This window comes from Schistocerca cancellata, chromosome 9, assembly GCF_023864275.1.
Source record: "Schistocerca cancellata isolate TAMUIC-IGC-003103 chromosome 9, iqSchCanc2.1, whole genome shotgun sequence".
Classification (NCBI taxonomy): Eukaryota; Metazoa; Arthropoda; class Insecta; order Orthoptera; family Acrididae; genus Schistocerca; species Schistocerca cancellata.
This window is the reverse complement of record NC_064634.1, coordinates 391,213,636-391,285,724: the sequence shown is the minus strand read 5'-3', so window position 1 is coordinate 391,285,724 and position 72,089 is coordinate 391,213,636.

Here is a 72,089-nt window from a genome sequence, read left to right as displayed (position 1 = left end):
GTTATAAATCATGCTGCAGATCTGATTTTATTATACTAGCGATTAGCAATTGTGAAGCATTTACTGCTACATGTGCTGTTTATGAGAAGACAGTCGATAGGGATCCCTACCAGAAACCTAAAACCGGACTCATTTACTTACCTTGAAAGCCTGAACCATTTCATAGACAGTTTATTGCAGACTCACCCCAAGGAACACGAATCCACGATCTGAGTGCAGAGTCTGTGCAGGCCATGTGCACTTGACAACAGGTGTGTTGACAATTAGAATCTGTGGATTCTGCTTTGATGTAGCGCAGTACAACTAGGTGCCTCGCATGGTCTGCATTCCCAGGTGTATGTAGTCTGCAGTAATACAGAGGAAGGAATAGACAGGACGCTAGTCGCATTGAACAGTAACTCTTGTTTCCATTTGATTGCAAGTTTTAATTACTTTTAAACTGTGTATCCTGTTAATATTGCATCGCTGTATACTCAACAGTAACTTTACACAAACATATAACATATAAATGAAAAAAGCTAAGAAAGGTATAATTCAGATCTGTCTTTCAAGGAAACGTGAGCAGGTCCCTAGCCTCTGGTACAGAGAAGTACTATCTTAAGTTCTTAATTTATCGGTCCTTTCCCTACCATATGTATAATTCTTGAGGCAGGCACACTGAAATTTCTTTCAAATTACGGTTTTCCCGAAAGCACACACATAAAAAAACATTTTACATCACCCCGGTTCACAGAACTTCTGAAGATAGACGTTGACTGTGGATATTCTACTACAGACTCAGTCCCTTTGACTGTTCAGAGATGTCACTAAACCCGCCCAAAGATGTAAATAGCCACCCATGAGCAGCGCCTATTAGACGCAAGGGGGCCGACAGCCGATCAGTTCCACTCATTCCACCAGGAAGGAGGTACACGGCTCGAGCTGTCTGTAGTTCAACCACACGACACGACACGACACGGTAGCCGGTCGGTACCGTTGGGCCATCCAAGGCCTGTTCGGACGGAGTTAGTTTGTTCATGTCATTATAGTTTCCGGACATATTTTTAACGACTAACTCACTAGTAATAAGAAATAGATTATTAAGGGAGATCAGGACATCAGCTGCCTACAGTGATATATGAAAAATGCACCCAGTGAAATTTGTACCCAATATGTCTGGCAACGACCTGCTCACAATGCCACAGCCTACCTACTCCACCCCCAACCTGCATCCACAGTGGGGTGCTGTGCGGGCCTGTTTGAGCCGCGTCGCCGGCCTCTGTGGCCGAGCGGTTCTAGGTGCATCAGTCTGGAACCAGGTAGGTGCTACGGTCGCAGGTTCGAATCCTGCCTCGGGCATGGATGTGTGTGATGTCCTTAGGTTACTTAGGTTTACGTAGTTCTAAGTCTAGGAGACTGATGACCCCAGATGTTAAGTCCCATAGAGAGCCATTTGAACCATATTTGGGCCACCATGCAAATCACCACAAGCGTAAACAAAATCCTACCGCCGGAAGAAGGGGAGGAGGGCCTCGTTCGTCCACGTAACGCTCTATAATATTCTCTCTTACATATGCATCTGGCACTGTTTCCATTTGTTATAAACTTTTATCCTACTTTTCCTTCTCTTATGATGCGTATCTACATATATATGACAACTTAGCACTTCAAACTTAAGTGCCTGGCAGAGGTTTCATCGAACAACTTTCGAAACATTTCTCTATCGCTCTGATTTCGAACAGTGTAAGGAAGATAAGAACGCCTAAGTCTTCCCGTCTGAGCTCTGATTTCTCTTATATTACTTCGATGATCGTTTCTCCTTACGCAGGGGGGCCTCAACAAGACATTTACGCAATCGGGGGGGACAAGGTTAGGGATTGAAAGTTCGTGAAAAGGTCTCGTCGCAAAGAAAAACGCCTTTGTTTTAATGACCGCCGCATGAACTCGTGTATCATAACTCCCCTCTTCCATAACGACACAATACGAGCTGCCCTTTCTTGAACTTTTTCGATGTTCTCCGTCAATCCGATCTGGTAAGGATCCCACATCGCATAGCAAGAATCTAGCAGAGGATGGACAGGTGTGGTGTGGACAATCTCTTTAGCGGATTTGTAGGATCTTGTAAGTGTTCTGCCAATAAATCGCAGTCTTCGGTTTGACTTCCTCAGAGCATTATCCACGTGATCGTTACAATTTAAGTCGTTTGTAACTTTTATCCTTAGATACTTAGTTCAATTGGCAGCTTTTAGATTCCTCTGATTCATCATGTAACTGAAATGTAACAGATTCCTTTCAGTACCCATTTGGATGATTTCGCACTTTCCGTTTTTTAGGATCATTTGTCACTATTCGCACAGTACAGATATTTTGCCTTGCTATTCTGATGACTTTAGTAGATTGCGTTAGTTGATGACTTTAGTTGGTTGCTCAGATCGTCTCCTAAATCATTTATATAGATTAGGAACAGTAGTGGGCCTACAACACTTCCTTGGAGAACGGAAGAGTCCAGTGAGGTGGCCCAGTGGCTAGCACACTGGACTCTCATTCGGGAGGACCACGGTTCAATGCCGCGTCCGGCCATCCTGATTTAGGTTTTCCGTGATTTCCCTAAATCGCTCCAGGCAAATTCCCGGATGGTTCCTTTGAAAGGGCACGGCCGACTTCCTGCCCCGTCCCTCCCTAACCCGATGAAACCGATGACCTCGCTGTCTGGTCTCCTTCTCCACACAACACAACCCAACCATTTATGCTTTACTCGATGTCTCTTCGTCACTTACTGCGAGCTGTGGCATTAATGATTCTAAATCACTTATCAAATTGCACAACTTGCACTATACTCCATAGTCAAGCAACTTGATTAGAAGTCGCTCCTGGAGAACAGAAATCTCGGAATCTGGAATCAGTTCGACAACCCATGTCGATAGCACTCATTATTTCGTGGGAATAAAACGCCAGATATGGTTCACAAGAACGTTTATCCTGTATCCGTACTCACTATCTATCAATAGATCGTTTTCTTGGACGTACTTTGTAATGTTTCGGCAGAGTATGTTTCAAAATCCTACTGCAAATCGACTTCAGCGATACGCGTCTGTAATTTATCAGATTATTCCTATTTCCTTTCTTGAGTATTTGTATGATCTGTGCAACTTTCCCGTCTATAGGTATGGATCTTTCATCGAGCGATACGTTGCATATGGTTGCTTAGTATGGAGGTCTTACATTAGCATAAACTGGGAGGATCCTAAATGGTAGAATTTTTGGATCGTAAAACCTGCCTCTCTTACGTCATTTGAGTTGTTCCGCTATAGCGGGAATATTTACTTGTAAGCTACTCAGGTTGGCAGCAGTCTTGATTCGAATTCTAAATTATTTACTTTGTATACTTTGGTAAAGATATTTCGGAATACCGTATTTAGTAACTTCCTTTTACTGGCACTGTAACCGGTAACATTACCATGTATGCTCTATCCTAATAGGAAAGATCGTTAAGTTTCGTCATCCCAAAAAAGTCTATCCTTTGGTTACGTAAGTTGCGATGTAACGTAAGTCATAATGACTAGTTTGTTCTTATAAGGTGTGTCCTAGTTAATATACAATTTTGTAATCATCATGAATCATCCAATTTGCAATAACGACAATGGTATGCAGAATTATCGAAGAGTATTGCTCCTGCAAAATTCTTGCACTACTGTAAATGGACTTGATACGGATATTAGTGCCAATGGTGTTGGAAAACAGCGGAAATTGCTAAAATGTAACAAAGCTTCAGCACCCGACGGGAATCCCTGGATCATTCTATACCAGAATTCCGTCTGAGTTAACCTCCGTTTAACCATAATCTATCATAGATTTTTCGAACAGGAAAAAGTGCTTAGTTGATAGAAGAAAGCAGGGGGCACACACATCTACAAGAAGCATATCCGAAGTGAACAATGAATCTAATGTCCAATGTCTTTGAGATCAATTTGTTGTAGAATTTTAGAACATATCCTGATTTCAAACGTAGTAAGGTATCACATACATGCAAGCAGCATGGACTTCGAAAAAAACGACCACGTGAAACCAGTCTCGCGGTTTTTTCACATGACATCCTGAAAGCCATGGATCAAAGCAGTCAGATAAATGCAGTATATCTCTATTTCCGAAAAGAATTTGACTCAGTACCCCAGCTACGCTTACTATGAAAGGTACGGTCGTACGGGGTATCAAGTGAATTTGTGAATGAACTGAAGATTTGTTGATAGGGAGGACGCAGCAAGTAACCTCGGATGGAGAGTAACCAAGAGATGTAGAAGTAACACGGGTGATTCCCATGGAAGTGCTTGGTACCACTGTTGTCAATGCTGTGTAGTAACGGCCTTGCAGACAATATGTTAGTAACGTAAGACTTTTGCAGAAGATGTAGTTGTGTATAATGAGGCACGATCTGAAAAAAAAAAGAAAACCTGCACACACATTCATTTAGATCTTGATAAGGTATGATGACAAGATTACAAAGTGGTGAAATGGTTGATAAATTGCTTTAAAGATTCAGATACGTAAAATTATGGACTTCACAAAATGAGAACAATGAGGTATGCTTTGACGACAACATCAACGAGCCACAACTGGAATCGGTCAACCCACACACATAGCTGGGCCGTGCGAATTACAATTTGCAGGAGTGTGAAATGGAACGGTAACACACAGACGGCGGTAGGTAAAGCATATGGCAGACTTCACTCACTGGTAAGGTACTAGGAAAACGTAATCAGTGTAAACAGGAGATTCCACACAAAACACACTTTTAATCCATCCTAGAATACTGCTGAAGTGTGTGGGACCCGTATCAAGTAGGGCTAACAGGGGATACCCAGCATACACACAGAACGGTAGCACTGATGCTCACAGGTTTGTTGGACCAATGGGAGAGTGTCACGGAGGTGACGAAACTGAATTGGCAGACGCTTAAAGGTGGAGTCAAACTATCCCCAGTCACCCAGTTAGTAAGTATCAAGAACCAACTTTCTGTAATAAATCTAGGAATACATTACAACCATCATTTATTAGTCCTGTAGGGATCGTGAGGACCAGTTTAGACTAATTACAGAGCCGTCCGAGGTTTTTAAGCAATCTCTATTTCCTCGCCCTGTATGTGAATAGATCGCAAGAAACTTTGATAACTGGTAAATACTTCATAGTGGTCTGTACAGTACAGGTATAGATATTGAATCATTGTCAGAAAGAAAATTGTTTTCACATAGAGAGGAAGCGGATATATACAGCACAAGAAATGGGAGAAGTAGCTACATACAACTCATGTCAGCTAAACATATCGAACCAGAGCCCTAAAGACAACCACTGAGAGCTTGTTCAGGTAAATTTTCTGATTATTTCGGTATAAAGACTCATGGAGTTCGGTGGCTCATTAAAAGTAATAATCTAATTATGACTAGGCGCTCAGTCCGGAACCGCGCGACTGCTACGGTCGCAGGTTCGAATCCTGCCTCGGGCATGGATGTGTGTGATGTCCTTAGGTTAGTTAGGATTAATTAGTTCTAAGTTCTAGGGGACTGATGACCACAGATGTTAAGTCCCATAGTGCTCAGAGCCAGTTTTTTCTAATTATGACATAACAGTCTTTGTTACCAACATGAGGTGGTATAAAGCCAATCGTGATACGCTTCTGATATCTAACTTATATGCTAACTAATTAAACTGATCAGTTAAACCACCTCTCGTCCTACCACTTTAATCTATTATTGTGTTTACCACACCCTTGTATGTGAATACCGGGCTGATACTAACGTCCTCCCTCAGTTACACGTCTTGCAAACATCACCACACTTTCACATGGATAACACTAGACGTAATAGCGTGGGGTACATTATTTCCATTTGGGAGGGGGAGGGGTGTGTCGTAGTGAAGGTTATCCGGCCATTCACCCTATACCACCAACATTAACAAATACATATCAGTATTCCAATCCTTTGAAGATCCGGTATAAAGGTCAGAGAAACACCACGATCGGCAAGGATGCTCACAGGTCTCCAGAAGCAGTCGGTTAGAATGTTCTTACGGACACTGTTCTTATGCCGTGTTACATACCTGCGAGATGTACTTATTCAATCGCATTTGTGCACCGACAAATCAGTCAACTTCTTTCACGGCGCAGTTGCAGCACCGACAGTAGGGATAGCCGCTTTCGGTCGTTCTGTCACGTCTCCTACCTCTGTCTCCACACATCTTCGAGCTCCAGTTCCGTACACAAAAGTGTAAACACGCCACTTCACTCAGATGACTACGGCAATTTGAAATTTTTTGATGAAAATGTCTGTAGCGGAGCGAGTCTACTGCCCATCAACTATCATACCACTTATGTAACCAAGAAGGATACAAATACGGTTTCTTTCACAAGTAACAAAGTATGCGTATGTTTACACTTGAAATGAGGTGAGGATGTACCCTTTGCCATGCACTTCACAGTAATTTTCAGAGTATAGATGCAGATTTTAGTTCGTATATTTGTTATCACTTCACCAGTTTTAATCCGAAGTAAAAATTTATAGAGAAAATAGACTGTAACATACTTTTCTGACATACTGAGGAACAGAACGCGGGAATCTAAATTCAGCTGAAATTAGTTTCATGCGGTGTGGGTACTCTGCAGAAATGGCCGATCAATAATCAAATGTTGGCGCTTCAAAGGGGATGAGGCTGAGATAATAACAGAAATTATAATCCCATCAATTTCCACAGTCGTAGACAGCTGGACCAAATTGAGAGTCTCAGCTCATGAAACCGCACACTCTATTCTCGGAACAAATAAACCAGGACAAAAAAGGATCAATAAGAAGTTGTGGTTTTGAAATGAGGATGCCTACTCAAGAAAAGGAATTGTACAATGAGTTTCTTGCACATAAAACACTACTCTGTTTGAATGCCTGAAAACGCCGGCCGGAGTGGCCGTGCGGTTCTAGGCGCTACAGTCTGGAACCGAGCGACCGCTACGGTAGCAGGTTCGAATCCTGCCTTGGGCATGGATGTGTGTGATGTCCTTAGGTTAGTTAGGTTTAATTAGTTCTAAGTTCTAGGCGACTGATGGCCTCAGAAGTTAAGTCGCATAGTGCTCAGAGCCATTTCAACCAATGTCTGAAAACAAACACGCAGAGAGGGGAAGGTCATTATAGTCACAAAATCAGACACATATTCATAACTCTACATGAAGCTTGACGTATGCGAAGGAGAAAATGACATCCAGCGACTAGTAAACTCAAAACATTGAAAAACGGGAGACATCTGAATTTTTTACAGCATCAACGAGGAAGCTGGCCAGCTGCTGGTCGACCAGAAGAAACCTAGGGAACGATGGCGCAGATTGTTTGAAACAATTTCGGCGAAGGAATTTTCCCATCCACCCATACCAACCAAGTCACATGTTAAAGGACCACTCAAGGAAATTACCAGCGTCCCATCCGCCAGTATCGAATTTGACAGCTGTTGAACGACCAGTCAAGGAAAATAATATTGCAGTTGTCGAGCCTGCTCGGAAGGGGATGAAACGAGGGAAGGTCGGTGCCACGACGAGCTTCCTGTAGAACTATTGTGTTCTCAGTAGTTGAATGCAGCACCTTGGTTAACATGTCTTTTCAACCTGATCGTCAGAGAAGCTAGAGTACCAACAAACTGTCAGCGAATTACTACACCACCGATCTTCAAACGAAAGGAAGCCCTGCTAAGTGTTCATAATGCCCTATCATATTACTTAGCTCTCTCAACTCGTTCTCGACAAAGGCATTCGCGAGAAACCCCAAATCTAACGGGACCAAGCCGGATTTGTGAAAAATTGCGGCGCAATTAATGTAATACGTGCTGCATGGCTGCTTAATGACAACTATTGGGAAAAGAACAAAGACCACCGCACTTCACTTTTCCAGATTTGGAAAAGACTTTCGATCGGGTACTGCATAACTGAGGCTGCTTAGCGCTGTGAGAACATGCCATTTCAGAGAAACTTGTTAGCTGGTTACAGCTTCTGTAAGTTGAAGCGAGAACCTACGTCCAAGTGGCTGCTGGAGCGTACAGTGACTTTCGCATCACTAAACAGGAGTCCACCACGACTCGACCTTATCATCACTGCTCTTTATTCTTATGATTAACACCGTGACATGAAAACTGCCCATGCCACAACCATGGATACATCTCTATGCTGATGATGTCGTATTGGCTGCGGAGAACAAGTTTGATGTCCAGCGCTCAACACATGAGTGGAACGAGCGACTAGCGCGATGTCACCTACGACTCAACTAAAAAAAGACGGCAGTTGTGGCCATAAACGCTGGCGGAGAAGCTCTACGACAGTGACAGAATTTCAGAGCCTCTGCTGTACAATCTCCAGCGATGGCCAGCTTACAGATCAGGTCAATAAAGTTTGGATGAAGTTATGAATGGTAACAGGAGTCACCGGCATTCGACGAATTAGGGAACCGTCTGAACTCAAAGATCTACCAGACTGTCATCCGTCTCTCTACAGCACCGAGTGTTGTTCAGGTACAAAAAGGCAGTATGACGACAGGGGATTTTGGAGACTAACGTATGTAGATTGACAAGTGGCATCACTCGACTGGATCAAGTTTTGAACGACTCTATCAGAAAACGTTCTGGAGTCGCACAGATCCAGAATAAAATGCGAGAAAGCCGTATGCGATGGTTTGCACATGTGCTATGGGCAGAGGATGATACTATCTCATAGGCAACATACACAGCGGAAAACATGATAAAGAGACCAAATGGACGACTAAGTCAGCGATGGGCCAAAACTCAGTACAATGACCTGAAGCCGGTAATTCTACATCCAGAAATAGAAAAAGATCGAACGAATTGGAGACAGTTAATCCTCCCACTGGGACTAATGCTAAAGAAAATAAGAGGAATCGGTTTCAGATGATTCAATTATCTGTTCAAGACTGGAGCAACTTTTAGACAGACATTCAAATGGCTCTTCATCTTCCTAGAGGGACCGCAGGCTACAAAACAGACTTCGTTTCAGTCGTTAGGGTCAAGGCAGAAGGCGAAACAAGTGGATAAGAAGACTGAGTCTGCTCTCCAACTCCCTGACAACCATCCCATCCAGCAATTGGTACTCTACCGATATGTGAGGTCGGAAGCACACCTTTGTGTGGAGATACAGAAGTCATGGAATGTCAGAGTGTAGCGGCCCCAATATCTTTGTCAGGTTCTCTTCGGACCAACAGCTGTAGCAAGACGACACTAATGTGCACTTGGCTTAGAGTAATGTCTACACACTCAGTATCTTAGTAATGTCGACAGCAAGTAGGTGTCACTGTTTAAAATCGGGTAGCATGACAATTCCAGTGACTCGACCCATTCCTCCAAGCGTTAAGACGTCATCGCAACCATTCCTTACCGTCACCCCCAACGATACCTCATGGCTTCATCTCTCTCTCTGTAATATGTTAGGATCCACATATGCATTTAGCTCTCTCTCTCTCTCTCTCTCTCTCTCTCTCTCTCTCACACACACACACACACACACACACACACACACACACACACACACTTTAAACGCCAGGGCTTGTTTAAGATTTTTTTATAAGTGTGTATGCTGGTTCCCGCATTCATTGGTTACTATCTTTGTATGTTAGTAGTTTATCTAGTCAGTGAAGGCTGTTCTCTGCTAAATGCTTGTAAATACTAGGTGATTGTATCTTATTACTTATCGATTTTCTGTATTCCCCGTGCAGTTTCCTCAGTTTCCTAAGTAAATGGGATCACAGAAAGAAGGAAGAATTTACTCTTTGACAGTACAAAGATCCTTAGCATTTGCTTCGATTTCGTTAGATAAAAAACTAGTTGATAATACTTCTGATGTTAATTATCCAAAGGATAAAATGTAAAGTAATGCTTTTGTATTTACTGGTTTTCAGGCTTTACCATATTTGACAAAAAACTTCTGATATTATTTAAAGTTCTATGTTTAATAGTTTTACGTTGCTGATTGATAAAAGAGTCTGAAACAGGTTTTTAAATTTAATGCAACAGAAAAAGGTGAAAATTCATCAAAATCTAACTTATGCAGAAACATTCATCAAAGTATTTTCACGATAAAAAATTAAATCTTGTTAAAACTACTGGAAGCGAGGTGAGTTCTGACAACTCTACTCCATTTCCGTGCTCGCCTTAATCCCGAACATAAATTTTCGTTCTAACTTACGATTACTTTTAAAGAAATTAAATTTTCTGGTGTATGATAACATACGGCTAAAAAGTCTAAGTTTATTACTACAGTCCTCCTCAGCATCGAACCAATAGTATGGGCAATATTCACTTTTAAATTTATTGATACAGCCATATTCGTAGACAATCATGTCGATTATGTTTCCCAGTGTTCCAGTGGCATCGTGAGGAAGATCGACCTAGTTAACAGAGGTAACGGTGATTGATATAGCTCATGCATGGAAGGGGTTCCATATGCAGCTGGCATGATCATTATTCGATGCTTACAGAAGCTTGGCATAGATGTACTCTTCCGGTTTAAAGAATAGAAAGACGCACTTTAAGTGAAGCAAAATTCCTTGAATCCCGATAGATGGTCTCGCCCATTTTTTCGAAATGGAAAGTTATAGAAAATAGAAAGTCCAAAGTTGTAATATTTTGAAGGTGAGGAAAAATAATTAAATTTTCGTAAAATTATTGTTTGTAGTCGCAACACTCATTTGCTACTTCTTTTCTAGTAAAAATGTTCAGATTTTATTACCTCAGAAAAATGAGGTGTGTGACACCACAGATGGTAAAAAATATACATACTGGTGTAGCAGCCCTCTGTTCAGAAGACATTGTGTTGGGGCTCGACAAAAAGTAGATCATGCCGACAGTGTTGCTGGGTCTGTGTGATGTAGTAATCTGCAAAAGAAGCTTGAATGTCTTCGACGAGTTAAACATTTGCATATCGCATAGCAAGCGAAATTCTGTATTATTAACAAATGTTTTATTTTTATAGTTAGATTACTTCTAGGCTTAGATGTGAATATACTGTGATTAATACAATACGGAAAATACTGTTGTACTTTCTCGATTCTGCGTTGGTACATTGGACTAGATTGCTGCACGACATTCTCAGTCTTGTACCGGTGTTCGCTGTTGGTCGTCCAATCCAATCGCCAATGCATACGAAAATTGGACAAAGTTGGTATGATGCAGATTCAACGATTCAATATTGTGGCAGTTTTAGGAGCCAAAAGTTTCTTGGCAAAAATATTGCAAAAGGGGTGTAGAAGCGACCACTTAACTTCAGCTGTGTGTTTCATTTTGCATTGGTTTCACGAGTTCTTATACAGTACGTTGAGTTGACGTACTCTGAATTCGTGACTCCCATAAAGTTTTCTCAGGTCCTGGTGTTCAATGCAAGTTACGTTCATCACAATGTGAGACTTGCGCTACTGTTTCAATTGTAGGCCACAAAGCAGCAACAAATATAGTCTATTTGTACAAAACTAGCTGGGAACTTAATTATAGTCTTCCCTGTGTCGTAACCACAGGAAAAGGTGAAGTTATGTTGAAATATGGTAACAAATGGGCAATAACTTCAAGTCTTACAGATCTTAGGGAGTGGCAAGAGATAGTGTTTCCTGACAAGACACAGAGCATGGGACGAGAGGGATGAAGACAGAGGGTCTTTGCCGAGGACACCGATATGTCAAGAACTGCCAGTGGCAGGTTTAGGATACAGTATTTGACCATATTGGGAGAGACACCTATCTCTCACGACCCAGCCTCTCGAAAACTACTGAAGAGCAGCGTGCAATTAGGGCCAACGAGAGGTCTGATGACCATAGATGTTAAGTCCCATAGTTCTCAGAGCCAGAGCCAGAGAGAGAGAGAGCCGTCCCCATCAGTCTGATGGATAATGGCATTTCTCCTCCCTCAGAACGGAGGCTACATGTAGGTTGTGTCTTGAAGGCTCCCGTAATAATTCTATTGCAGTTATGGTGAGTCGAGTCCATGCTCTTTAGATAAAATCGTCGTGCAAAATCACATACAGTATAGCCATATTCCACCCATGAACAAAGTTATGCTATCGGCGTCTATTAGTGAGTCGTCTTAAAAGTCTACAAACTTTAGGCCGCGAGATGTATCTTAAACCCTAAATATTTAGAAATGTTAACACAAGCCTGTTATGATGTGTCACGATAGCCTTGCGAAGGAAGTTTAAATTCAGCTCTTTCTAAATTTCTTGTGATACAAATATGTAATGTAACACAAATTAATGATTTAAAACCCACAGACTTTCTTGTATTACGGATAGCAAATAATGCTATACTGAAATTGAAGAGATCGTTGTTTAAACGCAAGTAATTTTGTATGTTTGGTGTTGGACCAATGACAGTGCACTGTCAAACAAATTAGTATGTATAAAAAGCTTATGAAATGAATTTCAGAACGTCAGAATTACTGAAATTTCAGATTTTAAAGTCGAACTGAATATGTATGGACAAGAGCAGGAGAAGGTGGAATTGTCATGTTTGAATCAGCCGAGAAACAGTGTGGGAAGGTCAACTCATGATACTGATTCAAGTAATTGTACATATGGTCTTTCTCTGTGTTACTTGATAGCACGAAGTTGAACTTATCGTTGTGATGTTTGGTAATAATGCGTGAATTTATATTTTATTTTTTATTCATAATTTTCTTCCAAATGATGCTTTTCTTGTCCACATTTGGCTACGGCTGCTTCTGCGTCGTTGGTTTTCAACATGGAACTGGCTACAAAATTTGATAGTGATTATTTAGTTTGTTTCACTTGTGATCTTGGGTATGTTTTTGAATTTATGTATGATTATGGTACACTTTAGACTGATATTTGACTTATATACAGAAGTTTCTACTTAGCTTGTCACTATACATAACAAATGGAGATGAATTACCGTACTTTAAGTTGTATTAATGTACTGAAGAAGTATTTGAATATGATATAGTGTGTTTTAAGTAACTCCAAATCTTGTTACACCCTTAGAAGTACATAAACGCACTGTATCTGAGCGAGTGCAAGGCTCAAAATCACGTAGCACTGCTTCATTCTTTACTGTTCTGTGCTGTAGTATTTGTTCATTTCTTCTGTGTATCTGCCTAATCTCTCTTTTACTATTGGGTTGACAGTCTCACCAGTACTCCTATTAGGTTTATAGCATTTTAACATTATCTCACATCTGCTAGAAACCTGATTACATTTGAGCTTACATATTTAAATGAGTCTACTACTTTAGAAAACTAACAACTTCTTTTCTCATCTATTTCGTTTAAGGCTCAACTGACACGTAGCTTCATTAATTTCAATTCTATTAATTATTTTGATGACGTACTTGTTACGCTGTTTTTTAAGAAATTAAATATACGTTGAATTATAAAGCATAAGAGCAGGGATGCTATCTATAAAAAAGATATAAAATAACTATAATCAGTTTTCAAAAGGAGGGTAGTATCAATCATTATGCAGGAAACAAAGATATGTAAAGTACAATATTATCAGTATCACTTTTGATAACAATGTCATCCATACTTTGAAGTAATTGTTTATCACTGGAAAAGTATTAAAGTCTGTCACACAGAGACAACCACAAAAAAAAAACAATCTCTAGAAACAAGTGAGCAATTATACGATCATATGATTGTCAGGATAAAATTATGCTGGCAATGGAGTATTTATCATGTATAGATAATTCTGTCTGCAATAACGTAATATTAGGAAGACACCGATGTGTTAAGGTAATGATAATAATTATTGTGATATTGAAGTTAGCTGTTTTAAGTGTAGATTGATGAAATGAGAATTATTGCGATGTATAATGATTGTAAAGAGATGCTGGAAAAATTCATGTACCTTTTTATGATAGCATTGTATTCAACAATATTGTAAAGTTTACAATGTTGCGTAATTGTCTTAAATGTACAGTGAATTCTGTTATGACGCTAATGTTAAACTTAGGGATAGATATTCATGAAATGTAGTCCGTTGTATGCATCGAATCGTATGGCATACATTTACTGAGAAGTGTGAGTGATGTGTTTGAGGAAGTGTGGATATGGTTATTGGCAAGAAGGATATTAATATGGCAACTCTGAATGCTTTGCTTTAATAAAAAAAGTTGACATGTACAGTTGTAACTTAAATTTAAGCAAAATACCAAGTTTTGTTATTAGGTATTAATAGTAAGTAACTGAGGAATATATGATTATGAAATGTTGTTCCTGTCTAGATCAGCTTACCAACTGCAGTAATGAAGAAAAAGGTGCTGATAGGTAATAACAGAAAAAACGATAATCATAATCTAGTAAAGGGTAAGGAAGATCAGTACCCACAATAAACTTCTACGAAGTTTCAAAAGTAAGTGGCGAGACACAGACAGGATTAAAGCATTGAGGACGGATCGTGAATCGCGCTCCTGTAGCTCAGTTTGTTGAGCACTTGCCAGTGAAAGGCAAAGGTCCTAGGTTCAAATTCCAGTCTAGCACACAGTTTCAATGTGGTATGAAGTTTCAAGATCAGTATAAAAAAAATAAAATGAAAAAAAGACGTAAAACTTTGTTGTCCTAGTTTAATCTGGATAATGTGATCATACTTTCGGTAAATTTACTCTTGAATATCATGGTTTCGTTTCTAGTATGCTGGTTACTGTTCGCCTGAAAACATATATATATATATATATATATATATATATAAACAGGATATTATGGTTGCTACCCTTATTCCCCAAATATATGATTTGCATAATCCCATATTCCCATGATCTGATGCCCTCTATAGCTTAAATGCATACATAGTGCTAATCCTGAAGTCACGCGATTGATATGTTCTTTAAACTGAGCTGATAAATTGTGTCGGTGTGGCCCACATGCTTGGCGCCGCATTGACAACACATTTACGTGACACAGAACCACATCACGGAATACTTGGAGAATAAGGGTAACAACTTCAATATTTTCGAACAGACAATGGTTTCCAAGTCTTTCAAAAATCTCCTGAGGTCACTTAAAACACCCAGACAGACCTGAGACATAGGAATATTTTAGGAAATTTTGATTACCTAGAAAGATATCCCAAACTTCTTATTTCTCTACAGCGAACTTTGCTGCCTGTAAAGTCTTTTACCATTTATAAATTCTCCACTGATTTACAAACTGGGTAGAATAATATCCATTATCAATATCAGTAGTCTGAAACATGCGGCATTTATCGCAGTAGTCTTCTCTCAATATATCGTCTATGTTTTATACCACTAGTTGATTTAAATTGTGATTTGTTTTTGTGTACAGCATCTCCCGCTCTTTCACGCTTCACCGTTCGGTGCTTTACCCGCACTTTCTCTAGCGTCATCTGTCTGGGTTTTCGGATACCACGGCCAATGCAGTTTTCCTCATGGCTGTTTGCATAGGGCTCTAGCTAGTTCAGTGTTCCTTATGACCTTGTCCTCATCGCCTCCAGCTGATAATGCGGTATGTTTTTATTGCTGATTATATACATTTTCGGACGTTTTGCAGGTCTTATTTTATTCTCTTCACATCAAATACACTCCTGGAAATGGAAAAAAGAACACATTGACACCGGTGTGTCAGACACCCCATACTTGCTCCGGACACTGCGAGAGGGCTGTACAAGCAATGATCACACGCACGGCACAGCGGACACACCAGGAACCGCGGTGTTGGCCGTCGAATGGCGCTAGCTGCGCAGCATTTGCGCACCGCCGCCGTCAGTGTCAGCCAGTTTGCCGTGGCATACGGAGCTCCATCGCAGTCTTTAACACTGGTAGCATGCCGCGACAGCGTGGACGTGAACCGTATGTGCAGTTGACGGACTTTGAGCGAGGGCGTATAGTGGGCATGCGGGAGGCCGGGTGGACGTACCGCCGAACTGCTCAACACGTGGGGCGTGAAGTCTCCACAGTACATCGATGTTGTCGCCAGTGGTCGGCGGAAGGTGCACGTGCCCGTCGACCTGGGACCGGACCGCAGCGACGCACGGATGCACGCCAAGACCGTAGGATCCTACGCACTGCCGTAGGGGACCGCACCGCCACTTCCCAGCAAATTAGGGACACTGTTGCTCCTGGGGTATCGGCGAGGACCATTCGCAACCGTCTCCATGAAGCTGGGCTACGGTCCCGCACACCGTTAGGCCGTCTTCCGCTCACGCCCCAACATCGTGCAGCCCGCCTCCAGTGGTGTCGCGACAGGCGTGAATGGAGGGACGAATGGAGATGTGTCGTCTTCAGCGATGAGAGTCGCTTCTGCCTTGGTGCCAATGATGGTCGTATGCGTGTTTGGCGCCGTGCAGGTGAGCGCCACAATCAGGACTGCATACGACCGAGGCACACAGGGCCAACACCCGGCACCATGGTGTGGGGAGCGATCTCCTACACTGGCCGTACACCACTGGTGATCGTCGAGGGGACACTGAATAGTGCACGGTACATCCAAACCGTCATCGAACCCATCGTTCTACCATTCCTAGACCGGCAAGGGAACTTGCTGTTCCAACAGGACAATGCACGTCCGCATGTATCCCGTGCCACCCAACGTGCTCTAGAAGGTGTAAGTCAACTACCCTGGCCAGCAAGATCTCCGGATCTGTCCCCCATTGAGCATGTTTGGGACTGGATGAAGCGTCGTCTCACGCTGTCTGCACGTCCAGCACGAACGCTGGTCCAACTGAGGCGCCAGGTGGAAATGGCATGCCAAGCCGTTCCACAGGACTACATCCAGCATCTCTACGATCGTCTCCATGGGAGAATAGCAGCCTGCATTGCTGCGAAAGGTGGATATACACTGTACTAGTGCCGACATTGTGCATGCTCTGTTGCCTGTGTCTATGTGCCTGTGGTTCTGTCAGTGTGATCATGTGATGTATCTGACCCCAGGAATGTGTCAATAAAGTTTCCCCTTCCTGGGACAATGAATTCATGGTGTTCTTATTTCAATTTCCAGGAGTGTACTAGTTTTATGGCTAAGGATTCTCAAAGCTAAAAACAGGCAAGCACTCACCAAAAACCTGTACAGGGGTTTTGTAATAAGTACACTTACAGCTTTCAACTACAGGTGCTGCAGTGAGGCTGTTTCCTCGTATCTGGAAAATCAAAAAGTGTAACTAAAGAAACGATTCATGAAAATAATCCAATTGTAAAGTGATTTAAGGACGAAAACTTGCAAGAAATAGCTCACTAACATACAAAAATAGAATACATAGTTCAACATGTACTCCATTACAGCGTTCATTAACCTGCTTATCTGGACCTGTAACGTGATTCATGCAAAGGACGTGTACTTCTTGTCAATGGACTGCAATAGTACTCTTTGATTAAAGACAAGACATTCTGCATTTTTTATGTAAAAATGACAATATTTAGTGCAAATATATACTTGTATCCATATTTTGTGGTTGTGGCAGTGAAATTATGTAACACACAAGAAGTACGAATAATAACGTCCTGCGCCACTGAATGTTTCGTGTTTTATTAAGACAAATCATCGCATTTCTGACCCTGACGGACCATTATCGTTATTGGTAACATTTCTCTGTATCCCTTCACAGAACCTACGCCATTCTCTTATTGTCTTACGTGGAACAGTTCCACATTGCCGTGCAGCCATCTTGTCCAGATCTATATCTTAAGCTTCGTCATATCAAAGATCTATATGATACGAACAGTTAAAAGACTCATTCATTACTCTGGATCAAGTACAGGGCTATTACAAATGATTGAAGCGATTTCATAAATTCTCTGTAGCTCCATTCATTGACATATGGTCACGACACACTACAGATAGGTAGAAAAACTCATAAAGTTTTGTTCGACTGAAGCCGCACTTCAGGTTTCTGCCACCAGAGCGCTCGAGAGCGCAGTGAGACAAAATGGCGACAGGAGCCGAGAAAGCGTATGTCGTGCTTGAAATGCACTCACATCAGTCAGTCATAACAGTGCAACGACACTTCAGGACGAAGTTCAACAAAGATCCACCAACTGCTAATTCCATTCGGCGATGGCATGCGCAGTTTAAAGCTTCTCGATGCCTCTGTAAGGGGAAATCAACGGGTCGGCCTGCAGTGAGCGAAGAAACGGTTGAACGTGTGCGGGCAAGTTTCACGCATAGTGATGTGAAAGATTCAGTGTTTAAACCTCCTCTACCAAGAAACGTGCCAGAACTGCGAGCTCGCATCAACAATGCTTTCGAACTCATTGATGGGGACATGCTGCGCCGAGTGTGAGAGGAACTCGATTATCGGCTTGATGTCTGCCGAATCACTAAAGGGGGACATATCGAACATTTGTGAAGGCCTAAAAAACCTTTATGAGTTTTTGTATGTGTGTGCAAAGCATTGTGAAAATATCTCAAATAATAAAGTTATTGTAGAGCTGTGAAATCGCTTCAATCATTTGTAATAACCCTGTATATATGGATAAATGTATATATTTTCACTGTATATTGTCATTTTTACATAAAAGTACAGAATGTCTTGTCTTTAATCAAAGAGTACTATCGCAGTCCATTCACAAGAAGTACACGTTCTTTGCATGAATCACGTTACAGGTCCAGATAAGCAGGTTAATGAACGCTGTAATGGAGTACATGTTGAACTATGTATTGTATTTTTGTATGTTAGTGAGCTATTTCTTGCAAGTTTTCGTCCTTAAATCACTTAACAATTTGATTATTTTGATGAATCGTTTCTTTAGTTACACTTTTTGATTTTCCAGATACGAGGAAACAGCCTCACTGCAGCACCTGTAGTTGAAAGCTGGAAGTGTGCTTATTACAAAATCCCTGTACAGGTTTTTGGTGAGTGCTTGCCTGTTTTTGGCTTTTAGAATCCTTAGCCATACTGTCCCATGCGAGCAGCAATTTCCAGCATGGATGCATCACGTTCTCTGACGCCAACAATGAGCCCCCTTTGCAAACTCACTGATTTGATGGCACGGCTCGCGCACACGTCTGCGAGGCGTCTTGCGCGTCTGCTCAAGTCACACTGATCCATTACCTTCGGTTTACAGCGACAACGAGAGCCGCGGGAACAGTTTACCGGCAGGTGGTGTCGCGCCGCGATATCGATGTTGACCTTGAGCCCGTGGGCCGACATGGTTGAAAATATTGTGTTTCCATGTTCGTCATCAAATATGGGATACCTAGGAAACCTGCTTCCTCAGATCGCTACTCAACGTTCAACCAGGTCGTATCAATGACTTTTATTACAAGATGAAAAGATATAATACTTAAATTTTTGTCAGTTACACAGAAGCGTCGCAAGCAAAGGGCGACATATAAAATAAGCAGTTTTCTTCAGTATAAACAATCTCAAGTCTGTGCTACACAGACAGTAGAACCGAAGTAACGAGCGCTGACGGTTCTATCCAAGACGCTAATCTTGAAGCTACTATTCAACTTGGGCGTCGCCAGTCGGTCGCGGCCCTTCTGTCCTCTTCACATAGGGGCCGCTGCTGTCATGTTGTCGCTCTGGAGAGGCTGTAAGGTGGATACTGTGGTTATCTTATTCTATGATTTAGAACAACTGTTTAAGTTGAAATTACATGTTTAGCACAAAAATACACGCTTTTACACAAATTTCAATTTGACAACATAAAAACAGTTGTCAGGATAACACACTTCGCCAACTTCCAAAAGTGAAATAATCCTAAACACAACAACATTAAATATTAGTCTCACAAAGAATATTAATCTAAACACAACAATATTAAAGTTTAATTAGAAGTTTCATTACAAAATTGTTCCTATACATATTTAATGATGCTGGACAGTACTACGAAAATCGTCATATTCCGCTTCAAAGTTTGACAGTCAAGTCTATGGTGGATGGTTAGTTATGTGACCAATTGAGCGAAAGATTACCCAAGGTCGCTCGAGTTTACAGTAGACCCAAGCTGGTGAACCAACAAGTTTATGTCTCTGCACGCAGTATTTACCTTAAGCTGTGATGAGGATCTGTCGTCTGCTAGGCCGCTCCCTTCCGTTGAAATTCATATAAAACTAATTATACCTTTGCTGACCTTTCCAGCAGAAACTTTCCCTATGTTTCTCGTTATGCGAGAAAACATGTACTCATCCCTAGTCTTAGTATGTGGCGATATACATGTGCATAGCCGGAGCAGCGTGCATATTAAAAAGCCCTCTCAGTTCTCGCAATAACAGTTACCTAATTACTTGTTCGTTTCTCCACAGTTGGAGCTAACCGTTGCTGCAGGTAATTTATAGCTGGATTTCAGCCGCTGTGAACGCAGTGTTCACACAAATTTCTTCTCTGCGTCGTACAGAGCGTTCTGCACTTGATGCCAAACGTGAGAAGAGTCCCCAAAAATTTCCCTCTTGTCTTACTCATGGCCGAACTGTCTCCCGCCTGGGTTCATTCGTTCTTCACGTCATGGCCTTTTTCGACCAATAGGAGCGTTCCTCTTATTTTGTGGAAACTCTCTCTACCAATCGCAATACCTCTCCTATTGAGCTGCGTCGAAACTTCATTATTTTTCTCCTTCCTAGTGTGTTTCCGCCAATCGGACGTTTTGTGCCCGTTCTAGACATCTAAAGTCGTACATTGACCTTCACGTGTGTCCCACTTGCTGGACACCTGATCGAAATGCGTCACTGGTTTTGTTCGTATCTCATGTAGGGTGCGAATCTGACCTTCATTTATTCTGCCACCTTTCATATCTTCCTCCTTCTGCATTCAATTTTGTGCTGCGTCAATCAGTGGTTGAGAAATTGATTGCAGTCAGCGCAAAACTGGTAGCAACTGCTGACTATAGCAATTGACATATTTACTGACCAACTTCCTATTTTAATATTTTGTATAATTTAAACAGTTCTTCGATTCAGTCTCATTCTTTCACATGGTACTTGATTTTATGTTTACAGCTTAGAGCTATTGAGTTATTTTCTTTTTCGTTTAGAATTTAACATTGACTCCAAGTTTCTGATTTTTTTGTACAATTACATTTAACTAATTTAAGGGCTTTTTGCTTTCAAATATAGTTGACTACATTTTAAATTTTTATTTAAATTCAAACAATGTGAGTATATATTTGTCAATTTTTATCTTCTCAAAATTCCCTTTTTTGGAGACGGATCTGTTTTGTTTAGCTAATTTATGTTAAATGATATACTGAAGTTGAGGAAACCTTCATTTAGTATTATACTACCCTTTTATAATAAATGTTGCTTTTACTGTAGCTTTTGTATTACTCGTAATCGAAAACATGTTTAATTCTTATAATTAAGCTTTATGAGCTATGATTCAACGTTTTTCATGCTTTTACAGGCATAATTCTATTGCTGAATCTATTTACATTCTTCAAAAGTCCTTATTCTCTGCATCATGACTTTACAAAAATTATTAACTTTGACTTTCACAAACATTGAATTTCTGATCCTAATTCTACTTTGCAAAATTTTCATTGACGACATAGAATACCGAAACCCATTCATATTTATCTGTCCTATATATTTTTATGAACACATTACACTACAATCTTAACCCTCCAAAATGTTACTATTAGGTTTTCATTAACTTAAACATGTTAAAAAAATATTATTGACCTGTCAAGATAAACTACAAAAAAACATCGTTAGCAAAGATCTATTTCTAACACATAAAAAAGTTTACATTCACAAATTTTTAAACACAATGAAAGTTTAAATTCTTTCCATTCAGTTCAGATGGTAGTCTGTCACAGACAGTTCTTTCTCCTATCTTTAACATGGTTCACTTTCTTCTTCAATCCGCCGAACGTGGACTGACGGTCGGCTGTGTGCCTCGCCGTGTCTCCGTTGAGCATGGAATGACACTTAGAATGCGTCTTGCTGCGTTTTTGTTGAGTAGGGCATGACGGTCGGCCCTTGCCTCGCCGTGCTCCCGTTGAGTACGGAATGACGGTCAACGGAGAGAAAGGTTTCTGAAGGTCTGAGCGTGTCGTGAATGCGCGGTAGACTTTGTTGCATGATGCATACGCCTATAGTGCTGTTGTCTTGGAGATCAATTTTTGGCAGCATAAACTTCAACATTCTTCGAATCCTTATGCCGGTTCGCCGTTGGTCATTTCGTCTGTAGATTTCCATACGAGTTGTTATCTGCTATTTTTCGCTATGACATCTGAAGGTGTGGCAATTTGCCATAAAGAATATCGAATATTTGTGCTGTTAGAACAGTTAAATTGGATTCTAGTTGGTAGTTAAATGCAATAATGGTCTTTTATGGAAAGGAATTTGGAAAGGTTTCTTGATCTCTTCTGGTCCAGGTTCTTCTTTCTTCCAAATCTTCTGCGTTGTGTCTCCTGTTCTTGGTGCTTCTTGCTGTCTTCTTACTTGTGTCTTCGTTCTTCTCTGGACCGAGTATTAGAATTGAAGACCTGTTTAACACCGTTATCTTTTATCCGTTTTAATGGCGCCTTCTTCGCAATTTTTGTGTATTCTTCATTGTAATCGGTTGTTCATACAGATATATTGAACAGCTTCCCATCTTTTTCTTGCTGCATACCATGAGTGTTAACGGACTGTTACGCAGTAGTTAAATTTCGTATGGTCTGATGACAGTTTCCGCTGTTCTGCACATTGAGGTACAGAAAGACGCTTCTTCTTCTTCCTGTGGTGAATCTAAGCCTCCGCTCGTCCTCGCTGTGATACGTCCGCCCCCGTTTCGGTTCGGTGGACATTCTTTATCTCTTCATATGCTGCTTTCAATAGTTTGCGCTACAAGTGCCAAGTGTCAAACACCTTCGCAAAACCATTGTTATTACGTCTGTGTGTGTCTTTCGTATGAATCAAGCTCACCTCAGGGTACACGTTGACTGATTTCAGGCTGCGTTATATCTCTCCAAACCCTTCCACACAGGAGTTATCCTCTGAGAACGTTGTTTCAATCAAGGCCTCTTCTTTTGTTATCTCGTAAGCTGGCGTGCCAGGCGCTCACACTCAGTTTTCCTTCCTCTCATGCCTAACCGCCCTCCTCAGCTTCGTCGTCGATCTGGCAGCAATGATGCTGCAGCTTGGCTGCTGACTTCATATCTAATACAGAATTTCCCCCTTACGCGATAATCTTACTTTCCTTACATCCTAACCTATTTTCTGTTTTCTCAGTTATTTATCTTATATTATTCTAACCCTTACTCCCTTAGATTACGCTATCAACTTCACAAATATTAGACAATTTTTTATATCACTTTATAAAAAGTATAATTAATGTTATCAAAAATATTTTCCTATTATTCGCTTCGTCCTTTTTTCTCATTTAACTTAATTCTACCATAAGATAAAGATAATGTTTTCCTCATCTTCATGACGATGGATAGTAAGAGTGAGATTGATGGTGATGGCGGTTAGTAAGTTAGTGAATTTCAAATTTTTACTTCCTTTTTAGTTTTCGAATGACAAGTATATTATGTTGTTTTGAAAATTTCGCACCTTTACTCCGACTCCAGCGTCTTTTTCTCTGCAATCTCTTCTTTTTCTCCTTAGCTGTAACAGAACTCCAAAATACACTTTATCTCTGCTATTTCCTCTCTATTGAGCTGTTGTATTGTTTATAAAGTCTTGATGATATATTTTCTCAGTTGCACTTATCCCTTCTTCCTTTTTTCTCCCCAATGATGCTGCAGCTTGGCTGACTGTTTTACCTCCTTCCACGAAATAACATGTTTCTTGCTTAGCTTAATATTTCAATTCTCTTTCCTAATTATTACCTCCTAACGACTTCTTATACCTATTTCCCTCATATTTCTATTTCAATATCAGCTTGTGGTACCTTCCACAAATCCTATATGCTTCGCATATTCCCCAAAATATCTCCTCAGTTATTTGTTCACAGTCCTTGATGGAACAAATTAAAATGCCTATCTCCTTCTCCCATAATCATCTATTTCCTACTTACTTCTTCACTTCTTTTCTTCTACAAAAATCAACTTCCCGCTCCCTCACACTACGTCTTTAAGAGAGAATCTACTACTATTCCGCTAAACTATCCACATGCTGATCTCTATTTCTCTCCTTACCTTCAACTCTTTCCCCAGGAAACATTTCGTTTGCAGAAAGGTTACTTTAGTTGTTACTTTCCTGTCTTTTCATCATCATTATTCTTTTACCTTCTTACGAAATTTATTTTATTTAATTAACTGAGATGAGTAAAAGTTAAACGTTTTATTAGTGTGCATTTTGCTGTCTTTCCTACTCTTTGATTTCAGGACATTTAATACAACTACATTCTGGAGTGTAGTTACTCTTTTTTTCTTTTGCCGAGCCTTTGTATATACAAAATAATTTAATTTCAACGCCGTAACCATCCCATTGCTTGGTGCTAATTTTACAAGATGTCGATGTTTTACTTTATTTACTGGTGGGACTTCACTTCTAACTTAGGTATTACTATTGGTGTTATCAATGGTGCTTGTTCCTCGTGGTATTCTATTAGTTTGGTCATCATCATCAATTTTTGTATTACAGTCTACCTTCTCCGTTAATATTTCCTGTTCCTCATTATCGGTCGATTCCCAGTCAATTGAATCCCAGCATGCTCATGTCTGCAATCGATCTCTCCCTAAACCTACTTCAAAATCTTGCTTATCAAAACTAAGCCTATTTACATGTTTGATTATACAATTAACTTCATTATTCGATCGAATCACTTGTGATTTGTCTTCGTACCGTTCATCTCGTCAATTCTGCCTTTTTCCTGGGTTTGGTGGCCTCACCTCGCCTTCCTCTACCGGTTTATTTCGCGTGCTTTGTCCCGCTGAAGCTTGATTTTCCCAACCTTTCTGTGTCCTGGACATTCCATTTCCACCTGGATAACCTGTCTTTTGCAGCTGGAAACCTCTAAACCTCTAAACCTTCCGGCTTCGTTTGCACGGATTGTATCTCGGATCATAGTTATCACCTTAATTTCTAGGACCAAATCCACTATTGTAATTCCGCGATCCCCCAAAACCATAATTGTTATCTGCCCTCTGTGCGTTACCAAAACCATAGTTATTATTGTTATCCCATGGGCGATTACGACTCCTTCCCAACTCATTACCCTTACCTACGTTATTATTACCATTGGAAATATTATTAAAACCTGATCGGTTACTGTTATTCCCCCTACTATTGTTTTCTCTGATCGTACGTTGTTTTTTTGCGTCATCTTCACTGAATATGAATTCAAGTCCTCTTAACATTCCTTTAAATGCTTGTATATTATCTCCTGCCCTACCAACCAATGACTGCTGATAACGTAACGGTAACTTCATTGTGCACATCTGTATCAGTTCCCCATCACTGTATGGATTATCTAAACAGTGATTTTTCTTTGTCATATCTTCGAAAAATCTAACAGGTTTCTTTTCTCTTGAATTTTCGAACACCATTTTCTGTAACAACTCAATATTAGTTCTGTTTTGTGTTTCTGTGGACCTGTATCGTTCCAAGAATGCAGATTTAAATTGTTCATATGAATGACAGTTCGCCACTACTCTTTGCATGGTTTCCGCTATTGCGCCGTCCATATGCCCACAAATGAAGGCAAGTTTATGGCTAAGTGGCCAATGCTCTGGTAAACCGATCGGAAATTGATTTATAAACGTGCATGAATGTAAGCCGTTCCCGCTTTCTTTGTAATGTTGGAATTTTCTGACTGTCAAAAAGTGATCGTTGTCAAATTTTTCTCTTCCACCATAAGGTGTTCGCGTATTCACAACATTACCCGTTCCTTTTACCTGTGTCATATTTTCTTGTACTCGTCCTACCACATTTGGGTCTTGAGATGAAATATTTATGTCCCATTTAGCATCGTGCTGTGGTGTGCAGTTGTCCACACCGTACCGTTCAGCATGTATCTGACAGAAAGATTCGTTTACATTTCCCGTTTATGGTTCAGTGTTTTGCCTTTCTATTAGATTCACATTGATTTGCGGTCTGTAACCTGTTGTGCTGTAACTTGGAAACTGTAGAATTGGTACATGCGTCGTCGCAATTCGCTCAGCTCTTGCGTCACCCCCCCCCCCCCCCCCCCCCCCCCGTACTTTCGGAGGGTCGGCTGCCGCTCTGCTGGAATGCTCGCGTTTACCGTTTCTCGTTCCCTTGTCTGCTGCGGCCGCACGTCTCCTATTACGCTCTCCTGTGTTAACTGTTCTTTTGCTATTAGCTTTTGTTTCGTTTCGGTGGTTACTGAAGCAACCTCTTGTGAACAAAGGACTAGAATCTGATGATGTTTTTGTGTTTCCGCTACTGCTACGGAAGATAGCACAACTGACTTGTTTACCTCTAGATTTCTGTCCATTACTATGTCGGATGATACCGCCGATTCCGCCACCTCGCTACTACTTTCTGTACGATTCTCGATACACTGTTTCAATTCTGTGCGAAAGTCTTCAAACTGTTTCTGATTTTTCGAGACTATATTTTCAATAAGTGTATCAAATGTTTTTAATGCGGCTCGCGTGACTCGTTTTCTGACATTGAGCTCTTTCACGATTAATTGCGCCTACCCAGACGTCTTACGTGCTAACTTGTCCACTCTTTGATTATCGTTAGACACTGAATCCTGCACCTGGTAAACGTCAGAACGCATCTTTTTCTGGTCAGCCTTTACCGATTGTACAAGCTCACATGAATCTCTCGCCTCTCTCCGGATTTCAGCAAACTGTTCATTCACGTCTGTTCGTAATTTTTGCTGATCTTCGCGGACTTTTTCGAACGGTGCGTAAGTTTCTAATTGGAGACTACTTAGGCAGCATTTATCTCTGTTTTTAGCTTTGCCGTTTTGGTCTTTAAATCTTCTAGCCTTGCATTTGTTTCTGTTTTTAAATTCGTTAACCCTGCATTTTTTTCAGTTTTTAGTTCTGCAAAACCTGCATTTGTTTCAAATCTGAAATCTGCTAACCCTCTATTTGTCTGCTTTACGACCATAGTGAGTTGCTTCAATAATGCGAACACACTATCTGATTCTTCGCCCTCGTCACCTGTCACCATTTGATGAAAATTTTCCCGTTCGCGTCTTTGATGCGGCGTTTCACTGACTTCTGCGTACAGTGCGGACGCACTTACACACATTCTTTCTGTTGGAAACTGTCCCGCTTTGTTCAAAATTACTATATTCGGTTCAACGTGCCGAAGTTTCTCGTCCTCTGACTCTATTTCTGACCCACTAGATTCGTCATTTGCTTGTTTTCGTGCATTCTCAGACTGTGATACCAATCTTGAAACTGCTATCATTCCCTCTGCACTATAACTACTTTCCGTTTCCTGACCTGTACTGGATACCTTTTGTTCTACATCAATCTCTATCCTGTCAAGATCTTGAGTTTGACCTATCTGCGATACTCTCCGTTCTTCCACCATCTCTGATCGTTTAGCTAACCTCTGTCTTTCTAGAGCTGCACGAGCCTGAGCTCTCGTCAACATCAAGTTGTATTATCTTACACGTTTCTAAAATATCATAGAGAGTCACTTAGATCATGTACACAACATTACCAACACTGTTCACTGTTTCTGCAATTTCAACCCAACTCAACAACGCCATGAATAATTTCGCGCGCGCCAGCAAGGTCATGCGTAATCTACTTCTACACAATGATAAATTTGATTCTACTTGTTAATACATCTTTCCTACACATTTACTGTATTCTGTCCACTACACATTTACATACATTGGGTAATCTCGTCACAAAACAACACGAAAAAAATTCCCCCTTTTTTCAGAAATTCAAAAATTTGTTTTATTACTAATTTGACTAATTGCCATCCAGGCAGACCAGTTGCCATCCTGGCACGGTCGCCATTTGTAAGGTGGATACTATGGTTACCTTATTCTATGATTGAGAACAACTGCGTAAGTCAAAATAATATGTTTAATGTCAAAACTTTAGCATAAAAATACACGCTTTTACACATTTTTCAATTTAACAACATAAAACAGTTGTCAGGATAACGCATCTCACCAACGTCAAAAAATGAAACACAACAATATTAAATATTACTTTCAGAAAGAATATTAATCCTAAATACAACAATATTAAAGTTTAATTAGAAGTTTCTTCACAAAATTTTTCCTACACATTCGTAATGATGTTGCTCAGTACTATTTAGGATGACAATCAAGTCTATGATGGATGGTTAGTTATCTGACTAATTGAGCGAAAAATTACACAAGGTCACTCGAGTTTACAGTAGCCGTAAGCTGGTGAACCAACAAGCCTACGCCTCTGCACGTGGTATTTACGTTATGCTGTGATAAGCAGCTATCGTCTGCTAGATTGCTCTCTTCCGCTGAAATTCCTATAAAACTAATTAAACCTTTGGTGAACTTTCTAGCAGAAACTTTCTCTATGATTCTCGTTATGCGAGAAAACATGTACTGATCCCTAGTCATAGTATGTGGCGATATACACGCTCATAGTTGGAGCAGCATGCATATTATAATGCCCTCTCAGTTCTCGCAAGAACAGCTACCTATTCGGCTGGTTCGTTTCTCCACAGTTGGAGCTAAACGTTGCTGCAGCTAATTTCAGCCGCTGTGAACGCAGTGGTCCCACAAATTTCTTCTCTGCGTCGTACAGAGCGTTAAGCGCTCCGTTCTGCACTTGGCGCCAAACCAGAGAAGAGTCCCCAAAAATTTCCCTCTTGTCTTATTCCTGGCTGAACTGTCTCCCCACCTGGATGCATTCGTTCTTCACAACAATGGGAGTGTTCCTCTTATTTTGTGGAAACTCTCTCTACAAATGGCAATGTGCCTTCTATTAAACTGCTTCGAAACTTCACTATTTTTCTCCTTCATAGTGCGTTTCCGCCAATCGGACGTTTTGTGCCCATTCTAGATGTCTACATGCGTACATTGACCTTCACGTGGGTCCCACTTGCTGGATGCGTGATCGAAATGTGTCACTGGTTTTGTTCGTATCCTTTTGGAATTCCGAAATACAGTTCTCTTAAGTTTTTTTTCTCTGTTCCTCTTCAGATGGGCCGCTACTCACGTTTCTCCCGCCTGAGTCACCTGGTCGGAGTTGTTAACTTTCCACCTGTCACCCCTTTTAGTGATTTCCATGGTAATCACTGGGGCACGCCTTCGCTTCTGCTCTTGTCCCTCCGGCCTCCAAACTAAAACGCTTCTCGCTGCTTGTTTCACTTTTCGCTCACAGACACGCATTATGTAAGAACGGTGTGTTAATTACCGTCGATTGACTGTCATCTCATTTTGCATTACATACTGATTGGCAAATTTGCTCATAACCGCGTTATTACATTAGGTGTCACATTCACCTTCTCGTTGCAATGTATATAGCTCTCATGTAAGGTGCGAATCTGACCTTCATTAATTCTGCCACCTTACAAGGGGTCGGACAGCATGCAATTGGTTGACATCTTCTCACAGCAATCTCTTCTCTATCGTTCTCGACTCGCGTAGCACAAATGCTAATCATTTCTGAAGAATAAACTAATGTACATGTCATGTGAATGTGATGGTCATATCTCTGGTCGTTCATAATGTTCTGGTTTTTTTTCGGAACATGAGAGTACATTTCTATTGCGAGTACGTTAGCTGTTAAATTTCGAAACCTATGTACCATCGCAGTGAGTCGCTATAATAAGAGATAATACCGACTATTAAGTGTAGGTCTCACTGAAGAATAGACTATTAATCTTTTCCTATTGCCCTTTCCTACTTAGCTATGTGGTCGACATTGTTACATGGGTTGTGGCAGCATTAATGACAGTCGGTGGCCGGATGCAATTACTGATGTCGTTACTCAACCTGGGAAGAAATCTTCATACTCCATCTGTCTGTCCTCATGTTCAAGGGGATGACATTTTCAAAGTGTTTACGTAGAATGTAAATGAGGCGTGACGTGAGTACCAGCCCGGTATTCACCTAGAGTTAGATGTGGAAAAACCCCTAAAAACGACATCCGAGGTGGCCAACACACCAGCTCTCTGGGACTGGCTCGCCTCCCTGTCTCCCCAGAAGGTGACGCTATAGCGCTCTCCGCTATCAGCGCGGGTGAAGACTTGTTACTAACATTTACTTTTAATAAATACTTGGAATCACATTTCTCTAATTAACAAAAATAATAATGTCTTATTCTCTAGCTGTTTTATATTAATATGCTACACGAAAGCAATTTGGGGCTCATTTACATTGATAATGATGCACAAAAACTATTTCACACAAGGCTAGCGTTAAATTAATCCTAGACTGCCAACAACCTGTCTGAAAGGTGCTAGAGCACCTCTTTGAGTTTCGAACGCAAAAGAATTGCAGCAGCCAGTGAATGGCATCTGAACCACATGGTACCTCACCAATTTCTTTCTCTGCTTCGCTATCGCTCAGCTCCAGGTGTTGTCTTGGTGGGTTATTCTCTGACGTGTCCGGTGTTTCCACGTCCACCTTCATATCTTTCTGTCCATTTTCTTCTTGCTCCTCCTCCTCTGGCACCACCTCCAGAAGCTGGCGTTCTCTGGGCGCCATGTCTCCTGCTCCCTCCTGTGGCGACAGTTGCTCGAAGTCTGCGCCTTTACAACAAGAAATGTGTCAGTTGAAGAAATGGTATTTGCCCTACTGGTAAATCACATATGTTTTCTAATTAGGTTTCTAATACTTTGACTTTCAGGCATGTGTGCACATACGGATCTTAGTGGTCTGGTATCATGACCAAATACGAAAGACGTACACGAGGCATCTGTTAAACTGATCCGCTGTCCTCTGTGTCGCTTTGTCCACAGCTGCGTTACTTCACTGAGTCATTGTCACAATGTCTTAAAACAATCTGCTTTCCCCCATTATGACGCTGACACACTGTTTATATATCATTCCTTCTTACTTCCTCCCACTCAGTGCGTTCATATACTGTATCGTCCTCAGGCACAAGAATAAAATTTACGCAGATACACAACAACTTATTTCTCTTTGAATTGTAAACGCTTGAGATATAGTTAACTAGATAATTTATACCACAGTGCTAATATCGTTCTTCATGTCAGCAGTCTCACAGAATGACAGTAGACAAGTATATAAGTGCCAATTACACCTTTGCCTGGTATTTCGCTAACGATGGGACAGTTTCGTGGTTGTCTGCTGTCACTATGCAAATTAATACTCTCTACCATTTCTGTCCCAATTTTTCAGTTCAGTTTACACATACATGCATAATTCGTTAGCTAAGAAATGAAGGAAAATTTGTATTAGTACTATCCTGAGAATGAAGACAAAGAAATAAAGTATTGAGATACACCGTAATTACGAACAATGTCTTCTCATTCCGTATTCGATAGACTCAGTATTCTCTCTTCTTTAAAATCCCCTAGCTGGTGTAGAGATAATATCCCACCACAGATATTCCTCAATTACGTAATGGCATCACTTTCACAACGCAAATATGTCTATAAATACACTCATGCTCATAAATTAAGGTTAATTGCGGTATGTAGTGCCACACAACTTGGCACTACACAAAACTGGCGCTAATAGCATAGGCACATAGGGAACACACACGATACAGACCTGTAAGTCCACGGTATTGGCGATAAGTTGAGAAAACCGTCCCGAAACACATGTGCTACAAAACGCCACTGTTTCCTGCGCCTGTACCCCGACATAAATATGGGATATGATCACCACGCACACGTACACAGGCCGCACAATGGGTTGGCATACTCTGGATCAGTTGGTAGAGCAGCTGCTGGGGTATAGCCTCCCATTCTTGCGCCACTGCCTGTCGGAGCTCCTGAAGTGTCGTAGGGGTGTGAAGACGTGCAGCGATACGTCGACCGAGAGCATCCCAGACGTGCTCGATGGGGTTTAGGTCTGGAGAACAGGCAGGCCACTCCATTCGCCTGGTATCTTCTGTTTCAAGGTACTCCTCCACGATGGCATCTCGATGGGGCCGTGCGTTATCATCCATCAGGAGGGAGGTGGGACCCACTGTACCCCTGAAAAGGCGGACATACTGGTGCAAAATGACGTCCCGATACGCTTGACCTACTACAGTTCCTCTGTCAAAGACATGCAGGGGTGTACGTGCATCAATCATAATCCCAGCCCACACCATGAAACCACGACCTCCATACAGGTCCCTATCAAGGACATTAAAGGGTTGTTATCTGATTCCTGGTTCGCACCAGATGAAAACCCGGAGAGAATCACTGATCAGACTACACCTGGACTCGTCCGTGATCATAACCTGGGACCACTGTTCCAATGACCATGTATTGTGTACTTGACACCAGGCTTTACGGGCTCTCCTCTGACCAGGGCTCAGTGGAATACACCTTACAGGTCTCCGCGCGAATAAACCATGTCTGTTCAGCCGTCTGTAGACTGTGTGTTTGGAGGCAACTGTTCCAGTGGCTGCGGTAAGGTCCCGAGCAAGGCTACCTGCAGTACTTCGTGGCCGTCTGCGGGCACTTATGGTGAGATATCGGTCTTCTTGTGGTATTGTACACTGTGGACGTCCCGTAATGTATCGCCTGGACACGTTTCCTGTCTGCTGGAATCGTTGCCATAATCTTGAGATCACACTTTGTGGCACACGGAGGGCCTGTGCTATGACCTGTTGTGTTTGACCAGTCTCCAGTCGCCATAGTATTCTACCCCGCATAACGTCATCAATATGTGGTCTTTGAACCATTTTCAACACACAGTCACCATTAGTACGTCTGAAAAGTCTGCACACTTACTCGCTGCACCGTACTCTGACATGCACTAACACACCTCTGCGTATGTGGACTGCTGCCAGTGCCACCGTTCGACGACCGCAGGTCAAATGTACCGCAGGGTCATACCCTAAGGTGATTTAAATCCTTTAACCGCCCACCAGAGCATTGTTTCACCATGTATCAGCATTATCCTTAATTTATGAGCATGAGTGTACATCACAGTTTAAGCTTAATGTTTGCAATGAAACAAAAAAATTCTAAGACCTTGACGGGGCACGAAATCTGAGATAATATACTAAGGTCTTGAATCATTTACTACCAGTAGAGTTCACTTTAGGATAAAAGTTGTGCTCTTGACGAGCTGTGGGTACTTACAGTAATATTCCGGTAACCCTGGCCAGACGTCATCCCAGGGATTCTCTTCTTTTTCCACAAGATACTTATAGCCACTGGAGCTGTGAATTAAGCTGAGCGCTGCCTCCAGCTCATCCCTGGAGTAAGAGTGTACCAGCGGTACACAGGGACACTCCTTCACGCCACCTCCTGTCTACTAAACAATAAAATAATATGTCAGGTTCAATACAATTAGTTATCTATAAGTAAATTTCTGTGACGTTAGTAAAACTGTAAAATTATTTTCAAGTCTAGATTTATTATCCTGAAGAACTATTTCTAATGTGAATGCACACAGAACATTATTTAGACAAGACAAATACTGTTGAACGAATTTTGAAGGCGATATTCACAGTCATGCTGACAACATGCATAGTTCGAAGATAGTAAATTTGGAACTGTCAAACCAGCAACGGTCATATCTGTGTACAGGCCACTGTAACATGAATCAAATCATAATCTTATCAAACACTGTTACCGGAACTGTAGAAAATGAGAAAACTTCTTAATTGAATCAAAAATAGTCGGAAACACAAAAAATATGGATGTGAATGTGGATTCAGAGGTAATAGACAGACCTAAAGAAATCAAGAGGAATACAATGTGGGCGCAACATTTATGTGTCTACATGTATTCATTTATACTCACTCATATTTCTCTACCAGTCTTTAGGCGCATAACGATACAATTTCTCAAATAAGACTTGTCTACATGTGTTGCTAATACATACCGACTGCAGCTATTCTAACGCACTAACGGTCTTCATGAGCGTACGTATCCATCTAAATACAAGGTAACGTCAAGCTATCACAACTAACAGAAAATTCCTACCTCTCATTAAACTGTTAAAGGCGTTTTGTACTTCGCTTCATCAGACGCAAATTCAGAACACCAGCGTCTTCTTCTTAGGTGCCACAAACCACCATAAATGCAGTACAATAAAAACCTTCACATGTAACTAGTACTAAATAAATAAATAAAGTAAATGAGGGTAATGAATCGCTTTATGACTCTGGAAAAAGTGTAATAGCGTTAGACGATAAGCGAAAACCGTTTGCCGCATCGTATCTCGATCTACTAAATGCTGGGCAACTGCTGGACACCTACTCTAGCGATGCTGTCATGTCATTCGTTACAATATCAAATGCCGTACTCACATGATTCACCGTACAGGATATATATAGCTGTTACGCACTTAATTCTGAGCTGAAATGGAAAGTTGGTTTACCTTAGAGTACTTCCTCCAAGGGAGGAAGTACTTCTCTAATGTTCGCAGTCGAAGCTCACTCGGATCGCACGGTATCACATGGGCCATCATGAGTCAACTGACAGGGACCGTTTCCTCGGAAATGAATTTACCGTTCGACAACTGTCTTCAATTGTTGCGTGCCATATTAGTCCAGTCAAATTGCAGAAATACCTTGCAAAAGGTGGGGTAGAAGAGTTTATTTCTTCAACTCGTTCATATGGTTGGAAATATTAGAAAACCGAGTTTTGCCAACAAAATTTCGCTTGGGAAAACTTTCTGCAATCAAAAAACTTGGAAAATGTTGGCCTTTTTTGCGCTTTTTCAAAATATCTCAGTTTCATTTGCTCCTATCGCTTTAACGTCTATTTTCTTTTTTAAAGAGCACAAAATTCTCTACAAATTTGATTCTTGCCATTTTTTTTCTACTCCCAATATCTAAGGCGCTACAGCGCCTCAAAAAATACCAATTTTTCTTTTGAGCGTAGTGGCAAGATACCTTATTTTTCAGTTTCTTTTTGTGTAGTATAAATACATTATACATCATGTTATATGTTGGAATTTACCACCTCACTTTCAAGTATTCAATTTCTCTGTATGCAACATGAGGATTGCTGGGCACCCAACTATTGTGATTCTTACATCACTACCTGAAGTTCACTATGGGCCACCTCAGCCCTGGTATTTGTAAAACTATAAATATAAAAATACATCATTAAGAGACATTGACACACACACACACACACACACACACACACATACACACGCACACAAAATAACTTGTCTCAGGAAACTGAACTATTATTAGCTGCAATAGGCAACCTAATTAGGTAGGTAATTATTCTTGTGTATAAAAGCCACACAGTTGGCATTAAAAATAAGTATCTTTATTAACATTAAAATGCATTGTCAGTTATTAAAAAATGTTGACAATTCTGGGTGTGTAATACTTGTACTATCGCACATTAGCGCACTTGAGACAGATATGAGCATCACTTCCAACGTTTTGATGGGCCAGGTTCCTCAGTGTCACCAGAAATACCTTGAATTACGAATTCATGGTCTGTACATAGAGTTGATCCCAGATTGACCTCTTCTTTAAACAGCGAGTCAGCCTCAGCAAGTTCGTTGATTTCGTCAGCGGTTTCCTCAACATCCTCCATAACATCTTCTTCACTGTCTTCAATAAAAATTTTGGCACGTTATCACAGTTGACCCCAATACATTTCTTGCAAATTGAAGAACATTTTAAACCCGCTTTTCTGCAGCAGCACGCTCCGCCACAGTTCAGCTTGCATGAGCATGAAACAATATGAAGAAGTGCTTCAGGTGCTGGATCTTGGCTCATTATAACGGGTATTGGACCATGGTCACTGTGATTCCAGCCCCATTTCTCAGGAGGTTTCCAGTTTCCCATCCAACTTTGGACTTGTTGGTAAGTCCGCAACGAATGATGTTGTGCAGCATCTAGTGTAGGTGGCAACCGTGCTAGATTCAGTTTGCTTTTTGTGGCAGACTTGGCGAATAGCTGGTACTGCAAATGGTCTAGTGTGGGGGAACTGCTGACACCTCCACTATACAATGCGATAGTAACCTGTTCTGTTGCTGTTATTATTTCTTCTTGGGTAGTATGTGGTTTATTGAAGACGCAAAACGCTGACGTTAGGTGTTCAGTTTTCGCAACAATATTGCAGCACTTTATTTTTCCTTGACCAAAAAAAGCGGATGTTGTATCACATCCGCTAAAGGCGTGAGTGAACAGAATATATTCACTGTCAAACTTGTAAGATGCAGTGGAAAACCACTTCTCTTCTGCATTTCCTCTTCCTGGCTTTAAGAAAAATAAGTTTTCAATGCCTTGCCCCAAACCGGTCATGAGCACAAGCAGGTCAACATCTTCTCCTACAATGACAACACTTCCAAAATCTTTGGTTCTTGAAATGACAGAAGTTACAATCATAACGTCAGCATCTTCTTGTGCCTGGTGTACTTCAACGCTATACTCCATAAATTCCTTTTTAAGAAGTGTGATCAAACGCATCTTGTTTCGTTCGTTGTGCAAGAACTTGTCTTGAGGGACTTGGTTCACCATCTCTGATTCAACCACAACGTCAATCGAAGAATGTTTTTTGTACCTACGAATCCTCTCAGCACTCTTTGTGCTACATTTGTGTCCCTCACATGGATACCCATCAAATACAATAGCAAATTGAGTTCCAAATTGACGTTGCAGGTAAGAAACATAGCTTTGGGCTATTGACTTGAAGCAAACATTTCGAGTTCAAGTCACTTTGTGGATAAGGTACCCTCCATCAAAATTTCGTTTGGCATATGGTAGTCGAATGGTGTGGTACCGAAGTGTAACTTATTGTTATTGACCTTATTGTTCGTAATCAGTAATCCACCTTATTTTCGAAACCATTTTGGCACAACTGGCCTCTGAGAAAGGAAAACGAATCAACAGTGATACCGTAAATATCGACCGGACTATAGAGCCAAATTAGGAAACTGCAATGTCTCTGTCGTTAGGCTTAGATCGGTAACAACTGTCATTGGCATAAATTTTGAGTCATAATTTAAACAACATATTCGTCTACAATCAGTGTAATACATATTCTTGAATGTGTAAGGATTTGGCGCACAATTCGTCAATTATGCAGCCTACACGAACCTTGTCGTTTCAAATATAAGTGACAGACTCGCAGATATGGGAGAGCACTGCCGAGAGATTCAGGCATTCTTCTGGTGGAGTTCATAGCGGGTCTTTGAGTCAGGCAGTATTTACGACATAAGGCCTATCCATAGGCCTAAGCCAGCCGGGATCTGTCTGACAAAAGTGCCATGAAGGCAAAATTACCTAACACTGTCTGCGTCGAACCAGAGAGTTGTACGCGGGAGCGACTGCTGAAGACGAATATTTCAGTACGCCACCCTAATCGTGGCGGTGAAAATTTGAACGGATGGTCGTTTAGATGATTTAGTTTCTATAAGGCCGTTCCGGTTTGTTGATTCACTAATAATAACAACATGACCGTGTTGTAATTAAACGTCTGTAGTTAGTGTTCGTCATTGTCCTTCTCATTATACGTTAGATAGGATCCAGTGCCTATTATCTAGTATAACCAAGTAACACTGGATTAATTAAGTAACACAATCAGTATTATCAGACGAAGATACTAAATTAGTTTGTAACAATAATTTAAAATTAATTTTCGTGCAAATTCTAGTCTTATCAGTTAAGGCAGCAGCAGCAGCAGCAAATTTCAAATATCTGCGCTCTCGGTTCGGTGAGTACCATTATGAGAAGACAACTATAATAAACGAGCTCGGTGAGGATGTTATGGTATGATTTTAGACAATAATCCCATTGGTGAGACAGGGAGGACTACGTGATTAATGTCAGTGCTTCTGGTCCAGGCAGACTAATATCAGTTCAATCATGTTGCTAATCTAGCTGAGAACGCCTGAGGAACCGACGTCTTAAATTAGGTGTTACGCACTCGGATATCACGACCGCGTCCCCTCCCCAACTGCAACATGCGGATGCCTTAGCCGTCGGAATCGTGACGTCACGGTTCACTGCGGTCAGACTGTTTAATTGACTAGACATGTTTGGATGGAAAACAGCAGCTTATCGTTTGTAAATTGACGAGGCATTCGGAGTGGACACTGCGACACGCACAAAGAGAGTTTCCTACACACAGGATTTCCGTCATAACAGGCGTTGCTGTATCAAGTACCGACTCGACGCAGATTATGACACACCTCAGCTCTTCAGTCGGACACACCGTCAGCTATTCAGTCTTCGAACCATGTGCGGTCTGCAAGTTAGATAATGTATTTCCCAGTCGACAAACAAACCAGCATATCTGTAACTATGCCTGCAGTGATATACAGATGGGACATTCTCGGAGCTTACAAACACGTTTCTATCGGTCAAATGGGAGAGCGTTCCGTCGTGTACGAAAGTGTTGGAAAGCCGGGTATTTGTATTATTGATGAATATCTGCAATATTGTTCGAGTCATCACCTGGATCTCCCCGTCTAAATCTCGTAGGACTTGTGAACACGTTCTTATGGTGTAATCTGTCAGTCGGAGTTCCCTTTACGTGCAGATTATATGACCGTGACGGAACTACCACCGGCGAAGTTGTCTCTGAACTCCACGCAGGTGGCCGTTATCGATGAGGTTGTCGTTCTTCCAGACTGAAGTCTGGCGTATGTGGCAGATAAGACATTTTCCTCGCGTGATCCATTCACGGTACTCAAATAACGCCTATTTTGGGTGATACACTACATAAATGTTGTTTCATCATTGCCGAAAATCTGAAAGCGAGTAAATGCTTTTCGTGAACCGTGCAGAAAAGAAAATTTACCATCTCTGATTATTATCAATACAGACTTTTAATGCGAAAACCATTGTAAAAATGATGGATGAACACTGAGTAATGGAGATATCGTATTGTGTAGGTATTTAGTAGAAATAATATGAAAAGTAACAAATGTGTCAGGGAATATATAGATGCACGTGACGACGACGTACTTAACTTGCATTAAGTGTGGGGGGATCACGAATTTAGTACTTGAGGGAAGGATAGGAGGTAAAAATTGTAAAGGGAGAGCAAGAGATGCATGCAGTAAGCACATTAAGGAGGAACTAAGTTGTAGTAGTTATTTGGAGATGAATATGCTTCCACTGAACAGAATAGCTTCTTTCGTCAATTACGTACGAAGAGTATGAAAAAAACTTCATTTGTTTCAGAAGTATATGACGTTACAAAAATTCACGTTTTCTCATCGTTTGCAGCCTCACGCCGCACTTTCTACACGTAGGTAACAGACGACCGGAAATGTCTAAGCACAATGCACACACCATCATTCTTCAATGTAATTGTCCCAATTACCAACTGAGAAAGATGTAACACAAGGTACCACATGTAAGCCATCGGCATATACAGTGCCGAAACAAAGTCATTCTAGGTTTCTGGTACAAATAAACACCCTTCAGGAATGTATCTTCAGGTAATTCAAGACGATATTCAACTGGTCGGCACTGATAATGATGACAGAGATGATGATCATGGTGAGTATGATTTCCTGAACAATCGTAACGGTCCCTTTCTGACAACCAGCTGTTGCGGAGCCGTGGAGTATTGTACCATGTCTTGCCTTATGATGCAGCCATTGTTCAATAATCGTAATGCATTTCTAAGGTGTAGTGGATGACTTCCTGCACAGCACAGGCTTCTAAAAACATCGCTTTGGGTTAAGAATCAAGTCTGATTTCTCCTACCTTCGCTAGGAGTCTCATTAGCGATCATAATACTTTCCAAAGACGCGTTGTTTACAATGGAGTCTCATTCACACAGCTGTGCGGTAAACTTTGCTCTCCCTACACTCCAGTGGAAGATAACCCCGTCCCAAGTAGCTCTGAGCACGAAAAACTCTAAAGTATAATTTTTGAATAAGGTATGGAGGTGAAAAATCTTGTTGTATACTGTACCCTCCCCCTACTGGACTGCGAAATAACTGACCGTGATCGCATATGGTTAATGAAATTTTATAGTGAGTAAGACTATCGTTACCGAAGGAGAATAACACCGGTGAGTTGGAGTAAAGTGTACAACAAACTCTTCTGATTGGAGAACCAATTGTAGACCTAAGCTAAATATTGATGTTAATCTTGAAATGGATGGAATATAGTGCAATCGCTCATGAACCACACAGGGGGAAAAGGGTACCATGTAATATTTACTACAAAATTTACTGATAATACGAAGAAAACACTGATTGGCTAAAAAGAGGAAAACTGAACGGTAGCCAGCCTGCTAGGGCCATGAATCTCCAGAAGCTTAAGAAAGGTAGTGGCAAATCGTGCCTTCGTTCTACGATGTCTGAGGAGAGATTGAACGCCTTGTCCATTCTTGACGCTAAAGTAAATTCCTAACTGATAACCGTCTGAACTGTGAAGATATGATCAACGAGTTTTCTGCCGTCAAAGCCAGCCGCAAATTTTGCTGGCTCGTGACTTTGTTTATTTATTCACATTAGTTTTAAGAATTTAAGATTATAACGTGATTTTTACTATAATTTAGAACACATTCATTGGATCCACAAACTACGTATTACCTGTTTATTTTACAATTGCCAATGGCAGAACGCGGGACTAAACCTCGTTTACGTGCATACGTGACCAAAGGCGCAACGACAATACTAAACAATATCCGAATGACCCAGGCCGCTTGGCGCTGTACAGTCAATTCATACTGATACTGTAGTATATAAGAACTGATGCGTATTCTTAGCGTCTGCTGAAATGTGTAGTTATCGCGGAAATATACGTTATCAGAGTGTACGCTCAGATGAAACTGAGTTAATAAACAACGTTGCTCAGCTCTGTCAATAAATACGTAATAGCTTTGCTAGTACCGTTAGAAAGAGCTATGGTAAGAGCAGTAGCTGCAGTACAAAACTGTACAGCCCTTACATGGATTAAAGGTATTGTGTACACTTATTGTGGAGCATCAGACCCTAATGATTTACACGTTAACTATTAGATTATAAAACAGATTTCATTTTTCTATGCTTGTCTGTAAAACTATGTAATAGTAAATCCAGTTCCGTGTTTGGTCGTCTGTATTTAGTTATTAGTTTGTACACCGAAATCTCCATTTTCATTTCTTACGCTTTCCTGTAGATTCACATACACTCCTGGAAATGGAAAAAAGAACACATTGACACCGGTGTGTCAGACGCACCATACTTGCTCCGGACACTGCGAGAGGGCTGTACAAGCAATGATCACACGCACGGCACAGCGGACACACCAGGAACCGCGGTGTTGGCCGTCGAATGGCGCTAGCTGCGCAGCATTTGTGCACCGCTGCCGTCAGTGTCGGCCAGTTTGCCGTGGCATACGGAGCTCCATCGCAGTCTTTAACACTGGTAGCATGCCGCGACAGCGTGGACGTGAACCGTATGTGCAGTTGACGGACTTTGAGCGAGGGCGTATAGTGGGCATGCGGGAGGCCGGGTGGACGTACCGCCGAATTGCTCAACACGTGGGGCGTGAGGTCTCCACAGTACATCGATGTTGTCGCCAGTGGTCGGCGGAAGGTGCACGTGCCCGTCGACCTGGGACCGGACCGCAGCGACGCACGGATGCACGCCAAGACCGTAGGATCCTACGCAGTGCCGTAGGGGACCGCACCGCCACTTCCCAGCAAATTAGGGACACTGTTGCTCCTGGGGTATCGGCGAGGACCATTCGCAACCGTCTCCATGAAGCTGGGCTACGGTCCCGCACACCGTTAGGCCATCTTCCGCTCACGCCCCAACATCGTGCAGCCCGCCTCCAGTGGTGTCGCGACAGGCGTGAATGGAGGGACGAATGGAGACGTGTCGTCTTCAGCGATGAGAGTCGCTTCTGCTTTGGTGCCAATGATGGTCGTATGCGTGTTTGGCGCCGTGCAGGTGAGCGCCACAATCAGGACTGCATACGACCGAGGCACACAGGGCCAACACCCGGCATCATGGTGTGGGGAGCGATCTCCTACACTGGCCGTACACCACTGGTGATCGACGAGGGGACACTGAATAGTGCACGGTACATCCAAACCGTCATCGAGCCCATCGTTCTACCATTCCTAGACCGGCAAGGGAACTTGCTGTTCCAACAGGACAATGCACGTCCGCATGTATCCCGTGCCACCCAACGTGCTCTAGAAGGTGTAAGTCAACTACCCTGGCCAGCAAGATCTCCGGATCTGTCCCCCATTGAGCATGTTTGGGACTGGATGAAGCGTCGTCTCACGCGGTCTGCACGTCCAGCACGAACGCTGGTCCAACTGAGGCGCCAGGTGGAAATGGCATGGCAAGCCGTTCCACAGGACTACATCCAGCATCTCTACGATCGTCTCCATGGGAGAATAGCAGCCTGCATTACTGCGAAAGGTGGATATACACTGTACTAGTGCCGACATTGTGCATGGTCTGTTGCCTGTGTCTATGTGCCTGTGGTTCTGTCAGTGTGATCATGTGATGTATCTGACCCCAGGAATGTGTCAATAAAGTTTCCCCTTCCTGGGACAATGAATTCACGGTGTTCTTATTTCAATTTCCAGGAGTGTATTAATACCGAACTTGTTTTTTTTTTTTATCTGCTACACATTCAATTATTAGAGCGTAAAACGACAGTTTAATTTTAATTTTGAACGCATCTCTGTAAAAGTACGTATTAATTTCTAATGTAAGACACGTTCGCTTCAATTTTTAGATCTCAACACAACTTTTTATTTTCATTTTCAACAGTTTCGTGTAGAATAACATATTAATAGTGATTGTATAACAAAAATCCGTTGTCTCCTACATGCTCTGCTGAATTTTTAGGCCATAATAGACAAGTTATTTTCCTTGTGTTCGTTTCTGTTGTGGTAACACATTTCAGTTTTAAGTTTGTTTTATCTGCTGCTGTACACCAAGTACAGTTCAGGGACCATTTTACATTTTGAGTGAACGCGACTAGACCGCTGACGCGTCCTTCAGAACAACGAATAGCATAGTACGGGAAAATCTCACAGCGCTCCCTCCCAAAACGGCAATTGTGAAGTGATCGGATGACAGTTCTTATTTAAAAGATGTGTTTTTTGGGGGAGAGGGGGGCGCATATAATATGGTGTGACTAGGGGCGCAAAATTTTTAAATCCGCCACTGCATACAAAGACCTGAAACTTATACATTGTATGAGTGCACAGGTATTCACTTACATAAAACATGGTATAAAATAATTTTTACAACATATTATTTACAAAATTACAAACGATGCATATACTAGAGTGACGTTTATATGCCTAGGTCGTAGCTTGGGTTTTCCTTTAATTTCAGTTGCTTTCAGAAAATCAACTCTCTACGTTAAATTTCTCGCTGTACGTTTTGCAAATGTGTTGATGACAGTCTGGTCCTAGGAATAAATTTGGAATACATTCTGAAAATTACACTAATAATTAAGTCTTTACTGGAAATTCTTTCTCAGATTAATCAGTTCTTGACTGATACAACTTCAAGTCAACAATGTTACGTACACCTAATACACCTAACAGCTTGCCAAAAGTAGGAAAAGCTAAACAGTAAGCTTTAGTGTGGGGTATACTGACAATCGTAAAGGGTCCATTGTAAGTTAATTTAAATTTTGAAATCTCATTATCAGTTTCGCTTGATTTCTCGTTCACTTCAACGAGAACGAGGTCACCAATAGCAAATTTAATAAACCGCGCTTTCGTATCATGACGCCGCATTCCGCCTCTGTTTTCTTTTTCATTATCTCTCGTAAACGTTCTTTCTTCACCTCCATGTCAATACTAACTCGAGGAGGGAAATCAATTATCTGTTCCACAAAATTCTTAGACTTATGGTCTGATAGGACTTCCTCCGAAGTGCATCCCACAGATTGGTGGGTCAAAGCATTCATAATTTTTTCAAAATAGTTTATATATTTGCCCCACGCTCTGTGAAAGTGGTGACAACGTTCGAAATAGTCGCCCCAGCTCACGCATGTATCGTTTCGCTGGATTTCTGACCAGGCAATGGGCCTAGATGTGTATCATTTCAACCCTAATGTTTTCCATACCTTCATTCCATAATCTGGAAGTAGAGTGTGCCCCATTATCGCCCAAAATCGCCGATACGCACAAAGTAATCGTTTGCAAGTTTGTTATAAACCGCTTTAGCTCTGTTATAAACCGCATTAGCTCTTGCCTTTCTTATCGGATATGAACTTCGAAATGGCTTCCAGTACTACTAATATGTAGGCGAAATTACCTGGGGTTTTTCGGAGGGTCCATTTAGATCTGTACACAATAACTCTAGTACATCGTCAGGTCTTATACTCTTCAAAGGGCTGCGATTTGTGCAGTTGGTCACTTTCATCCTTTGACAGTTATCGCAAGTATTTTTCCAATCTGTTATTCTCTATAACATGTTGTTAAAATTCATAACCTCACCCATCTTCTCTGTACATTTATTTGGTCCGCAGTGACCACGTTAAGTGATAATAGTCTGTTATTTCGGTCATGAATTTGATGGGCCAACACACCCGCCAAATGTCGTTGTTTTCATCTTTGCGTGTATACAGGATATTGTTGTACATCCTGTACTACTTTCTCAACTTTTCTCAGTCTTTATTCTCTTCGTCATAATTGGTCTTCACTATTTTCAAGCATTCGTCCTCGCTCTGATGACGATGCATACTTTTACACAGACTCTCTCTCGTTTTTCGCCCATCTACGTCGTGAAAGTAGTACAATTTCAGTAAACTTTCGGATTTGTTGTGCCTTAAAAAGTTCTCATTCGCATCAAGGTCCTTACAGAAAATTCCGTCCGGCTCTGACACCGGCAGCGATTTATCTGGTGGTTATTTATTTTTTTTGTTCTTGGACATGGTTAATTTCTGTATCCCTGCTCAGCTGTCGTTGAAGCCGTTTTGACCTCAACACTGAAATCTTTTTATCAGTTTCTTCGATTAACGAATCTTGTATTACCAACAATTCGCTAACTGTCTAGTCACGTAAATTTTCTTCGGAAAGGTGGCTATCATCTTCAAATTGCTTGGAGATATGTCCTCTGTTTTCGTTCGTAATTCTTCTCCCCAGTTCACGTTACCCATACCACTCTTACCTGACTGTATGATGCCGGCCTTAAACTCTTAGATGTCATAATCCATGTGGCCATTAATTAGTCGTAACCGGTCCTCATCGGAAAACTCGTCTTGCCCCTCTTCAGAAATTTTTCCCCGGTTTTCTTTAGGACGAGCGAAACGCTAATTTCAGGCGGGTTGAGAAGCGCCACAAATCGCCCGCTCTCCCCATTAGCACACCTCCCATATAATCCTCTGCAATTCTTCAGTTCCCCTCCCGTCGGAGGTTCGAGCCCTCCCTCGGGCATGGGTGTGTGTGTGTGTTGTTCTTAGCATAAGTTAGTTTAAGTTAAGTATTGTGTAAGTCTAGGGACCGATGACCTCAACAGCTTGGTCCCTTAGGATTTCACACACATTTGAATATTTGAGCAATTCTTGAGTTCGTCGTAGATCCGATCGAACTGACCTGGCCACACCTCCTCCTGCCCCTCGTTCGTCTGCACGATAACGGAAGTCTTACTCGATATCGGCTTCTTTAATTTCGCCGGCGAATCAGACCATACGGGAGCCTGCGGTATCATTGTTGTCTTAACAGCGACAGTGTCTCCGTCTTTGTTCTGTACTCTATTTCCATCGTTATTATGGGTAGTGATTGCTTTGTCGACTGCACTTTCATCTTCAGTTGTTACTGCGAGTGCGTTACTCGCTCTGTCTTCTTGCACATTCTCCCGTCGCCGATTTATCCACCCGGATTTATCATAGCGACGTTGCCTAGGCTCTCTTCTGAGACACCAAGGTCATCCCACGCCCGGTGGGCCCCAAACAAGCGCGGTTAATGGTTCCCCTGATTAAGTACGACAGGCCCGTTTCCAACCGGCTCTCGCAATTCCTGATTTTGTTCCTGCCTAAAGTCATTCTGTTGAGAACCACGTACCACATTCGCATGATATTGGCCTCTGTCATTTCTGCTACTGTTGTTCTCACTATGACTTATTGTTATAATGGTGTGGGTTATTATTGCCATGGTCGTGGTTACCATAATTACCATTATTATTGTTATTATAGTTGTTGCCGTTGTAGTAATTGTTGCAATTACCACGGCTCTTAAAATTTTTGAAATTATTCCGCCAATTGTCACTTCGACCATTTCTAAGAATACAGTAATTATTCAGTTACTACTGCCTATGTACCTCTTGGAATCATCTCGAAGCTTCTGCCACAACTCCCAGACAATCTCCCATTCAGTCCGTTGATCACGCAAATATTCTAATTCGCGGATCCAGTTTTCACAAAATCCTTTCATCGATTTGCGAGAGTTCCCGTCGTAGGATTTTGCCACTATGAAGTCGCGCCATTGACAGCCCTGCTTCTGCTCTGACAAATATTCTTTCAAGAACTCATTCCCAAATTCTTGAAAGCTGAAGTTCACAATATCGAGATTTAAGCCCCACTGCTTAGCCTCGCCCGCTAGCACATCGATTACAGCGTTAATTTTTCTCTTATTCGTCCATGATTTAGGTAATACCTTTTTACAATTTTAATAAAATCGGTAGCGTGAAATCCACCCTGTTTTTTGAGGGGATCGAAACGCTCTTCCTTCGCTAAAATTTCAGTATTATGTGCATGACATGACACATAGTGCTGATTTCCGTCTAATGTCTTTTCTAGTTCGGTTACTTTTGTAACTACTGGGCGAGAGATCTTTTTCTCATCACACTTAGTCAGCTGTTTCTTCACTCTAGTATCCACGTTTGATAATAATGTAAGCAAACTCGTAGCCTTTTCCGTATTATCTTTTCGCGGTAATTCTACCTTTTCAATTACTTTATTTTTCAATAATGGGATCAACAATCTGTTCCAGTTTCTATTCAATCCTCTGTACTTCCCTCTCAGAACGACTATTTATGCTTCCTATTCTCGAATTTAAGTGATAAAAGGAGAAAATATAAAAATGCAGTACTCAAAAATGAGATCGACAGAAAGTGCAAAATGGATAAGCAGGGATGGTTAGAGGAAAAGTGTAAGGATGTAGAGGCATATATCACTAGGGGTAAGATAGACACTGCCTACAGGAAAATTAAAGAGACCTTTGGAGAAAATAGAAGCACTTGTATGAATATCAAGAGCTCAGATGGAAACCCAGTTCTAAGAAAAGAAGGGAAAGTAGAAAGGTGGAAGGAGTATATAGAAGGTCTATACAAGGGCGATGTACTTGAGAACAATATAGTGGAAATAGAAGAGGACGTAAATGAAGATGAAATGGGAGCTATGATACTGCGGGAAGAGTTCGACGGAGCACTGAAAGACCTAACTTGAAACAAGGCCCCGGGAGTAGACAACATTCCATTAAAACTACTGATAGCCTTCGGAGAGCCAGCCCTGACAAAACTTTACCATCTGGTGAGCAAGATGTATGAGACAGGCGAAATATCCTCAGACTTCACGAAGAATATAATAATTCCAATCCCAAAGAAAGCAGGTGTTGACAGATGTGAAAATTACGGAATTATTAGTTTAATAATTCAAGGCTGAAAAATACTAACACGAATTCTTTACAGACGAGTGGAGGGGAGTTATTACTGATTTTGGCTCTAACTCTGGTTCTTTCTTAATGATTTCCTCATATCCACCGTCAACGGACTCGGTTTTGATTTTTTTTCTGAATTCCGTAGCATCTGTCACTGACAGCAATTTCATTTTCCTCTGTTCCTACGGTTCCACGGTACAACTTATGATGCTAGCTGTCGGTTCCTCAACAACGGGGTTCTAATGCCAGCGTTGTCTTCGTGCTCCCAGTTATGTACAATCAAATTATCAGTTTCATTTTTGTCCATCATGTTGCCTGTTTTAACGATTAACGCAAATTCAGAATTTTTTGGCTTCTTTCCACAGTTTACTACTACCGTGCGTGAGCGACTTTATTCGCAGCGGAAGGATTTGATTCGCTACGACTCTGCACAATTCAAAATTCGTGGCAAGAAGGATACCAAATTGATATTGGCGTGTCGCCAGCGTCGTCACGAGTAACCTCGAACGTGAATTACGTACGAAGAGTATGAAAAAAAAACTCATTTCTCTTCAAGCATATGACGCTACGAAAATTCACGTTTTCTCACCGTTTGCAGCCACACGGCGTACGTTCTACATGTGGCTGATAGACGACCGGACATATCTAAGCACAATACAAACTCCATCATTCTTCAATGTAATTATTGTAATTAGCAATTGAGAAAGGCGTCATAAAAGGTACCACACGCAAGCCATCATCACATACAGCGCCGAAAGAAAGTCGTTCCAGGATTCTGGTTCAAATAAACATCATTTAGGAAAATATCTTCAGGTAATTCAAGACGATATTCAACTGGTCGGCACTGATGATGATGACAGAGATGATGATGATGGTGATGATGATGTCGTGAAGAACCGTAACGGTCCCTCTGTGACAACCAGGTGTTGCGGAGCTGTGGAGTAGTGTATCATGTCTTGCTTTATGATGCCGCCATTGTTTAATAATCGTAATGCAATTACAAGGTGAAGTGGGTGATTTCCTGCATATCATAGGCTTCTACGAACATCGCTATGGGTTAAAAGTCAAGTCTGATTTATCTAACAAAGTCACCAGCGTCATTGTTATAATGCTGATTAACATTTCTCCCACCTTTGCTGGGAGTATCATTAGCGATTATAATATCTCCCAAAGACGTGGCGTTTACAATGGAGTCCCATTCACGCAGCTGTGCGGTGAACTTTGCTCTCACTACGCTACAGAGGTAGATGACCCCGTCCTCAGTAGATCTGACCACGAAAAACTGTAAAGTATAATTTTTGAATGAGACATGGAAGTCAATAGCCGTGTTGTTTACTGTAACCTCCTCCTTCCTAATCGGCCTACTGGATTGCGATATAAATGACCGTGATCGCATATGCACAATGAGATTTTACAGTGAATAAGGCTATCGTTACCGAAGGAAAATAAAACCGATTAGTTGGTGGAAAGTGTAAAACAGACTCTTCTGAAGGAAGAATCTATTCTAAGCTTAAGCTAAATACTAATGATAATTTTGAAACGGGGAAAGTAGTGCAGTCGCTCACGAACCACACATGGTGGAAAAGCATACCACATAATATTTACTACAAAATTTACTGCTAATGTGAAGAAAACACTGATTAGCTGAAAAGGGGATAGTTAAATTCTTGCCCCCCAGCTAGGGCAATGAATCTCCAGAAGCTTAAGAAAGGTAATGGCAAAGAAATTCAAGCAAATAATCACTGGAGTGGCAACAGAAGGTTGTCACGGTTTTACACAACACAACAACTGACGAGAAAATAAATGAATCAGAAAGCATTGAGTTTCCAGTTGCTTATTCTGAAATAGGCCTACTAAATTTGAAAGTAAAATAAATGAAGTTACTAGTTAAATAAATGACTGCTTAACTTAAACTTTGTTATGTAAAAAAAATTACTTCCAGTAACCTTAGTGTAAAGTAATGCAAAATTTAGAAAAAGGCAAGCAATTTACTTTTGATTATTGAAAGAGTGATTTGAATTTAATTTAAGCAAATGAGCAACTGATTTCACTTTAAAATAACAACAATAAAATACATACCAAGCCAGCAGAAGCTACCCGCATTGCTAAAAATAGAGTAACTGAAATTGCGCACTCTTAATTTGTGCTGTATCTCCAGGAATTAATTTTTCTATTGCAATTTCACTTCACTTTAACTGAATGAAGTTAATACTTAAAACTGCAGATTTTTTGAGCCTCTGTTATGGAATACAAGAATGAAGAGTTACTGAGGAGGAAAATTTAGACTGAAACTTGTCATTAGCAAACACATAATGCTGTGAATAAATAGTGAATCAATTTTCATATTCTTACGACACTCGCTGATCGCCTGGAAAGGAAAGGGACCTGCCTGGTAATAACGCCCAAATGCAATAACAACACAGGTGCTCTACAAGATTTAATTATGGCAGATTATTATTCAAGTTAGTCGTGCTTTTGTGAAAGAAATGTCGCTTGGTAATGGCTACGTCAATTTATAATTTTTCACTTAACAGTTTTACGGTGTTGTAGTTGTGCGGACTGCTAAGATTTGTAGCTGATGTCAATACTGAGCTGCCGCTGGTGCTGCCGCCCCTGCTGGATGAGAACCCCGAGTCTTCTCCAGAGCCACGGGCAGGCAATAGTGGGAACTGCAGCTTCCTCCGCCAGTCCACCCCCGCCGTGCTCTCAATACTAGCAGCTTAACGAATTAGGCGCACCTACACTGGCGCAATCGTAGATGCACCCGCGTCTGCGGGACCACCCCACAAACGCTTCCACACCCTTACATAACTCAAGCTGCTCTGCATCCTCTCTGTTCGGAGCGCGAGGCAGACCCTCAATACGCGAAGATAAACAACGGCACAGCTACTGCCATTTCGTCGTTGCTATCGATACATTTAAATTAAGTTCCTTGGATATTACCCAGCAATTTAAAATTTTATCATTCTAATTACAATCAATTGTATACATTCAGAAATACCCTATTGGTCATTAAAATTGTTACATCAACAAGAAACGCATATGATAATTGGGTATTCATTGGAGAAATATATTATGCTAGAACTGACATATGATTACATTTTCACGCAATTTCGGTGCATAGATCCTGAGAAATCAGTACCCAGAACAACCACCTCTGGCCGTAATAACGGCCTTGTACGCCAGGGCCTTGAGTCAAACAGAGCTTGGATGGCGCGTACAGGTACAACTGCCCATGCAGCTTCAACACGATACCACAGTTCATCAAGAGTAGTAACTGGCGTATTGTGACGAGCCAGTTGCTCGGCCACCATTGACCAGACATTTTCAATTTGTGAGAGATCTGGAGAATGTGCTGGCCAGGGCAGCAGTCGAACATTTTCTGTATCCAGAAAGGCCCGTACAGGACCTGCAACATGCGGTCGTGCATTATCCTGCCGAAATGCAGGGTTTTCGCAGGGATCGAATGAAGGGTACAGCCACGGGTCGTAACACATCTGAAATGTAACGTCCACTGTTCAAAGTGCCGTCAATGCGAACAAGAGGTGACCGAGATGTGTAACCAATGGCACCCCATACCATTACGCCGGGTGATACGCCAGTATGGCGAAGACGAACACACGCTTCCAATGTGCGTTCCCCGCGATGTCGACAAATACGGATGAGACCATCATTATGCTGTAAAGAGAAACTGGATTCATCCGAAAAATGACGCTTTGCCAATTCGTGCACCCAGGTTCGTCGTTGAGTACACCATCGAAAGCGCTCCTGTCTGTGATGCAGCGTCAAGAGTAACCGCAGTCTCCGAGCTGATATTCATACTGCTGCAAACGTCGTCGAGCTGTTCGTTCAGAGGGTCCTTGTCTTGCAAACGTCCCCATATGTTGACTCAGGGATTGAGATGTGACTGCACGGTCCGTTATAACCATGCGGATAAGATGCATGTCATCTCGACTGCTAGTGATAAGAGGCCGTTGGGATCCAGCACGGCGTTCCGTATTACCCATCTGAACCCAGCGATTCCATATTCTGCTAACAGTCATGGGATCTCGACCAACGCGAGCAGCAAAGTCGCGATACGGTAAACCGCAATGGCGATAGGCTACAATCCGACCTTTATCAAAGTCGGAAACGTCATGGTACGCATTTCTCCTCCTTACACGACGTATCACATCAACGTTTCACCAGGCAATGCCGGTCAATTGCTGTTTGTGTATGAGAAATGGGTTGGAAAGTTTCCTCATGTCAGCACGTTTTAGGTGTCGCCACCGGCGCCAACCTTGTGTGAATGCTCTGAAAAGCTAATCATTTGCATATCACAGCATCTTCTTCCTGTCGGTTAAATATCGTGTCTGTAGCACATCTTCGTGGTGTAGCAATTTTAATGGCCAGTAGTGTAAATACACTATTTCATCGGTTACGTATAAAATATATTTTCTGTAATAAAGCAAATAATTTTAGAATCAGAAGCGCAGTAGAAGTTATCAAAGGATATTAAACGACGAAAACTTTTGAATGGTGCCAAAGATATTTTATCTGCATTTTCGGTTTTACAATACCATTGATTCTCTCATAATTCTTGAAAACGAAACATGCACTGACGAGGACAGCATGTGATATCTGATTAGCTACAACACTTCACGTCTCAAAATACCCCATCTGAAATTTCTCTGTCTCGCTTCTTTTACTGCCCATATGTACTGTAGAACGTAAAATTTCAGATCTCCCTCACACATGATTTTTATTCTTTTAATTGATAATTTTGAACGTCAGCTACAAACACAATGTGAATCTTTTGTGCTGTGGATTAAAGAAAGTGAGTGCAGTTTTTGCAAAATGTTGCATCTAATGCTACTTAACTGCAAAAATTTGTGGAGGCGGCAAACAAGAGTATCAGAGCGTCACATCCTCACACATTCCCTCTGACCCTCCGTAACAACCATCAACCCCTACACCCTTTTTCACTCACACATAAACATGGAGAGAAGGGATTTCGCAGCTGACATCACTGAAAAACTTGATAATTCATTAGCATATCGAAAAATGGTGAAGCAATGGACTTTGAGAGTATAGGAGAGGAACAAATTAAATATTTGTGTATCAAAACAAAACGCAGTGTTTCTATAAAGTTTCCCATGCTGATTTACACCAAAATGATGAACACCACTAAGGTGAGTCGCTGATGTCCTCTTCGAGGCTTACCTTAGTAGCTCAATGTCAAAGTCACAAGCGTCATTGTGACTCCTGCGCAAAACGGTAAGTTTGAAGAGTGTAAGCTTTGCTTGTTCTACAAACCTAATATCCACATTTATCTTAGCTGCTAATTTAATTATCAGAAAACAAGTAGAACATCCAGTCAGAATAGTTGTTACAGGGAACTGATAATGTAGGTAGGAACCTATGATCGTTACAGATGATTTATCATCATGTCAACAAATTACTTACCGATGGAGCATGTTATCCAACTATTGAATGTAGAGCACACACCACAGCTACCAGAAAACCATGAATGAGCGGTCGTGAAGGGCCTAGAGCGGTTTACTGAACTAGCTGAATATTGTAGACAACGTTTCATGACGCTGGGAATCTGGTTTTTGATAGCCTGAGACTGTGAGAACAATAGGTTTGCTTATAAATAAATCTTCTGTTACCAGTCACGATTTTTTTTGTTTCACTTTTCGCACAAGTGCGATTTTGTGTGTATTACGCCATTTTATTGATGTTGTGAATGTGTGAAAGTCTGCTTCATTTCGTTGACTTCTACTGCAATACACATGAAACACGCGATTTTCTTTTTTTTTTTTTAGTAGGGTATCGATCCTTATCGTGAAGTTTGTGGCGAATCGATACCCAATTAAAAAATCTCGTGTTTCTTACACTCCTGGAAATGGAAAAAAGAACACATTGACACCGGTGTGTCAGACCCACCATACTTGCTCCGGACACTGCGAGAGGGCTGTACAAGCAATGATCACACGCACGGCACAGCGGACACACCAGGAACCGCGGTGTTGGCCGTCGAATGGCGCTAGCTGCGCAGCATTTGTGCACCGCCGCCGTCAGTGTCAGCCAGTTTGCCGTGGCATACGGAGCTCCATCGCAGTCTTTAACACTGGTAGCATGCCGCGACAGCGTGGACGTGAACCGTATGTGCAGTTGACGGACTTTGAGCGAGGGCGTATAGTGGGCATGCGGGAGGCCGGGTGGACGTACCGCCGAATTGCTCAACACGTGGGGCGTGAGGTCTCCACAGTACATCGATGTTGTCGCCAGTGGTCGGCGGAAGGTGCACGTGCCCGTCGACCTGGGACCGGACCGCAGCGACGCACGGATGCACGCCAAGACCGTAGGATCCTACGCAGTGCCGTAGGGGACCGCACCGCCACTTCCCAGCAAATTAGGGACACTGTTGCTCCTGGGGTATCGGCGAGGACCATTCGCAACCGTCTCCATGAAGCCGGGCTACGGTCCCGCACACCGTTAGACCGTCTTCCGCTCACGCCCCAACATCGTGCAGCCCGCCTCCAGTGGTGTCGCGACAGGCGTGAATGGAGGGACGAATGGAGACGTGTCGTCTTCAGCGATGAGAGTCGCTTCTGCCTTGGTGCCAATGATGGTCGTATGCGTGTTTGGCGCCGTGCAGGTGAGCGCCACAATCAGGACTGCATACGACCGAGTCACACAGGGCCAACACCCGGCATCATGGTGTGGGGAGCGATCTCCTACACTGGCCGTACACCACTGGTGATCGTCGAGGGGACACTGAATAGTGCACGGTACATCCAAACCGTCATCGAACCCATCGTTCTACCATTCCTAGACCGGCAAGGGAACTTGCTGTTCCAACAGGACAATGCACGTCCGCATGTATCCCGTGCCACCCAACGTGCTCTAGAGGGTGTAAGTCAACTATCCTGGCCAGCAAGATCTCCGGATCTGTCCCCCATTGAGCATGTTTGGGACTGGATGAAGCGTCGTCTCACGCGGTCTGCACGTCCAGCACGAACGCTGGTCCAACTGAGGCGCCAGGTGGAAATGGCATGGCAAGCCGTTCCACAGGACTACATCCAGCATCTCTACGATCGTCTCCATGGGAGAATAGCAGCCTGCATTGCTGCGAAAGGTGGATATACACTGTACTAGTGCCGACATTGTGCATGCTCTGTTGCCTGTGTCTATGTGCCTGTGGTTCTGTCAGTGTGATCATGTGATGTATCTGACCCCAGGAATGTGTCAATAAAGTTTCCCCTTCCTGGGACAATGAATTCACGTTGTTCTTATTTCAATTTCCAGGAGTGTATATATCGCAGTAGAAGTCAACGAAGAAAGTAGACTTTCCCACATTGACAACATTAATAGAGATGGCTTAATACACACAAAAAAACGCACTCAAAAATGGGAATCATTTCCCAAAACGCGTCGTGCGGAAAGTAAAAGAAAGAAAAATCGTGACTGGTAGCAGAAGATTTATTTATAAACAAACCTATTATAAATATGATTTATGTTAACAATGGTACCAGCTGCTGGAACTTCAGAGAATTTAAGGAGCCAGAAGCTGCGATGTGTGCTCAAGCTCAATGCTTTGTTTATACACACCCTTTAATAATGGGAACTAACTTTTGTCAGTTGACCTGGAGTTGATGTAAGGGTTTTCCGTGACATCGTGAGTAGTTCTCTGATGCTCGCCATGAGAGAGTTACTTAAGCTTTGATCAGAAAGCATCCGTTATAGTGAAAACGCCATTATTGCCACAGGAGGCTAGACAAGTGCATAAGAATATAGGTGTGGGAAGGTGGTCATTATCGGTAATGTTAAACTGGGAATAAACCATAAAATTTTGTTAAAACTGCATTTTCTTTCGCTGAAATTTCTAATGATATTGCAGGGCGCTTGTTGGGGGTTTAGTGATGTGTGTTTCTGTTTCAGTGGTATGAATCTGTAAATACACTAAATGCAATCAAATTGCAGAGAGATGTCAGTTATACATCTCGAGAAAGGTAAGGCGAAGATGGTGACCGTTACCTGCACTATTTTGTTAGTACGTAAGTGCTGAATGATGATCCGAGTCTGTCGATAACTTATCACACAAAGGCATAAATATATCATGTAGTGAGGCCGCATGACGTATCGCACTATGACTTCGTTGATACTCGCGACCATGACCTGGAGAGATGCAAGTCTCCCTAAGACGCGAAGACGTCAGTGACATGTATTACTGGACGTAAAGTCGTAACTTAAGAACAAATCAAAAGGCAAAAATTATTGAAGCCATGTATTTGGTTTTGGAGTCTAAATATTAAGTTTGTTGCTCTCCTATATCATCCATATGTGTTGTTTTACGTTTTCCTATTTCCTAATGAGTTCTTTAAGTTTGCACATGGTCAGGTCTTCTGAGAGATCGCACCGGCCGCTGTGGCCGAGAGGTTCTAGGTGCTTCATTCCGGAACCGCGCTGCTACTACGGTCTCAGGTTCGAATCCTGCCTCGGGCATGATTGTGTGTGATGTCTTTAGGTTGGTTAGGTTTAAGTAGTTCTAAGTCTAGTGGACTGATGACCTCAAATGTTAAGTCCCATAGTGCTTAGAGCCATTTGAACCATTTGAGAGATCGCTAGTCTGCTTCAATGTTCGTCATTTTGGTTGTGACTACTTCTCTATCGGAATTATTCTTGTAAAAAAAAGTGGGTGAGCATTAATATCTGCACCGAAGGAAATGTGTTCTGGAGCCATGTTAAAGGAGATATTAAGCTTATACGGTTCTCTACCGTCTTTATGTATGGTCTGGGACGTGCTGAGTACTTCAGGGGCTATTATCAAACAATGAGCTCTTCGCTAATCATCACACAGCAGTCTGTTCTAGCCATTCGCCCTTGACGATTCTCACATCTAAATTGTATAGCCTAGCAGAGTCGTCAACAGGCAATCGTCAGGCAATAAACTGAAAACAAATGCGCCATCTGCCAGAGTATTCTATTGAAAATATGCTTGACTCTTAGCCAGGTGAATCTCTAATTTCTCCTACCCCTGTCATTAGAATACTGCACATTCAACATGTCATTAATCAGAAGACATTTGCTTTCATGGACAAAGTGTCAGCAGTGATTACTTCGTAATCATTATGGAGAGAAGTTAGTTTTCGGTGTTACGTTTATTGTCGACTAGAAGGAGGGCAATGGGCTTTTAGGACCAACTTAGGAATGCAAGGAATGCAAATGGAATGTAAGGAATGCAATAGTGAAGGACCACTACACCGACTCCAAGCAGCTTCTGTTTTGCAGCACGTCATTTGTTCACAACTGTACCAAATTCAGGCAGACTGCGTTTGGCAGCACTGCAGTCGACGCCATCTTGCTCAGCTAGTTCGATCTCTGGCACCAAAATGGTGAAGTTCGATCTGAGATTGTTTTCCTCTCCCTCCTCCCTACTACTAAGCCATGCACCATCTCCTACCCAATTACCAATGTTATGCAGCAAAGGACACTCTGTACTAATGTTACATGGCAGAGGTTGTGTCTTACCAGTGTTATGTAGCAGATGGAGCTTTTTATCAATGTTATGTGGTGCAGAGCCTTCATACCTACTTCAATGGCAGCAGGTCCTTTGAAGTAGAAACCTGACATAACTCGCACACAAAAATACCCACACATGCTTAGATCAACCGATCACAACCTGGCAATCACATTCCAGTATTTAAATGGACATTAAAATGAAACGGAATTTCAGTATGTACCTGATCTAGTTCCTTTTAGTCCCACTTAACAATGCGTAAATTTCGACCATACTCCCAGGTACAATGGACCCTACCAAAATAGATATCTCCACATCCTAACTGTCGGTGTTATTTATCAAAATAAATATCATACAACTCATCGAACCTATAGGTTATGCTGTACTTGGCTATGACTACAGTTCGATCTTCATACCACACCAAAAAACCAAACAAACATCACCTACACTACTGGCCATTGAAATTGCTACACCAAGAAGAAATACAGATGATAAACGGGTATTCATTGCACAAATATATTATACTAAAACTGATATGTGATTACATTTTCACGCAGTTTGGGTGCATAGATCCTGAGAAATCAGTACCCAGAACAAATACCTCTGGCCGTTATAACGGCCTTGATACGCCTGGGAATTGAGTCAAACAGAGCTTGGATGGCGTGTACAGGTACAGCTGCCCATGCAGTTTCAAAACGATGCCACAGTTCATCAAGAGTAGTGACTGGCGTACTGTGACGAGACAGTTGCTCGGCCACCATTGACCAGACGTTTTCAATTGGTGAGAGATCTCGAGAATGTGCTGGCCAGGGCAGCAGCCGAACATTTTCTGTATCCAGAAAGGTCTGTACAGGACCTGCAAACATGCGGGCGTGCATTATCCTGCTGAAATGCAGGGTTTCGCAAGGATCGAATGGAGGGTAGAGTCACCGATCGTAAGACATCTAAAATGTAACGTCCACTGTTCAAAGTGCCGTCAACGCGAACAAGAGGTGACCGAGACGTGTAACCAATGGCACCCCATACCATCATGCCGGGTGATACGCCAGTATGGCGATGACGAATACACGCTTCCAATGTGCGTCACCGCGATATCGCCAAACACGGATGCGACCATCATGATGCTGTAGTCAGAAGGTGGATTCATCCGAAAAAATGACGTTTTGCCATTCGTGCACCCAGGTTCGTCGTTGAGTGCATCATCGCAGGTGCTCCTGTCAGTGATGCAGCGTCAAGGGTAACCACAGCCATGGTCCCCGAGCTGATAGTCCATGCTGCTGCAAACGTCGTCGAACTGTTCGTGCAGATGATTGTTCTCTTGCAGACGTCCCCATCTGTTGACTCAGAGATCGAGACGTGGCTGCACGATCCGTTACAGCCATGCGGATAAGATGCCTGTCATCTCGACTGCTAGTGATACGAGGCCGTTGGGATCCAGCACGGCGTTCCGTATTACCCTCCTGAACCCAGCGACTCCATATTCTGCTAACAGTCATGGGATCTCGACCAACGCGAGCAGCAAAGTCGCGATACGGTAAACCGCAATGGCGATAGGCTACAATCCGACCTTTATCAAAGTCGGAAACGTGATGGTACGCATTTCTCCTCCTTACAGGAGGCATCACAACACCGTTTCACCAGGAAACGCCGGTCAACTGCTGTTTGTGTATGAGAAATCGGTTGGAAACTTTCCTCATTTCAGCACGTTTTAGGTATCGCCACCGGCGCCAACCTTGTGTGAATGCTCTGAAAAGCTAATCATTTGCATATCACAGCATCTTCTTCCTGTCGGTTAAATTTCGCGTCTATAGCACGTCATCGTCGTGGTGTAGCACATTTAATGGCCAGTAGTGTATACTGACATCTCGTTGAATCGGATGTACTGCTGGGGGTCTGCGTTTTTCTAACACAATATTTCGGCGTCTTCATCAATTGCTTCCTGTGACTGAACAACAGGCTTTTGTGTGTGTGTGTGTGTGTGTGTGTGTGTGTGTGTGTGTGTGTGTGTACCAAAGTGCTGTCCACTTTGTGGATTGGACTTTCAAGGATGTGTGGTGGCAATTTTCTTTATTTGCGATTTATTTGATGTTACTTTAGGAGGGCGTTGGACTCAAATTGGTCCTCTCGACCTCCTCCTTCACATCTTACTCTGTCATGATCGATAGTGGTATCCGATACCTATGCCACCGTGCTGGTTGGACTGTACCCACTGATTCCAGATGACGTGAGTGCGGCCTGAGAGTATCGATTTTATCCACTAGTTTCTGAGTTCGTTCCCTAATTTGGTCTTTGACAGGAAGAATTTGAAGTTCAGGGTGTAGGTCTACCGCACGCATCCATTCGGGTACATTTAGAACATGGGGGGGGGGGGGGGAGCACCTGTTCTGGAGCCTCTGAAGAGTCTGAATGTGAACATTGCTCTCTGTTCCCCACTTTGAACTGCCATACAGGAGCATAGGTTGTATGGTAGCCTGATAAATTCGGAATTTCGTCCTGATGTTCATGTCGCTGCTTTTGAGTAGAGGGCATAAGGAGTAAATCGTCTTAGTAATCGTCATCTTTTTGTCGTGATCCTTATACAACAGCTTTTTATCCAACATAACTCCTAGATATTTGGTACCATCAATCCAGTCCACTTCCATATTAAAAAGCGCGAGTTTAGTGTCGAGTTCCGATCGACGTCTAGTGAACATAATGGTTTTGGTTTTTTCGGTATTAACCTTGATTTTGTTTCTGTCGAGCCAACGTTCAGGGACATGCAGTTGATCCTGAACACTTTTGATCGCTGTATCCACCCTTCTGCTTGAGGATAGGAAAGCCGTATCGTCGGAGAACTGAGCAATTAGCGTGTGGGAGAGTTTAGGTAGGTCGTTGACATAGATTGCAAACAGCATCGGTGAGAGGATTGAGCCCTGTGGAAGTCCTTCTTCATCCCCCTTCAGTTCAGATCTGGCACCATCGACAGCAACACAGGCAGTCCGCTCTGTAAGGTAGTTATCAATGAGTTTGACGTAGCACATCGGCAGGTCGGTATGATCACGGATTTTGACGATGAGGTTGTCGCGCCAAATTTTATCGTATGCTGCTTCCAGATCCAAGAAAAGCGCTGGGACATAGTGGGTGTAATTCATATTGTAGGTGACGTATTCCTCTATTGGGAGAAGTTGAAGCTCCGCTGACAGGTTTGCCTGAAATTCAAACTGTTTCTTGCATATGACATTGTCTGCTATCAGTTGTGGGTGAATCCTGGCCAGTATAACCATTTCGAAGAGTTTAGATAGCGTGGACCAAAGGCTTATAGGCCTATGATGCTTCATATTCCTCGGATCTTTCCCTGGTTTGGGAATCGGTAGCACTTTGGCCGTCTTCCAAGACGTAAGGAAGTAACAGTTTATCATACAGCTATTTAGAATTCCGGTTAAAAGCACTATCCACTTCCTGGGTAAATGATTTGACCATTTGTAATGAGATCAAGACCAGGCGCCGAGTTGGTCCCCAGCCTGCGAAGAATCCTGCGAGTTTCCTGTGGGATAGTCAGTTCGGAGTTGTCGTTGTGGCGGTTTGTTCGAATCCAGTGAGCTGTAGTTTGGATACGCTCATTTAGTTCAGCATCATTGGCGTGAGGTTGGTCTCGATTTAACGTATGAACGACAGGCCGATCGTGTCCCGTATTTATGTCTGGACGGTGTCTGGCGTTCCCTACGCCGTCCGCTTCCGCTGCGACCGTGTCGGTTGGTCGCCAGGTGTTCCGTCTTCCGTCCGCGCCCGCTTCCGCTGTTTTCCCCGGTGGCGGCCATTTCATGGCTTTCCCTACAAGGCCGGCGCCCGCCAGGCGAGTTCCTCGCACTGTCGACAGGCTGCGTTTGCTGTTGGTGACCGTTCCGACTTTCCCAAGCATCCCTGTCATTCTCCTGGTCTTGTGTTTTCTTCCGTTGTTTTTGTAATAGGTCCAAAGCCAGGTTCCACGCCGTGTTGAGTTGGTATTCAGCTTCCCGGTTTATCAAGTTGTCTGTCATCTTGATTTCGATCTATTCATTGATGAGGCTATCCCAAAATTTGGGGGTCTGAGATAAGATCCTGGTTTTATCATAATTCATGGTGTGCTCAAGTTCCAAGCGATGTTCTGCTATTGCCGATTTAGTGGCTTGTCGTAGTCTGGTATGCCTTTGGTGCTCTTTACATCTTATGTCCACGTTAGTGGTGGTCTGGCCAATGTAAGACATATCGTATATGGTAGATACCAGGTTTTCACAATCCAGATCATCCTTGACCGTTCCAAGAAGCGCCCTGATCTTGTTTGGTGGGCAGAACACACTTTTGATATTACTCTTTTTCAATATTCTGCTGTTATTAGCAGATATAGGTGTGCATACGGTAGAAAGGCTACCCTCCTGGTCTCTTCTTATTGTTCTTCTCCCTCAGTATCAAGTCGTCTGGAGGGATGTAGCGTCTTGTGGACGTCCCCTGTTGAGTATCCGTTGTCTACGCACACTTGCTGTAGGTGTTCTAACTCTGCTGCAAAGCTGTCTGAGTCGGACAGTGTTTTGGCTCGGAGAACAAGTGTTCTCAGCACCCCATTCTTCTGTGCCAGATGATGGCAGCTGTCAACTTGTAGGTATAAGTCGGTGTGTGTAGGTTTTCTATACACACTATGACGTAATGTGCCTTCTGTCTTCCTTTTCATCAGGACATCCAGGAAAGGAAGTTGATCATAATTTTCTAGTTCCATTGCGAACTTAATGCTGGGTTGTCTCGAGTTCAAATGGTCAAGAAGCTCTTGCAGTTTTTCCTGACCATGTGGGCAGATGACAAACGTGTCATCAACGTACCTAGAGAAACTGGTCGGCTTGTAGACAGCGGTCGTAAGTGCCTCATCCTCGAATCTCTCCATAAACAGATTTGCCACTATCGGAGATATGGGACTACCCATCGCCACTCCTTCAGTCTGTTCATAAAATTGGCCTCCACATAAGAAATAGGTCGATGTTAAGATATGCTTGGAAAGCTCCAACACAGCTCCACCAAATTTTTCACTGATTAAATCAAGTGTGTCCTGAAATGGTATCCTAGTGAACAGAGACACAACATCGAAGCTGACCATGATGTCTTTGTTACAGAATCGTAGGTTCTTGAGACGTTCCACGAAGTCTGGTGAGTTGCAGATGTGGTGGACGCAGTTTCCTACATATGGTGCTAACATCTTCTTAAGGTGGTTGGCTGTAGGATAGGTGGCGGCACCAATATTGCTTACAATAGGACGCAACGGTATACCCTCTTTATGGACCTTGGGCAATCCATATAATCTAGGTGGTACTGGTGCCTTAGGTTTCAGTTGCTTGACAACCTTCTCAGGCCATCCTGTTTCCTTGAGCAGAGCTCTGGTTTTCCTGTCCACTTTATCGGTGGGGTCGTTCTGTAGTGGACTGTAAGCAAGGTCCTCTAAAAGCTGACTGATCTTCTGGTTTTAGTAGGTCTTCAACAGTAGCGTTCCCCTTGTCTGCCGGTAACACAACTACGCTTTCATCTTCCCACAAATTCTTGAGGGCCATCCTCTCATCTGTTGAACAGCTCGACAAATGGCGAAATTTGAACGCATAACTAAAAAAGTGTAACAGGCACATGATACTTGCAAGGTGGTAAATTTGAGTGGTTGCCCATTAGAAGATGCTACCTTAAAAGTACTCGGAAGGGGCCTCAAGTTTATAGTCACTCCTGGAGGAAGTAGTAACGGTCACCAACATCAAACGCCACCTGTCGACAGTGCGAGGAACGCGCCTGGTGGGTGCCGACCTGGTAGCTACTCCCACTTCTTCAGGTCGAGGACAGCTATGTAATGAAGGGTTTACCGTTAGGCATTTCCTTCCTCTTAAGATTGGGGGGGGGGTTAATTTTGTGTGTAGTACAGGACCGTGTGGGGGACGGTTTTATTGACTTAATTTATTTTGGTTTCTTCGTTCTTCAGTGCATTTTCTTCTTAATGTTGCGTGCTTTACTGGTCAAGCAGCACAACGGGTCGTCTGTGACGTTCGCGAGGGCGATGTGGCGCTCCCAGATCCCGGATGAGGTGGTTGATGGACGCGGGTGTCTTCTCGTAAAAGCGTCGTGCTATCTTCTTGTGTCGTTGGATAACTTCCTTTTCTTCTGTCGCTGCATGGAGGTATTCGTGCGGGAACTGAGCGTGGACATAATATACCCGGCGTAGAATTTTATTTTGGAGCGACTGCAGGCGCTGAACATGTGTCTTCGCAGCTAGTCCCCACACTTCACAGGCATAATCAAAGAGTGGGCGAGGGTACATACGATAGACGAAGAGTTCCTTTTGCAATGGAAAGTTCTGACCGCTCGTTGAGAATAGGATGCAGTGCTCCTAGTCTTTGGTGGATCTTCTTACGGACGTCGGCAATATGCTGGTGCCAGGTGAGCTTCTTATCCATAAGGACGCCGAGGTATCGGACAGATGATAGCCATGGGAGCTGCGTTCCATAAAGGCGCAGCTGACGTTGCGGCATGGTACGCTTCCATGTGAAGATACTGGCCTGCGTCTTGGGGGAGGGTGTGTACGCTCAACTGCTGAGTTGTCTGCGTCAAAGTCCGAATTAAAGTCCGTCGCGTTGTCCAAAGGTACTGTTACTTCCCCCCGCTGTGGGTCGGGTCGTCGTAGGTGCACCGGTTGATGGAGGGGAAGCCGACGGGGTTTAAGTACGACCTGGCTGGACAGTACTAATGTCACCGTTGGCTTCAATCGTCTCGTTCAAGCACAATGGCCGGGTTTTCTCTGTGTATATACTGATGGCTCCAAAATTCCGCAAGAAGAGTATACAGGATGCGCTTTTTTCTGCCCTCAGATCCAGATCCGCAAAACCTTCAAACTGCCTACGAGCACTTCTATTTTTACGGCGGAGACAGTGGCAGTTTTGGAAGCACTTAAGTTTGTCTCTAGCAGTTCCTTCCCCAAGATATTGATAGTATCTGACTCGCAAAGCGTTCTTAAAAACATTCAGTACAGTCGATGGAACAAAACGACCAACAGTTATATCTTGGATGTGATATCTGAATATATTCGCAGCACACGCACGGGCCGGACGATCCATTTGTTGTGGGTACCTTCCCACTCTGGTATCGTCTATAATGATGAATTCGATGCATTAGCCAAACAAGCGGCAACGTCAGGCACCGTACTGGATCTGCAGCTTCCTTATACAGACTACTTACGTGCAGTCAAGGATCACGCAAGACAACAATGGCAGGAAATGTGGAACGTTTCTCAACAGACAAAAGGCGGTTATTACGCAGTGCTACAACCTCGGATTCCTTCACAGCCGTGGTTCATGAGGACACATCTGGACCGACCCACGATTTCTACCATCATAAGACTCCGCTTCAATCATGCCTCTTTCCCACAGCATCTACATCGGATCAACGTTTACAGTTCACCAGCATGTGAGTGTGATCCTGAGTCGGAAGCTGATGTCAACCACATCTTATTTATGTGCCCCAAATTTGACCGTGAACGGTTGGTCTTTTTGAAGATATTGCTGAGTATGGGCTACCATCTTCCTCAATCAGCTTCTTCTCTTTTGTGTACTAAAGACGTTCGTCTATATAAAGTGATCGTTAACTTCATCAAGAGTACTGGTCACAATCTGTAGGTTTTAATGGTGTACGTCAATTATAAATATGTCTTGCTGATGAAGACATTCCAGAATTGGTGTGAATTGTACGCCAAGACACTTTTAATTATTTTTCAATTCAATTCAATTTTTAAAACATTAAGTACAAAACTGTAACAGTAAAGCTTTTTATTCTTGTAAATATGCATTTCTGTATTTGTTAATTCAATTATGTGTACATTGTCATTGTGTTGCTGATGGCTAAATTGAGTACACACTCAAAGGCCAAAAAAAAATAAATAAAATAAATAAAAAAAAAAGCCGACGGGGCAAGCCCTACCGAACCGCGGCCGGCCGGCACGGACGCTACCGACGCACGTGCGCCGGTCGCGCGACTACTCGGTACAGCGTCTGCGTCCGTCAGCATTGCAAACTCGAGTGCGGGGAAAAACAGCGGAAGCGGGTGCGGAAGGAAGAAGGAACACCTGGCGACCAACCGACACGGTCGCAGTGGGAGCGGACGGCGTACGGAACGCCAGACACGGTCCAGACATAAATACGGGACACAGTTCAGTCACAGGAAGCACCTGATGAAGACGCCGAGGTACGACGTCGAACTATTGCGTTAAATAAATGCAGACCACCGGCAGTACACCCGATTCAACGAGATGTCACAAAATCACCGGGAAAGTCTAAGAAATTACATCGCCTATACTGTTAATCAAAACTCATAAAGTTTGGTTCTATAACAATGAAAAACATACGTGGCTTGCTATTTGCTACTCCTTATTTAACTTACCGATTCAGCTGCACTCGCAAATGAGCAGTGTTCACTCTTTGTACCGCACTTTAAAGAAAGCAAAAAATGATTAAAATACCAAAATATGTAAATATTCGTTCTCTAAAAGTGTAAAACACTCGTTGTTCGCTTATTGGGACTACTGACAAACTTGCTGATTAAGCTGCTTTTGGTGACATTCAAAGTTTAAATCTCTGTACAAATCTTTATATAAACCATATCATAATACGTAACAATTTGTTTCATAAGGACAAAAAACACACATGGCTCATTAACTGGAGCTACTTATCTACAGTACAGGTTGAGTTGCACTTGGCGGCAAGCAAATTTCGATCTTCGTATCATACTTTAGTGAAACCAAAATTGTCTGCGTTATTTATCAAAACGCATTCAGATTCATTCTACAGCAGTAGAAAACACACATTTCTCACTTATTGCCACTACTGATCCAACTTACAGGTTCACGTTCACTTTGCAATGAGAATAGTTGAATCTTTGCTTCACAACTGTGCAAGACAGAATGTACCATCAAATTAGGTGTCACAACGTTATTCCCACATTTCAGCTGCCTGTATTATTTGTGAAAATCTCGTCTTAATTTGGATGTATCTAATACAACGCCTACCAGGATCTGATGATCAGACTGTGGCATATGCGGCGATTGGTACTGTACACGGTGAACACAGGTGCAGAGTCCATCATTGAGCGGAATCCAGTACAGAGGAGGGAGGCTCCGATCTTTAGTGCTCATAAGACTGCAGAATTCTGTACAGGCCTAATATGGCCTTTCTGATTCAAGATGGCTGCAGGGCCCAAATTATTCGTCCAAACAAAAATCGATGTGCAATTATGTCAGGAGAAAAGTGAATCTGTAGGCTTTTTTGACTGTTTTGGCACATGACTCATTTCTTATTGCATTTTATTTGAACTTGAGATGTTGAAAATATTACTGCTAGACTAGGGTTCGAACTCAGATTATCCCTTTCCTGGGATGATACAACTCCATCGTTTCACTGTTTCCCAACGATTCCAAACTCTGCAAAGTGTCCACGAAAGACGGCCCTCTCGGCTAGAATCCTGGTCCAGTACAAATATTTTAATCATATCATTTCAAACCGCAGCTTATACCCACAAAACTACAACATAGAAAAATTATGAATTACGAATTGCAACGCCTTACCGTGCGTTGTCAGCAATAACATTCCGTGCCGAAGAGACTCCCAGTCACAAACAGAACTTTGCTGCAATTCATTTTAGGTGCAAACATTCCGCTCCTGCCAACGAATGTAAAAGAGTGCATCAGTTAACATCTCTTCGTATCAACTCAACATCAAAGGCATGTCCTGGTTTCGACTCCCAGTCAGCACATAATTTTTAGTCCCGTTATTTCCAGGTCAGAAGTGCGCACATCACACTTGGGTGAAATAAACCTATATTTAAAGTATCGTTGCTAGGTAACAACGTCGATAAGGCAAACTTTTTGTCTCCTCATTTCACTTTCAATCATCTCACTAAAGACGAAAAATTTCCATATCCAACATCAGGCTGCTTTGTTAACAATCTATTAGGCGCTGGGTTCAAATTCCCGTCCATAAAAAAAACTTTACGTAAAGTCATTTTAAGTCATTCTGATACTTTTTAGCATGATAGTGCGTATCCACCCACTACTGTTGATTGTTGTAGAAGCCGCGTAGCTTGGAGCTGAAACTGCACCATGCACTTCAAGGAGAAGAAGGTCTATGAAATTCAAGTGAACAAGAGGGTATCATAAAAGAAAGTGAAAAATGCATATATGAGATAAAAGCTACCTACTTTCACAACGTCATTGCTGCTACAGTGATACAAATAGAGAATAATAATTCCATTCGGTACAGACTGCAGTAAGCATTGAAAAGAAAAGAACGGGCGGCTACACATACTCTTGTACGAGTGTAATTACATTATTTACAATACGGTTCATCTAATCAAAGCAGTTAACGAACGCAACATCTACAAGTAGTGGGCTGGAAGCACATCTCTGCATAGAACGAACAAAAGGGATTTCTACTAATGTCTGCACAGCTAACGATTATCTCAATTTCACCCAGCAAAATTTTAGTAGGAAACAGAAAGTACTGAACAAGAAACTGAGACCAAAGTCGAACAAACACTCAGACGGCGTATCTGATGACGTTTCAGCAATTGCTACGAACTTTGATCTCCTAGTCAAAGAAGGAATTCCCTCGTAAGACGATTCCGATGAAAAAGTGGGATACTAACGTGTGTGTTCAGGACACGTGTAATGTAAGTAAAACTCCTGGAACATGGATATTCCTACGCTCATGTTTGCAAGAAATAGTTTTACCTCACTTATACCTGTGCCAAAAATTCTATACGTTCAACAATCACTTTACAAGGCATGGAACAAAAGAAAGAATATCTATTATTGCAAATTTCTTACAGTTTGATCTTGCGGGAGAGAACAGTGATATTATTGACGAACATAGAGCACCGGTCATCTTAAAGTGGTCTTCTGAAAAAGCATGGGGCAAAAATCTCTCACGTTAATACCTGAATATCTGAGATGTGGTTTTTCATTAAGGAAGCAGACTATAACATGTAATTAAAATCAGAGTGCAGTTGAATCGTAATTATTAAAACAAGTCATTGGCTTGACTTAATGTTTCCTACTGTATCCTAATTCTCAAGCATATTCATCTGTAGGCAAAAGTTTACCTTTCTTTGGACCACTCTGAAAAAATGAAAGGATCGTATGGTGTCCATTTCCGGGAGCCCCCACCTAGGAAGTTCGGCCATCGAGATGCAAGTCGTTTCAGTTGATGCCACATTGGGCGACTTGCCTGTCTATGATGACGAAAAGATATCAACACGACGTCCACTGACCGAGCGGAGAAAATCTCCGATTCGACCAGGAATCACAGCCTGGTCCGCTGCATGCCAGTCAGACACGCTGACTGCTTACAATGGGAACTTTCAGTCTCAGAAGTTCGGCTTGGGATGAGTCTTGGCAGGTTGGTAGTGTGCCTCAAAGCTGTCCACTCATGAAGTCTTAAGCTGCACTATTCAGAAAATTCCAGGAAAAAGGGTTCTGAAGTTTTAAGCGTAGCTCATATGCACCTCATATACAGTCACAAGGAGCGTATCACTATACAGGTGAAATAGCTCAGTCGGTAACGTTCTAAAATATCACACGTTAGACTCCACCTGCAGGGTCGATTTTATATTGATTTCTTAATTTATAAAAAAAATTAATGACAACTTTTAAAAAGAGTTCAAGAGCTATAGTATTATCAATTAAACTACAAAAAACATTATTTTGATTACGAAATGGCTCTCACAAGCTGCTTAAAATGTGAATTACATTCGTTAACAATTTATTTTTAAAAAGTTGAATAATTTCAAACCAGTTTTAATAGAGGTAAATTAAAGCGTTAATTACTGTCATTACAGTGTTATTACGAAATTGGGCGATATTGAAAGCTGTGGAAAGGTTATAAGTATTCGTTGTGAATTCGAGGAATTGGTGTCTTTGTTGAAAAGCAGAGTACAGATTTTGCTCAATTGTACCGGGTGGTTACAATTAAAATTCTCTATTTAACATGTTATAACAAGGAAAATAATCACTGTACGAGGACTAAATATGATAGCATTAATGTGAAGGATATGGGGAAAAGAAACAATGCAGAACGTCCAATTGAAACACTTTTAATGTAATGCTACGGTACACCATACCATTACATACCACTGCAACAAAAGGGGCTCAATATGGCGCCCATCAGGGTCCAGAAGAGTCTGAAAGCGCAGAATTGCATTCTGCACAGCAGAACGAAGCATGCCCGTAGGTATGCTGGATACCTGATACGCTATGCTTCAGAACAGCACACGTGTGAATGTTCCCCAGGTAAACCCCCACCTTCAGGTAGCCCCACAACCAGAAATAACAGGAGTGAGATCAGGTGATTGTTCCGGCCAATCACTTGGAAACGATCGACTGATAATTCGATTGTTTCCTAATGTGTTTCGGAGAAGCAGGTGAACTTCACGAGCGATGTGCGGTGGGGACCCATCTTGCATAATACTATCCGGCCGGGGTGGCCGAGCGGTTGTAGGCGCTACAGTCTGGAACCGCGCTGCTGCTACGGTCGCAGGTTCGAATCCTGCCTCGGGCATGGATGTGTGTGATGTCTTTAGATTAGTTAGGTTTTAGTAGTTCTAAATTCTAGGGGACGGATGACCTCAGCAGTTAAGTCCCATAGTGCTCAGAGCCATTTGAACAATAAATACCTGTCTGGTCAGCGTTGATAACAAAATCTTTGTTGGAATTCGGTATCAGTTTTAACGTCTGGGTTGGAAAAGTGTCTGCAGCACTCTTTGTTTCTTCGATTGTCGTTTTTTTTTTCTTGAAACAAATTTTGTCGCTTTTCGCTAACGAATTCCGTACGTATTTTTGAATCTATTAGCAGAGCTGTCAGAAGCTTTAAATTCAAAATCTGCAAACTGTTGTGCTGCCGCTAAAGCACGCTGTTGTAAATTCCGCGTAGTCCGTTGCTGATAATTCTCTCGGGCTTCTGCAAAACGATCGTACTCCCAGGAACTAATTGGTGCACACTTATCAAGTTGACCGCCTCCTTTGTTCATTTCTTCTTCCCATCGGGATAAATATTCCTTCTTTCTTAATTGGCTGCATCCCGTTCTTGTAATGTTTGTGGTTTCCACGTGGGGTGAGCCTTTGCGATATTAACGACGTTAATTTTGTAATCCAAAGAAGGACGGTCTACTTCTCTTGCCTTCTCTTCTTCCATTTCAAATTCATCTAATGAGCTGGGGTCTTCATACTTTACGAAAGGTTCAGCTTCAGAGTTTTCATTTTCGTGAGGAAATTCGTCATCAGTCACAAGCATTTTTTCAGCCAACATATCCATAGTAGTCCAGTAAATTTCTTCACGCATCAACATTGCTTCACGAGAAATTGTCTTTGAAGATTCCGATGCAGTCAAATTATGTACAGCAAACAAGCTTTCGTAATAAACAACCGCACCTTTGACCTTCATCTTCGAAACTTGACTGTATAATGAATCTGTAGCTTGTGATACTTTCGCGATATCTTCATTCACAGACATCTTTAATTAGCAATATTGCAAAAATTCCGATAGTATTTCACAGTAAAGAAAGCTCCAGTCTCTGAAAAAGGAATGAACTGGTACTGTAGCAGTAGGCCCATTGCTCGATTCGTTCCGTGCGGGCCTTGACACTTCCTGACAGTCTGCCTTTTTGTATACAGGGTGGTCCATTGATAGTGACCGGGCCAAATATCTCAAGAAATAAGCATCAAACGAAAATATTACAAAGAACGAAACTCGTCAAGCTTGAAGGGGGAAACCAGATGGCGCTATGGTTGGCCCGCTAGATGGCGCTGCCATAGGTCAAACGGATATCAACTGCGTTTTTTTAAAAATGGGAATCCCCATTTTTGTTACATATTCGTATAGTACGTAAAGAAATATGAATGTTTTAGTTGGACCACTTTTTTCGCTTCGTGATAGATGGGGCTGTAATAGTCACAAACATATTAGTACGTGGTATCACGTAACATTCCGCCAGTTCGGACGATACTTGCTTCGTGATACATTACCCGTGTTGAAATGGACCGTTTACCAGTTGCGGAAAAGGTCTATATCGTGTTGGTGTATGGCTATTGTGATCAAAATATCCAACGGGCGTGTGTTATGTATGCTGCACGGTATCCTGGACGACATCATCCAAGTGTCTGTACCGTTCCCCGGATAGTTACATTATTTAAGGGAACCGGAAGTGTTCAGCCACATGTGAAACGTCAACCACGACCTGCAGCAAATGGATGCCCAATTAGGTGTTTTAGCTGCTGTCGCGGATAATCCGCACATCAGTAGCAGACAAACTGCGCGAGAATCGGGAATGCTACAGTAACATCGATTGCACCCGTACCATATTTCTATGCATCAGGAATTGCATGGGGACGACTCTGAACGTCGTGTACAGTTCTGCCACTGGGCACAAGAAAAATTACGGGACGATGGCGGATTTTTTGGACGCGTTCTATTTAGCGATGAAGCGTCATTCACCTACAGCGGTACCGTAAACCGGCCTAATGTGAACTATTGAGCAACGGAAAATCCACGATGGCTACGACAAGTGGAACACCAGCGACCTTGGCGGGTTAATGTATAGTGCGGCATTATGGGAGGAAGGGTAATTCGCTCCTATTTTATCGATGGCAATCTAAATCGTGCAATGTATGCTTATTTCCTACATAATGTTCTACCGATGTTACTACAAGGTGTTTCACTGTATGACAGAATGGCGATGTACTTCCAACATGATGAATGTCCGGCACATAGCTCGCGTGGGTTGAAGCGGTATTGAATAGCATATTTCATGACAGATGGATTGGTCGTCGAAGTACCATACCATGGCCCGCACGTTCACCGGATCTGACGTCCGCGGATTTCTTTCTGTGGGGAAAGTTGAAGGATATTTGCTATCGTCATCCACCGGCAACGCCTGACAACATGCGTCAGCGCGTTGTCAGTGCATGTGCGAACATTACGGAAGGCGGACTACTCGCTGTTGAGAGGAATGTTGTTACACTTATTGCCAAATGCACTGAGGTTGACGGACATCATTTTGAGCATTTATTGCATTAATGTGGTGTTTACAGGTAATCACGCTGTAACAGCAT